The 72,089-nt window shown below is 41.2% G+C and overlaps 1 protein-coding gene across 2 annotated transcripts; it reads right to left on the bottom strand.

Moving 5' to 3' along the window:
* Nucleotides 1-26,587: 26,587 nt before the first annotated feature.
* Nucleotides 26,588-54,293, bottom strand: LOC137436212 (chorion-specific transcription factor GCMb-like). Of its 2 annotated transcripts, none has more exons than XM_068129942.2 (6): nt 54,256-54,293; nt 53,987-54,087; nt 53,627-53,876; nt 28,844-28,956; nt 28,252-28,383; nt 26,588-27,971 (listed from the first exon to the last, which is right to left on the bottom strand). In XM_068129942.2, the coding sequence occupies exons 2-6, from the start codon at nt 54,068-54,070 to the stop codon at nt 27,123-27,125; spliced, it is 1,428 nt and encodes a 475-aa protein (XP_067986043.1). In that variant the 5' UTR covers nt 54,071-54,087; nt 54,256-54,293; the 3' UTR covers nt 26,588-27,122. The 2 variants fall into 2 exon arrangements, with proteins under 2 accessions (XP_067986043.1, XP_067986044.1); XM_068129943.2 differs by lacking the exon at nt 54,256-54,293 and adding an exon at nt 54,194-54,241.
* Between the last annotated feature and the right edge of the window lie 17,796 nt (nt 54,294-72,089).

Below are 72,089 nucleotides of genomic sequence, written 5' to 3'. Positions count from 1 at the left end.
CGAATCCTGGTCTGATCGCTGAATTAACGCCAGGGGGGTTGACTCAGCCTGTCATCCTTCTGAGGTCGGCTAATTGAGTACCAGTTCACTGGTAAATCCCTGTTTGTCGTAAAAGGCGACAAACAGGGTTGGCGGCAGGAAGGGCATTCGGCCGTAAAACATTGCTTCAAAAAGGGGACCAACAACAACAACAAACAACAACAACCACGGTGCCCGAAAAAGCCCAACCCCCGCTTTGCGGGGAAAAATGGCCTCTAAAGGTGTTTTTTGTTTTTGTTTTCCGAGCAGTTTCCAACCCTCTCCCAGCAGATTCCAACCCTCTCCCAGCAGATTCCAACCCTCTCCCAGCAGATTCCAACCCTCTCCCAGCAGATTCCAACCCTCTCCCAGCAGTTTCCAACCCTCTCCCAGCAGTTTCCAACCCTCTCCCAGCAGATTTCAACCCTCTCCCAGCAGATTCCAACCCTCTCCCAGCAGATTCCAACTCTCTCCCATCAGTTTCCAACCCTCTCCCAGCAGTTTCCAATCCTCTCCCAGCAGATTCCAACCCTCTCCCAACAGTTTCCAACCCTCTCCCAGCAGATTTCAACCCTCTCCCAACAGTTTCCAACCCTCTCCCAGCAGATTCCAACCCTCTCCCAACAGTTTCCAACCCTCTCCCAGCAGATTTCAACCCTCTCCCAACAGTTTCCAACCCTCTCCCAGCAGATTCCAACCCTCTCCCAACAGTTGCCAACCCTCTCCCAGCAGATTCCAACCCTCTCCCAGCAGATTCCAACCCTCTCCCATCAGTTTCCAACCCTCTCCCAGCAGTTTCCAACCCTCTCCCAACAGTTTCCAACCCTCTCCCAGCAGATTCCAACCCTCTCCCAACAGTTTCCAACCCTCTCCCAGCAGATTCCAACCCTCTCCCAGCAGATTCCAACCCTCTCCCATCAGTTTCCAACCCTCTCCCAGCAGTTTCCAACCCTCTCCCAGCAGATTCCAACCCTCTCCCAACAGTTTCCAACCCTCTCCCAGCAGATTTCAACCCTCTCCCAACAGTTTCCAACCCTCTCCCAGCAGATTCCAACCCTCTCCCAACAGTTTCCAACCCTCTCCCAGCAGATTCCAACCCTCTCCCAGCAGATTCCAACCCTCTCCCAGCAGTTTCCAACCCTCTCCCAACAGTTTCCAACCCTCTCCCAGCAGATTCCAACCCCCTCCCAACAGTTTCCAACCCTCTCCCAGCAGATTCCAACCCTCTCCCAGTAGATTCCAACCCTCTCCCATCAGTTTCCAACCCTCTCCCAGCAGTTTCCAACCCTCTCCCAGCAGATTCCAACCCTCTCCCAACAGTTTCCAACCCTCTCCCAGCAGATTCCAACCCTCTCCCAGCAGATTCCAACCCTCTCCCATCAGTTTCCAACCCTCTCCCAGCAGTTTCCAACCCTCTCCCAGCAGTTTCCAACCCTCTCCCATCAGTTTTCCAACCCTCTCCCAGCAGTTTTCCAACCCTCTCCCAGCAGTTTCCAACCCTCTCCCAACAGTTTCCAACCCTCTCCCAGCAGATTCCAACCCTCTCCCATCAGTTTCCAACCCTCTCCCAGCAGTTTCCAACCCTCTCCCAGCAGATTCCAACCCTCTCCCATCAGTTTCCAACCCTCTCCCAACAGTTTCCAACCCTCTCCCAGCAGATTCCAACCCTCTCCCAGCAGATTCCAACCCTCTCCCATCAGTTTCCAACCCTCTCCCAGCAGTTTCCAACCCTCTCCCAGCAGTTTCCAACCCTCTCCCATCAGTTTTCCAACCCTCTCCCAGCAGTTTTCCAACCCTCTCCCAGCAGTTTCCAACCCTCTCCCAACAGTTTCCAACCCTCTCCCAGCAGATTCCAACCCTCTCCCATCAGTTTCCAACCCTCTCCCAGCAGTTTCCAACCCTCTCCCAGCAGATTCCAACCCTCTCCCATCAGTTTCCAACCCTCTCCCAGCAGTTTCCAACCCCCTCCCAGCAGTTTCCAACCCTCTCCCATCAGTTTTCCAACCCTCTCCCAGCAGTTTTCCAACCCTCTCCCATCAGTTTCCAACCCTCTCCCAGCAGTTTCCAACCCTCTCCCAGCAGTTTCCAACCCTCTCCCATCAGATTTCCAACCCTCTCCCAGCAGTTTCCAACCCTCTCCCATCAGTTTCCAACCCTCTCCCAGCAGTTTCCAACCCTCTCCCAGCAGTTTCCAACCCTCTCCCAGCAGTTTCCAACCATCTCCCATCAGTTTTCCAACCCTCTCCCAGCAGTTTTCCAACCCTCTCCCAGCAGTTTCCAACCCTCTCCCAACAGTTTCCAACCCTCTCCCAGCAGATTCCAACCCTCTCCCATCAGTTTCCAACCCTCTCCCAGCAGTTTCCAACCCTCTCCCAGCAGATTCCAACCCTCTCCCATCAGTTTCCAACCCTCTCCCAGCAGTTTCCAACCCCCTCCCAGCAGTTTCCAACCCTCTCCCATCAGTTTTCCAACCCTCTCCCAGCAGTTTTCCAACCCTCTCCCATCAGTTTCCAACCCTCTCCCAGCAGTTTCCAACCCTCTCCCAGCAGTTTCCAACCCTCTCCCATCAGATTTCCAACCCTCTCCCAGCAGTTTCCAACCCTCTCCCAGTCGTTTAACTGCTCCATGAGCCTCGACATTTGAATTGCCTTGTGCCAACCTATGAAGGAAGGGTTTGGAATTTTCCGCCAATCATTCAATGGAAGGCCTGCCTGTGCGTGCCACATCATGCACATCCATTTTTCCTTCCAGGAAGGATGATAACCATTGCTGAGCAATCCTCAAGTGCAGATCAGTGTTATGGAGAATTGCAAAGTTGTATTGGTGGATTCCATGAGTATTGTCCTCTCCATCACCCTGAAATTAACAAGAGTTCAGATGTCTTTGCTGAAACTTTGTGCCACTGACCCATCCTAGTTACTTGGTGCGATGATTTATATTCCTGAACCAAAACAGAGTGAGAACGTTGACATTTACCAGACAAATTGGGAACTAATGAGACTGTACTCCTGCAGTTTTGTGATCACATTGATCTCCTACTTAAAAAGTTACAAACAATTGAAGTGATTGAACTTTGGGGATGAACCTGATACTGTACCGGGATCATTGTGTCCTAAATAGCTTATTTGGCCCATCAGCCGTTTTCGACTGATTCACTGAGTGAGTAAATGGAGTTCGTGTTTCAAAAGCAGGCGATTAATTACATAACCTGCATCATCAACCGATACGGGAACGATGTGATGATCCTTCAAGGTGAAACGTGACGTTAAGACATGCGGGCCCCAACCGGTCGGAACGTACCTGGGAAATGGTTTTGGAATGCACATTGTACAAATCTTTATACTTTTTATAAATATATTATATAAAGCGCTGGTGGGATAGCTTCGAGGTGTTCTCATAGACGAGACGGATTTCTGAGAAATGTGAATGTCAGGTGCATTTTGGGGTAAAAGTTGGGAACCTCACTTTTTAACATAATTAGGGTATGCTGAATTCGATTAACCCGGTTCCCAAGCAGAATGTTGAGTTTTTGACCTTCTAATTAGCATAAACAAAATGGCCGCCAAATTGCCATTTTTGGACAATTTATTTGAACAAGCATTTATATATCATCAAGTATATACATGCAGCTCTTTTACTTTAACTTGACAACTTTTACCCCAAAATGCACCGATAACCTTATACATGGCCTTTTTCATAAATCCGTCGAGTCTATATTATGGTTGGTGACATATTGAAAGAGACATTCAAACCGATATTGAAATTGGACACTATAAAATGGGAAATGGTTTTAATAAGACAATGTTTCATACAACCATTTATTCTAAAATTAAGTAAACATGGCCATGAAGCACAAATATTCAGGAATGTCACACATGTTGTTTTGCCAAACTACATCAAATTCATACAAGGGGTCTGATCATCACTCTGTTGCTGACAAGCACACATTGATGTGCACCTCAACTCTGAATAGCGACATTTGCAGCGTCGAGTCTTCCATTGCTTCTGGCATGCACAACAAATCATCTCGAGGCAACTTTCTGGGATTGGACTCGGTGACATCAGAATAGGCTCTTGTCCTGAATCACCACGAATGCTGAATCAACAGAGGTTGTTCTGTGCTCATTATATATTCTGCAGACGAACGCTTCTGCAGATTTGATTGTCTCCTCTGTGAGTTCACCAATGCCCAAGTTCTTCAGCAGTTTATTCAAAACTAAAAATTTGGCTTGGGAACCGGGTTAATCGAATTCAGCATACCCTAATTATGTTAAAAAGTGAGCTTCCCAACTTTCACCCAAAAATGCACCTAGAATCTTATGCATGGCCTTTTTCCATAAATTCGTCTAGCTAGTCTATCACTCGAACTTGAACTTTGTAGTCTGGTTTGAACCTCGACGTAGATAAGAACTCCCACCCTGGTGTTTCACATGCAGAGCGATACATCAATGTGTGTACACTCCCTCGGAAGAAGGCCAAGTTGGAGGATTCTTCTGCCAGCACTGGTCATTGGTTGATGTCAAAGATCTCCTGGTGTCTTTTGGGAAGAGTAGGTGAAATATCACCTGCACACCAAACAAATTACAAATTCCAGCACAAATCATCTTCAGTTGAACGTCAGCTCTATGCTAGCAGGTTGGTGAAAGACTTCATAAAAAAGTGCCCCGACTCAAAAGTAGGAATCATTGCAGCTGTTAAGGTAGGAGTAGTGGTAGTCAAAAGTATTGTTGCGGATATGGGATTTGCATCCATCCATATCCGCTTGTAAATATTCCCCTATTTCCTCAATACTTCCCAACTATCCCCAATCCCCCATTCCCTAGTCCCATTTTCTGTAAACAACACTCTGTAGACCCGACCTACCCCTATTTCCCCCATTAAATGTCGCACCCAGGTTCACCGCATCTCATGTAAGACAACTATAGGACATCTTGCTAGTTATTCTTAGTCTATGTCAGTTAAGGACTCGTTTCCATTAATTCTGACTCTTCGTTGCACCAGAATGTGATTGTATGGCACCGTTAGGAAGTTTAGGACCTCCCAATACCTCCCCGCAGCTCTTCCTCACGGTTCAGCAACAACAGCAACAACAACAACAGCAGCGGCGAGCGCGGGGAGTGTGCGTCCTCACTCCGGCTTGGTTGGTAGGGGGTGTTGGGAGGGCACCAGGCCTTTCCAACGAGCCGCCATCGAACGGGGTTACCACGTAGGGGCTCGCTGTCAGCTCCTCGTCAAGGGCGGAGCCCGGTAACCCCCGCACCCAATAGAAGCGGCGGACCGGTCCCATCTGGGGCGGAGCCAACCAGCCGAGGGCGTGTGACTCCCCGCTGAGCATGCGCAGGAAGAGGGAGGTGACGTCAGATGCGCGCTGAGCTTGGAGAAAGAAAGACGCCACCTCCGAGCGCTGTGACACCTCCCCGCATCTCTGGACTGGACCGTGCTTTATCCTGTCCCTGAGCCAAGGTGCACCTTGTGCTATCGACTGCCTGTCCCTTCCTGCCATCAATCCCTGTGTAAGTCAGTCTTGTTCCGTTTGTCTGTGGTCTGTCGGGGATAAGATAAGACTGTAACTAAGTGCTCGACGGGGTTACCACGTAGGGGCTCGCTGTCAGCTCCTCGTCAAGGGCGGAGCCCGGTAACCCCCGCACCCAATAGAAGCGGCGGACCGGTCCCATCTGGGGCGGAGCCAACCAGCCGAGGGCGTGTGACTCCCCGCTGAGCATGCGCAGGAAGAGGGAGGTGACGTCAGATGCGCGCTGAGCTTGGAGAAAGAAAGACGCCACCTCCGAGCGCTGTGACACCTCCCCGCATCTCTGGACTGGACCGTGCTTTATCCTGTCCCTGAGCCAAGGTGCACCTTGTGCTATCGACTGCCTGTCCCTTCCTGCCATCAATCCCTGTGTAAGTCAGTCTTGTTCCGTTTGTCTGTGGTCTGTCGGGGATAAGATAAGACTGTAACTAAGTGCCCATCTCTTCTGTGTCTTTTACCTCACTCTACCTTGTAATCTACCCCTTTTCTCCACCACTAATTATATCCTCCTCCGGAGGTCTTGAGAACTGTACCCCTTGCGTCGTTTCATCTATCCCAGTCGTTGTGTCCTTTCCATCATTGATTTAGCGTAGCGCGATTTGGCCAACGTTCGAGTGGAATCGGGTGAGTTGGGGAAGAATCGGGGGAACTGTTAGGTCGCGGCAATACCACCGCTCGGTAAATAACATCTAATCCGCGATCCGTAACAGTATATTGTATGAATTGCAAACAAGTCTCATACACACGAACTAAGATAAGATGAAGAATGGTTAGATGATCATAAAAGCATGATCAACCAACCAGATATCAACAAGAAGAGTGGGAAGGGGGAGGAAATTACTCCAATAATTATAGGAGCGAATACAAAGTCATGGCCTGTGGAGGAGCGAGAACATAGAACGGATCAGGACATAACAGAACAAAAGGTGAACAGTAGAAAGAGAAGGAAAAACACACCAACAGCGAGGTTAAGGAAGGAAGACTTGGAGAAACTAGAACAGCACCCTGTGGAGCACATATCTCTGCTGGGCTGAACAGTTTATGTTTTGTATCCCCTGAAAGGCCGGATCTGGATTCGGGCCTTAACCAAAATCTAATCAACTAGTTCTTGTCACCTACCTAATTCGTCCACCAAGTTTCGTTCAAATCCGTTTACAACTTTTTGAGATATAGTGCTATTATGTATGTATCGGTTTTATGCTATATGTATCGCTATATTATGCTATATGCTATATGTATCGTTTAGATTTATGCTATATGCTATATGTGCTATATGCTATATGCTATATGCTATATGCTATATGCTATATATTATGCTATAGATTATGCTATATGTATCGGTTTTAGCTCCATCACTCACTCATGAAGAATCACAAAAAAATTCTCTGATCCGGATCTGGATTTGAATCTTCACCAAAATCGGATAGATTAGTCCTCATCACACACATCCAACCTGTTCATCAAGTTTCTCCGAATCACTCCATGGCTTGAGATATTGTGCTCTATATCGTCTTTGGCTCAATCACTCAATGGTAAAGAATCACTTCGGATTAAAAAAAATTCTCGTATCCGGATCCGTATTCAGATCTTCACCAAAATTGATTAGATTCATCCTTATCACAAACCCAACCTATCCCCCACGTTTCGTCCCAATTCGCCCACAGCTTTTTGGAATATCGTGCTATAAGTCAGACTCTGACATTCGCAGTTCCAACATATGTGGGTTCCGCGTATTCGCTGTTCACAAAATGCGACCCGCTTCTACATTCGCGGCTGTGTCCTGCGTATTCGCGGTTTTTTGCGGGCGCAAAAAACATTTCCAACTCACCCACGGACATACTTGGATATTTGGTTGATGTTATCCCTTTTCACCTATGGGTAGGGATCTCAGGTTAATAAATATTGTTAGTATTTTCTGTAGGAAAAAGCCTGGTTCACCGAGACAATCGCAAACTCTGCAAACGAGAAGAAGGGGGAAGAATATTATCGATGGGATATGACGTGGGGAGTGAGGTTGCTTGGTTTCTTTCATAATTATTTTCTCATTTATTTTTGATCGGGAACTGTGAGTGATTATTTAATTGTATATCTATTTTTTGGTTTTAAGTCTCACGATTCCTTTAGTCTGCACACGATTAATGTGTAACTCTCCAACTTGCTGGGATGTACCAGCTTGCTGGGATGAATGATCACGGTGTGTACCCCGATTTAGAGTAGGTACACCGTATCCCTGTGCATCCTAAGAGGCAACTAAGGGTTGGCGTCAGGAAGGGCATCCGGCCATAAAAACATTACCTCAAAAAGGGAACCATGAGGTCATGGGGCCCGCAAGACTAACCCCTGCTCTCGCGGGGAAAAATAGCCTTAAAACGATGATTCATTCATATTTCATTCTCTCCATTCTCTATTTCATTCTCTCTATTACAATACGGTGTAAATTTTGTGCTCATCAGCGAGGCTGGTTCATGGAAAGTAAGTAAAAATATGGACTTTTATTTTGAATCTAAAATAAAATGAAACTCTAACACAAGGCTGTGATGTCAGCATGTTTAAAATTATGCAATTTTAACTCAACATCTAACTTCGTAAGACAAGGATACCATTATCAGACTTAAAGCTGAAACTCCGAGCAGTTGAAGCGGCAAATTTCTCCCGGATTAAAATGTGCTTTGGCGACCACACAACATCGAAGCCTAAACGGTTTGTTTTTCATAAAGTAACATTTTGGTCTCTTAATGCTGAAGAATCACTTAAAAAGTCACATCCAGATCCAGATCTTCACCAAAATCTAATCATTTCATCCTTGTCACACACCCAACATCTCCACCCAATTTCGTCCAAATCTGTTCACAACTTTTTGTGATATCCTGTTCACAAACAGACAAACGGACTGACAGGGGTGAAAACATAACCTCCATCCACCTTCAGTGACGAAGGTAATCAGGGATGTGGAGAAGAATGATGGGTAGGGGAGGACACAGGGTGTAGAGAAAATGGATACAGCCACAAACCCTCAGGAAGGAAAAAATGGAAATTAGAAAAGAGCTGGGCTTGAGAATGGGGGTTGGGTGTTAATGAAAGTAGAAAGGATCATGGTTTTGGATGGATCTGACAGGACAGTATTGAAAAGCTGTCTTGAAGACCTGGAGGAATAAAAACCACCTTTAGAGGCCATTTTTCCCCGCAAAGCGGGGGTTGGCCTTTTTCGGGAACCGTGGTTGTTGTTGGTTTTTTGGTCCCCTTTTTGAAGCAATGTTTTACGGCCAGATGCCCTTCCTGCCGCCAACCCTTTTTGCCGCCTTTAACGACAAACAGGGAATTACCAGTGAACTGGTACTCAATTTGCCGACCTCGGAAGGATGACAGGCTGAGTCAACCCCCCTGGCGTTAATTCAGCGATCGACCGGGATTCGAACCCAGGATCCTAGGATCCTAAGCCGGCACCCTAGCCGCTAGCCCAACACCTGGAGGAATGAAGAAGATTAAACAGAATGTGGGAGTTGGTTTCACAGATGGAAAAAAAAAAGAGGAACGAATGAGCAGAGGTGAGCAGTGATTCTGGATTTTAGGAGTTTCACCAGAAGTAGATTGTGGGCAGATCTTGAGTGCGCTGCAGAAACCTGGGGAAAGAACGGAGGGTGGAGGGACAGAACACTGAGAGGGCAGAGGGTGCAAGACCAGATATAAGGCAGTAGAAGACATTGACCACCGACCTGTCTGTAATGTGAAATTGATAGGCCTATAGACTCAGCTTTGTTGCAGGAGACCCCAAACATCTTAAAGGTCCTGGCCTCCACGACATTAAATTGGTCAAGATGTAAAGCAGGGGTGCCAACCCAGAAGGGAGAGCAGTACTCCATCAAGCTGCGGATGAAGGTCTTGTAGGTAGATAAGAATTCAGGTGTGCCAAGGATGGACTATGCACTACGGAGGAGGCCTAGCCAGTGATGGGTTTTAGAGGCCACCTTGGAAATGTGGTTTGCACAAGAAGAATCATGGTTGATAGTGAGGCCCAAGAGTTTGAGTGACTGAAGGAATAGAATTGACAAGAAAGTAGATGAGAGGGCCTGCCCTCTAGAGACCCCCGAGAGACAGAGCGAGAGAACGAGACCCCTTAGGATTGAAAGAAATAGTCCAAGTGTTTGACAAGCGGATTGCAAAATTTCAGGAGTCAATGCACACATCTCAAATACAGAATAGATTAGAAACATTTAACAACAAGATCATGGAGATTATCCTCAAGATCATGGTGCAATAAGGCAGATCAATTTTGGGACCTCTTCAATGCACTAATCGCCTTCAAATCTCGTTAGCTGGGGAACTTTATTCACCCATGTCTTTCACGAACCAGATGGATAAGCATGACGTTCGACTGAAGTTGACAGGAATTTGCAATTTGTTCAGGGTGCCGGTGATAACTTGCCTAATATTCACCAAGGATACCATGGATTATTAACCTCCACCAACTAATGCTATCCGGTGGGACACCCAGTCTAACAACCATTCATCCCATGTCGAAAATCCCATAGAGACCAAGAGACCAGTAGGACATTCCTACGAGTCTCTATTGGAAATCATGGTTTATATTGGTTTCTACAGGAACCAGTAGAGTTTCCAGTAGAAACCAAAATAAATTCCATTGAAACCAATGGAAACCATTAGATGCAACTGGTGTGAAACCCAGAGAAACCAATAGGAACCTTTAAGTTCAACTGGTTCTGAAGAAACCATTCGAGTTAACTGGTCTGAAACCCATAGACCAACCAATACACTTCAATTCTATTTTGTTATAAACAAATGCCATAGACCACAGTTCCATATATAATTGAGTTATAGCCATGATCTTTATAACAGGGTTTCCCTGTTGAGTCTTTGTTGTATATGTGAATACCAGTTGCAGTGCTGATGTTGTACAAGTTATTTACAAAACCGCAGGACATTTATGGCAGCTAGTCCATTAACTGGTTCCATATCTGGATCTGGCCTTCTACTGGTCCAATTGACTCATTGGTATTCTCCATCAACATACAGTGTCTATAGAAAGTCTACACCCCCTTTCAAATTTTTCACCTTTTCTTGCCTTAGAGCCTGGAATTAAAATGCATTAAATCAGACTTTTCACCTTTATTGACACATCATAACCCACAACTTCCAAGTGAAAAACAAATTCAACAAATTTCAGAAAATTAATGAAAAATACAAAACTAGAATATCTTGGTTTATAAGTGTCCACCCCCTGAGTTAATACTTGGTGGAAGCACCTCTGACAGCAACTACAGCTGTGAGTCTATTGGGATGGGTCTCTACCAACTTTGGACACCTTGATTGGGCAATATTTGCCCATTCCTCTGTACAAAACTTTTCAAGCTCAATCAAGTTGCGTGGGCAGTGTTAATGGACAATAATCTTCAAGTCCTGCCACAGATTTTCAATTATTGGATTTAGGTCAGGGCTCTGACTGGGACACTCAAGGACAGTTATCTGTTTGTTCCTTATAGGCCATGGGGCATACCATTAAAATCCACTTTTTCGTGCAACAGGAATGGGGATTACTTGATTTATTCATGAAAATCAGCAAAATATTCGTTCCATTCGATATAATAATGTCCCCAATAAATATACCTGCACATTAAAATACAAATAAAGAAAGAATTTCGATAAAAAAAATCAGGTTTAAAATTCGCGGACAAGGTTGTTCACGTGATAAATTCAGCGAATGAGCGCTCCAGATACGTCAGGTGCCGTAATTGGCCAATCACGCAGCTCATACTAAGCTCCGTTCGGTAGCTGACAAACCAAGATGGCGACGCCCATTGCTTCGGCAGTGACAGGAAAACCTGTTCAATTTTCGTCCAAATTTTGCGTGATGCATGTTGTCCATAAAACTAAAAGCAATTTCATTCAATTCAATGATAAAAACTGGGCCCGCTTTGTTGAATTTGCGAGTAAATGGTTGCTCTATGACTGTAAAGAACGCGATTTACTGGCCGACTGTGCGGTAAAGCTGGGGCTTGATTTTGCCGATACACAATCCTGCATTGAAGCCAAACCAGAAAATCCCAACATTGGCTACCATTATGATTGTTCACGTCGCTTTTGTGACATCAGTAAAGTGAACAGGCTGAAGGAGAAAAAGACCGAAACATCTACATCTCATGGTAAGTTAATATGATTATGTAGTAATTTTTTTAGTAAGCTTTAAGTTTAGCCAAAAGTTTCAATTGTTCTGCAAACATAGACATGATCATGATGATAGAATCTGATCGTGATGATAGAATTCACATTACATTGCCATATATCATGATCAAATAAATCATCATGCTTGATTCAAGCAAGTTAGTAACAAGTTCCGGAAGATTTGGAGTTGGCCTTAGAAGAGTAGTATCTTCAAATTCAATTGACAAATGTACAGCAGACTCAGCAAGTCATGCATGATGAAATGTACATTTTATGATTTTGTTTATCTATTTCAAGACTACAATTTATAATACAAATCGTACTTTTGCAAGCATGCTCTTTTACTTTAGTAATAGTATCATGATATGTGGGGATATTGTGGTTTATGTCATCAGGCTCATGTCACACCTCATTACAGTTTTTAGGATCCACAAAGAATTAAGAAATAATTTTGTACATGTAGACTACACATTTTTACTAAATTGTACGGTAGGTACTTCTTACTGTCCTGTAAATGATGGTAATAAAAAGTATGTTTACCTTGTCGGAGAAGTTGTTTAAAAAACCATGATTTGATATTTGTTACTAAAAAAGACAGATGTTTGCAAAATTTTAAACTCTATAATTATAAACAATAAACACATGTTGAGTTTATTTTTATTTTGTATTTTTGTTTTGTTGTTGTTTTTTTGCGCGGTGGTCATGGTCATTAATATTTTTACTAGCAAAGCGTGTACAAATGTATAACAAGGGATGCACCAATAGATTCTTGGGGGGGGGGGGGGGGGGGGGACATGGAAGTTTTTTGAAGAAAAAAAACGTCACCTACTATTGAGGCAAAAAAGAAAATGTACTCACTGATCTGAGTAGAAAAACAACAACTGAATATCAATGAAATACATTAGATATGAAAAAACACTTTGCCGTTTTGGTGGCGGAAAAAAAACCCCACTTTGTTTTTAACAGTTCCCGAGAAATCCTTGAAGACGTCGGAGCTATCGACAATTAAAAAAAATAACATGTGGACTTTGTTCTAAACAGTTTCTCAAAAAATCCTGGAAGACGGCGGAGCTATCGACAATTTTTTGTGCACAGTGTGCATGTATACTTTTAAGGTGCAAATGTTTATTTGCACAGTTACTTTGAGTGTGACCGCTATTTTGTCAATGCATGGATGATGCTGCCGGCTTTATTTGGGGCAAATACCAACGTGAGATGGCACAAGTTTTTATTGTTGCATCAAATTGCACGTTCCATCCCATGATATCCTAAAGGCCAAACAAAAATATAATTGTTGTATTATATATATATTTTAATATATTGTCAGAAAAAATTGGGTATACAAGTAACTGGAAGAAAAAAAATGAAAACAATTGTGTATATTTATGTTTAGACAATAATTCAATGGTTGGTAGGTAGGAAGAAAATAAATACATGTTTCATATTTGTTGAAAAAAAGTTAAATTCTAATCACTCAAAATTTGTTTCTTCCTTCTGTTTGATGCAGATGCCGGGACAGACATGAACGAACTTGACGATGGTCCAGTTGTAGTTAGTGAAAGCAGTGGAGAGCCCAGCAGAAAGAGAATGTTGCGTTCCTCAGATGCAAACAGCAGCCAAAGAGATTGGAGCAGGCGACATATGTTTCCTGAAGAGTGCATTTTCTGCCATATAATAGCAACCAATACAAGCGCAGTCACATCTCAGGAAAGAGGTCAATGGTAAGGCTAGTAAAATGTGAACTCATCAGTGGAGGTCAACTTCTAAAGGCTGCAAAAGCAAAAGAGGATGTACAAATGCTGCATCAAATAGAAGGGGAGGACTTGGTTGCCAGGGAGCTTCAGTACCATCATGGCTGCTACAAGAACTACACAAGATTTTTGAGTAAACCTGGCAAGCCATTGACCCCAGTTCAAAATGGCTATATTGATGCTTTTGACAAATTCAGCCAAAACACCATCAGAAAGCGTCTAATTATAGGCAAAGAAATTCTTACATTGAGTAAACTCAATAAGATATTTATCCGCGCCATTAAAGATGTCAGCGGCATCGATGCACTATATCGAACATGGCATCTGAAGACGCGACTACAGAAAAACTTTCCACAGTTAGTCTTCATCAAAGCCAAAAGTAGAAACATGAGTGACATTGTGTTTAGTGAGTGTCTATCAGCAGAAGATTTGGCCGAAGACTTGGTAGACGATACAGCAGGGAGTTTAACAGATGACAGCACAGATAATGAAGAGGAGAGTATACCAACTGTTTCAGAATCCAAAGTACCACCATGATATCCAAAGAATCCATGATATACAAAAATATCATGTTTATTGGTGTATTTTAGTGAAAAGGAGGTCTAGAAACAATATCACAATCAATTTTTTTCATTTTACTCCTCAAACTATCCAGAAATAAAAGAAAATGCAGTAACGTATAGTTGATGAATATATATTTACTTGCATTTTCATCAAGTGCGCGTTAAAAATTAATGAGCACCCCTGGTGTCTGGGGACATGGTGTTTCTTGTTCAGGAGCACATCCCCAACCCATCTATAGCAATTTTAAGTAATCCCCTGCGTTGTTGCACGAAATTGTCAAATTGAGCACATTTTAGCCCTATGCCCCATGGCCTATTAGCCACTCCAGTGTATCTGTGGCAGATGTGGATGTGGCCCAACTGGGATGTGGCCCAGATATGGTCTGTGTGCTTTGGGTCGTTGTCATGCTGAAAGATGAACTTCCGTCCCAATTTCAGCTTTCTTGCAGAGGACAGCAGGTTTATCTCTGGGATTTTTCTGTATTTTGCTCCATCCATCTTACCTTCGATCCTGACAAATCCATGCTGATGATAAACATCCCCATAACATGATGCTGCCACCACCATGCTTCACAGTAGGGATGGTGTTCTTTGGGTGATGTGCTGTGTTGGGTTTACGCCAATCAATGTTTTGCATTTAGGTCAAAAACTTCCATGTTGGTTTCGTCAGACCACAAAACGTTTTGCCACATGGCTTTAGAATCTCTGGAGTGGTTTTTTACATACCTCAAATGGGATGCAAGGTGTGCTTTTTTGAGTAATGGCTTCTGGCTTGCCACCCTACCATACATGCCAGACTTGTGGAGTGCTTAGGATATTGTTTTCACATGCACACAGTGACCAGTCTTTGCCACGAAGGCCTGTAGCTCTTTCCAAGTTGCCATTGGCCTCTTGGTGGCTTCTCTGATCAGTCTCCTCCTTACTTGGTCATCCAGTTTGGAGGGACAGCCTGATCAAGGCCGGGTCTTGGTGGTACCATACACATTCCACTTCTAAATGATTGTCTTGATTGTGCTACAAGGGATATTCATGGTGTTTGAAATATTTTTATACCCATCCCCTGATCTGTGCCTTTCCACAACTTTATCCTGGAGGTCTTATGAAAGCTCCTTGGTGCTCATGGTTTTAATGGCCTAAGCCTTTTTTGTTACAAAAAAGGTTTATTTAAAAAAAAAACCCCCCCATAAAAACATCAAACTTGAAATCAAAGCCATAATCAATACCAAATAAATCAAGAACAATTATCAAGCAAGTAAATAACAATAAATCAAAAACAATCAAACAAGTAAATATCAATAAGTAAACAAATATCCAGCCATCAATAAATTCAGTCCATCGAAAGAAAACCCCAAGTCACTTTTTTCCCCCCGTTTTGCCCCTTTGTGTCTGCCACCCCCAGATGGGGGAGGGGAGCACAAATGGAGGGGGGCAGCAGTCTTCTCGCAGGGAGTGAGAGCGGGAGTGGATAGGGGCGATGGCGGCTGAGGGGACGTGTTCCGCAGAACAAAGCCACCTCTGCATCTCCTCCACTGAACATTGAGAAGGCACGGAGCCTTTTGGCACCTCCTTCATGGCCATCGTACGTTTTTTTTTGTACACCGGGCCTTGGCTCTTCCTCAGGGGGCTTTACCCTTACCTCTGCCCCTCCAGCGCTTCCCAGTGGTCCAGCCACTTGTGTCCACATCCTCATAACCGGAGGAGTTGTAATTGGCCCTCCTCCCTCCACTCAGCAGGCAAAGGGGCCAACTCACCCCTGTCGACCACGGCTTCCTCCTCCCTTTCCTCAGGTGGCCCAATGGCCACCACCCCCGTGTCGATAACAGATCCCTCTCTCTTCTCCCATTGCTCCAGGGGAAGGGGGGCGGAGGGGGACGACAACACCGGCTGCACCACCGCTGCCCGGGGCGTGGGGACCTCCGCCTCCATTCTGCCCTCCTCTCTCTCTCCATCCTTCTCTTCCTCATTAGCTGCAGTGGAGGGGAAAATAGTCAGGTTCACTATGTTTTTTCGCTCAAAATTTTTGGAGATTAGCAAAACTATACATTTTTGGAATATTCAGAGCATGAGGAATCCAAAAATTAATGTTGGCATTTGCGAATTAATTTTGCCGAAAATGACACTCGGGAGTGCAGCACTCCTTTAAATGTCCCAACTGACCACACTACAAAATGCGACAACCAAAGCTGTTATTTACAACCAGATACAAGGTGACCCAGTTGTCCGCATCTGCGGCCTACTCGAGGCTGACCTGCATAATAAACTTTCCCACGGTCCATCCCTATAACAATCCCATTAGGGATGTGGGTGACCAAACCATCCTCCTTGACCCGGAACTTAACATGCTATTCTCGAGTCCCAGTCCTTATTCCCAAACCATTCCGGATAAACTGTGGTGGGGACTTCGCATCTACAAAACGCGACAACCAAAACTTATCATAATCCGACACACTCTCATTGTGGAGGCAGACCATCATGACCCTCTCATGATCAGAGAGGGCCTCGACCACCCAGTCAGCCAGAGACCTAGCTGACTGAGCGGCAGTCCAACTCACCCAGAACTCGGCAAGTCCTCCAGATGTCTGGAAAGACACATCAAATCCCCGGACCAAGGAGACGAGGCAAAAAATATCCTCAGCCTTGAACCTCAGCGCGTCAAAAAACACAGACAGACCAAATACCTCACTTGACGGTACGGCTCCCTCCATCGGCAGCACGAACCGGACGCAGTTATGACACCTGCTCACCATGCCGAGGTCTTGGGAAGAGGGTGGACAACACTGGGAAGAGGGTGGCTGTAGGGAGGCGCGAGGTTGCCAGGCAGGAGGAAAGCCAGGGAAAAGCAGAATGGGAGAGACCAACGAAAACGCAGGACAAAGACAAAAACTATAATAATCTATATATATAAAACACAGTTTGTGTGCGTGTGTGTGTGTGTGTAATGTTACCGATAGACTCCGAAACGGAGAGGCTCACGTGCTTGATATTTGGCATAGACATGGCCATTGAGCCTGGGACGAACATGGCCGAAACAATATTTGACGAGATCCATATTTTTTATTCATATTTACCTCAGCGCATTTCAGCGAAGTACCCGCTAATCTCAGCCAGTGCGAGCAGCTCGCTGATTCGCTCAGAGCGATCACGTGATGTTCCATCCCCGCCGCTAGACTGATTCGCTCAGAGCGATCACGTGATGTGACCATCGCCATTCACTCCACAGAGGTGGAGATGCAGTTACCGGGCGCCATTGGCATTCGATGCTGGGCGATGGTGATTTCCGTCACACGTTTGCACGTAATTCAGAGCGAAAAGCGATCGTGTTGTGTGTCGATTTTTGTCGATTTTGTGCGATATGAATTCAATGTCTTTGATAGGGACCGGTAATTCCGCCAGGGGCGCTGCGCGCACTACTTACGTCACGCTGTGCATGGCACTCTGTGACCGCCGTTGCGGTGCAATGCTTTGCGGGCAAATCGTTTTTATGCCATGGTATGTCATATTTTGGACTTAACCACTCTTCATGACTGATCATGTGACATCTACACACTCATGGCTACCACCGAGACGGATCCTGGTTTCACGTGAGTAATCTATATATATACAAAACACAGTTTGTGTGTGCATGTAATGTTACCGATAGACTCCTAAACGGAGAGGCTCACGTACTTGATATTTGGCACAGACATGGCCATTGAGCCTGGGACGAACATGGCTGACCTAAAAATTTATTTCATAATATGCTTTTACCATATTTTTATCTCAGCGCGAAATATTATGACCGGAATCTGACCGGTCGCAGAGCAGCGCGCTGATTCGCTCAGAGCGATCACGTGATGTTCCCTGCCGCCATTAACTCAGTTACGTGTTCGCACGTATTTCAGAGCGAAAAGCAATTGCCTTTTTTCACATTTAAGCGACGAACATTGCCATTCACACCACATAGGTTTTTTTCCCTTTCATCTTTAGATTCATATTTTTTGCCATAACGTAGCGCATTATGGCTCTCTCGAGCTCGAGTTAGCCAATCACCTGGGTGCATGAAGCCACGTTGGCCACGCCCACGACAGGACGCAGAGTTGCAATCGATCGCTCAGAGCGATCACGTGATGTTCCTTGCCGCGCGACTATCTATATATATCACTCAGATCCCTCACAATCGACCACCACCACCTCCTCCTGCAATACTAAATATCACTCAGATCCCTCACAATCGACCACCACTCCCCTCCTACAATACTAAATATCACCCAGATCCCTTGGAATCGACCACCACCTCCTCCTACAATACTAAATATCACTCAGAAGTCAGATCCCTCACAATCGACCACCACCACCTCCTCCTGCAATACTAAATATCACTCAGATCCCTCACAATCGACCACCACCACCTCCTACAATACTAAATATCACTCAGATCCCTCACAATCGACCACCACCCCCTCCTACAATACTAAATATCACTCAGATCCCTCACAATCGACCACCACCCCCTCCTACAATACTAAATATCACCCAGATCCCATGGAATCGACCACGACCCCCTCCTACAATACTAAATATCACCCAGATCCCTTGGAACCGACCACCACCCCCTCCTACAATACTAAATATCACCCAGATCCCTTGGAATCGAACACCACCTCCTCCTGCAATACTAAATATCACCCAGATCCCTTGGAATCGACCACCACCTCCTCCTACAATACTATATATCACTCAGATCCCTTGGAATCGACCACCACCTCCTCCTGCAATACTAAATATCACCCAGATCCCTTGGAATCGACCACCACCCCCTCCTACAATACTAAATATCACCCAGATCCCTTGGAATCGACCACCACCTCCTCCTACAATACTATATATCACTCAGATCCCTTGGAATCGACCACCACCCCCTCCTACAATACTATATATCACTCAGATCCCTTGGAATCGACCACCACCCCCTCCTACAATACTATATATCACTCAGATCCCTTGGAATCGACCACCACCTCCTCCTACAATACTAAATATCACCCAGATCCCTTGGAATCGACCACCACCCCCTCCTACAATACTATATATCACTCAGATCCCTTGGAGTCGACCACCACCTCCTCCTGCAATCTATATATATAAAACACAGTTTGTGTGTGTGTGTGTGTGTGTGTGTGTGTGTGTGTGTGTGTGTGTGTGTAATGTTACCGATAGACTCCTAAACGGAGAGGCTTACGTGCTTGATATTTGGCATAGACATGGCCATTGAGCCTGGGACGAACATGGCCGAACTCAAAATATTTGACGATCCATATTTTTTATTCATATTTACCTCAGCGCATTTCAGCGCACGGAATCAACGGAATCAGAGCAGGTGGGCGCTGATTCGCTCAGAGCGATCACGTGATGACGCTATGAACGCTATGACGCTATGAAAAAAAAATTCGCTATGACGCTATGAAACGCTATGAAACGTTATGAAGCTATGAACGGTATGAACGATATGACGCTATGAAAAAAAAAATCGCTATGAACGCGATGAACGCGATGACGCTATGAAGCTATGAAGCTATGACCGCTATGAACGATATGACGCTATGAAAAAAAAAATCGCTATGAAACGCTATGAACGCGATGACGCTATGAACGATATGATGCTATGACGCTATGAAGCCATGACCGCTATGAACGATATGACGCTATGAAAAAAAAAATCGCTATGACGGTATGAACGCTATGACACTATGAACGTTATGACGCTATGAAAAAAAAAATCGCTCGCTTTACCAAGGGCCTCGCTCTCCCCCCGTTCCCCTCCCCTCCCCTTCCCCCTCCCGTCCCCCGCCCAGCAATGCCGGGTACTTCTGCTAGTATTTACCATATTTGCTCGATTGATTTTTGAAACCGATGCATGCAAATATCGTGTCTATACCACACCTAAAATATTTTTTAGAAAGAATAAGCACGTCTCCCCTTTGAAAGTGCCCCCTGAAGTGTGTCCAGGTGCAATTTCTAAGTCGTAGGTCTTAGCAACTCTCAGCAATCTTTTACCGCATGGATTTATCTCGAGTATTTACTAAACTGTGCTAAGTTGAAGTTGCGTACATATTTCAGCAGTTTTCAATGTAAATCGGTGTAATGTAACCTCCCCCCTCCCCTCCCCTACTACCCCTACCCCTCCACTCTCCCTCCCCCCCCCATCCCTCACCCTCCACCCCCTGCCCCTCCCTCACCCTCCACCCCTCTCCCCCTTCCCCTCCCCTCTCCCCCTCCCCCCTCTTCCCACCCCTCACCCTCCCCATCCCCCCCTCTTCTCCCCCTCCCCCTCCGCCTCTTCTCCCCTCCCCCCCCCTCTTCTCCCCTCCCCCCCCGTTCCCCCCCTCCCCTCCCCCCTCCCCTCCCCCACCCGCATGTTTCTCATGTTTTTCTTGTATCAAGAAAACCTTTCTTGAAACAAGAAAACCATCAGGAAAAACTGTCTATCAGCTTTAAAATGTTTCTCATGTTTTTCTTATATCAAGAAAACATTTTTTATTTCAAGAAAATTACTTTTGGCAGTGCTGATCATGCAAGGTCTTCTTGGAGGTGGAGTACAAATCAGGAAGCACTCAAATCATCGCAAAGGAACCATTGAAAAACTTAGAAGTACTGTATGTGTAAACGAGATGTGCAAAATGTAAGTGAGAAGCAACAAAGCTGTATGAAGATGTAAAAAAAACAACTTAAAAGATGTAAAAACAGATGCTCTCTGAAGATAGGAGGGAGAAATGAGATTAGATTTTGACAGCCTCGATAATATACTAAACACTTTGATATCCGAGACGTATGAATGCTGATGTAGATATTTTAGCACATTATTCAATGTCACAAGGAGAGAACATTGAACTTGTAAACTTCCATTTGAGTATCATGAAAACACGTTTTTGTGGTACAGATGAATGAATGATCGTTTTAAGGCCATCATATTGGTTTCGTGGTACAGATATCCTTCAATAAAATGTATGATACGAACATGTGAATATGGATTGGTCCATGTTTCATTAGGCCATTTGCCAGGTTATAACCCTCATGATCCGTCGTCTTGATGAACCTATGACATCCCTGTGTTATAAGTGAATGAGTTGTTACAATGTCATGTCAAGCAAAACATGAAAGTATAGTTGACTTTTGTAGGCCTACCAATTACACACGTGTGTGTGTGTGTGTGTGTGTGTGTGTGTGTGTGTGTGTGTGTGTGTGTGTGTGTGTGTGTGTGTATGAAGAATGTGATGAACGCGCTCAGGACCATTATGAAGCCGAGGGTCTGTAAGGATGGCATGTGATCGTTTAGTCTGTGTCCTGGACTGTGATTGGCATATGAGATGCTGCGATTGGGATTTGTACTAACACTCATCTGATCGAATGCAATGAATGACCTTTTGTAATACTTAAGGCTTATTCTCATTATTCTCCCATTTTCCCTTTTGACTTTTGTAGTTGACTTTTGTCGGCCTACCAATTACACACGTGTGTGTGCGTGTGTACCATCAATTTCAAGCATTCTCTCAACGCATTCCGGGCCCTATCATCGACTAGTTTCATCTTTCAAAAATCAAGATAAAGGATCAAGTTTCATGTATAAAACAAGGACGCTGCTGTCCCTTTCTGTTGCGATGTAATCTCACCTTGGCACTCACCGCGTCCGCACCTCGGAATTCCACGACAACTACCACCTCTCCCTCCCCCCTCCCCCTATCCCCCAAATGAGTTCCCAGCACGTCCGTGACGCCTCTTGCAATGGCAGCGCCTCTTGCAATGGCAGCGTTTCAAGTGACGAATCGTTTTTCCAACAACCGAGTGGAAGTGCGCACTGAAACTGGTGCTTTTCGCGCCATGGCCCGATGGCTGCTGCACCCAACGCACTGATTCCTTTGCATTACACAGGCTGCATAATCAGCATCCCAGTGGGATGCAATTTGTCTGTGGAGGTTCTTAGGGGGAGAGAGAGTGTGTGTGTCCCAATTTTTGATAACCAACGGGGTAAGACCATCATCTCGCTTGCCCAAGATCCGTGTCGAAAAGATTTCAAGTAAATGAAAACTTAAAGTAAACTCTGTAGCAATCTCACTCTCGTGGTTTCAAACAAATTATCGGTTTTTACTTTACTTGTAATCATACAGGTGAATACATTCTTGATAACAGGCATCAATAATCAAATCCCGTCTGTTGCATCATTTGATGAAAACATTAAAAACAAACTATTAAACATTGTTGCCTTTGCATGATGAAACCAAAAATTTCCAGGCAATTTCCTCTTCTTACGGGGGGCATTTGATTACATTCTGAATGAGAAACAATCTTCATAAAAAGTATGGAAATGGTAGAATTAACGAACCGTCATCCCCACATCCTCTCCCTGAATATTGCATACACCTCCTTTCACTACCCCTGATTACTTATCTTCCCTCCCGCCATCCTATTTTTCCATTTTCCTCCTTGCCCAAAAATTTCCTACCTTCCATTTTCTCACAGATCTTTCCACATTTCTATTTTGACAATCCAACACTCACCCCACCCCCCCACCCTAACCCCCCAATACAACCTCTTTCTGATATGGGGTTGTAGGATTGCGTCGCATGATCGCAATATAGGATGTTCATATTGGTAAGCTTAGGACTCCAATTCAAGGTATTCCAGTCAAATGGTTGAGGATATTCTGCTGATTAATTCTAGAGGATCAGAAGATTTAGTTCAAGAAGTTTAGGTCAGTTAGTTCAGAAGGTTCTTGCTAGTTATTTCAGGAATTTAAAAGTCGGTTAATTCAGGAAGTTCAATGTTGGATAGTTCAGAAATGTATTGCTGTTTATTTCATGGAGTTCACAGTTGGTTGGTTCAGCACTTGTTGATGTTTTTTTTTTTTCCAACAACTTCAAAATCAGTTATTTCAGAAAGTTCAAACCAGTTTGTTCAGAAGGTTCTTACTGGTTATTCCAGGGAGTTCAAAGTCAGTTAGTTCAGGAATTTCTTGCTGTTTTCCCAAGGAGATCAAAGTCAGTTATTTCAAGGAGTTCAAAGTCAGTTAGTTCAGGAATTTCTTGCTGGTTATTTCAGGGAGTTCAAAATCAGTTAGTTCAGGAATTTCTTGCTGGTTATTTCAGGGAGTTCAAAGTCAGTTAGTTCAGGAATTTATTGCTGGTTATTTCAGAGAGTTTAAAGTCAGTTCGTTCAGGAATTTCTTGCTGGTTATTTCAGAGAGTTTAAAGTCAGTTAGTTCAGGAATTTCTTGCTGTTTTCCCAAGAAGATCAAAGTCAGTTATTTCAAGGAGTTCAAAGTCAGTTAGTTCAGGAATTTCTTGCTGGTTATTTCAGGGAGTTCAAAATCAGTTAGTTCAGGAATTTCTTGCTGGTTATTTCAGAGAGTTTAAAGTCAGTTCGTTCAGGAATTTCTTGCTGGTTATTTCAGAGAGTTTAAAGTCAGTTAGTTCAGGAATTTCTTGCTGTTTTCCCAAGAAGATCAAAGTCAGTTATTTCAAGGAGTTCAAAGTCAGTTAGTTCAGGAATTTCTTGCTGGTTATTTCAGGGAGTTCAAAATCAGTTAGTTCAGGAATTTCTTGCTGGTTATTTCAGGAAGTTTAAAGTCAGTTAGTTCAGGAATTTCTTGCTGGTTATTTCAGGGAGGTCAAAGTCAGTTAGTTCAGGAATTTCTTGCTGGTTATTTCAGGGAGTTCAAAGTCAGTTAGTTCAGGAATTTCTTGCTGGTTATTTCAGGGAGTTCAAAGTCAGTTAGTTCAGGAATTTCTTGCTGGTTATTTCAGGGAGTTCAAAGTCAGTTAGTTCAGGAATTTCTTGCTGGTTATTTCAGAGAGTTTAAAGTCAGTTCATTCAGGAATTTCTTGCTGGTTATTTCAGGGAGTTTAAAGTCAGTTAGTTCAGGAATTTCTTGGTGGTTATTTCAGGGAGGTCAAAGTCAGTTAGTTCAGGAATTTCTTGCTGGTTATTTCAGGGAGTTCAAAGTCAGTTAGTTCAGGAATTTCTTGCTGGTTATTTCAGGGAGTTCAAAGTCAGTTAGTTCAGGAATTTCTTGCTGGTTATTTCAGGGAGTTCAAAGTCAGTTAGTTCAGGAATTTCTTGCTGGTTATTTCAGGGAGTTCAAAGTCAGTTAGTTCAGGAATTTCTTGCTGGTTATTTCAGGGAGTTTAAAGTCAGTTAGTTCAGGAATTTCTTGCTGGTTATTCCAGGGAGTTCAAAGTCAGTCAGTTCAGGAATTTCTTGCTGATTATTTCAGGGAGTTTAAAGTCAGTTAGTTCAGGAATTTCTTGCTGGTTATTCCAGGGAGTTCAAAGTCAGTTAGTTCAGGAATTTCTTGCTGGTTATTTCAGGGAGTTCAAAGTCAGTTAGTTCAGGAATTTCTTGCTGGTTATTTCAGGGAGTTTAAAGTCAGTTCGTTCAGGAATTTCTTGCTGGTTATTTCAGGGAGTTTAAAGTCAGTTAGTTCAGGAATTTCTTGCTGGTTATTTCAGGGAGGTCAAAGTCAGTTAGTTCAGGAATTTCTTGCTGGTTATTTCAGGGAGTTCAAAGTCAGTTAGTTCAGGAATTTCTTGCTGGTTATTTCAGGGAGTTCAAAGTCAGTTAGTTCAGGAATTTCTTGCTGGTTATTTCAGGGAGTTCAAAGTCAGTTAGTTCAGGAATTTCTTGCTGGTTATTTCAGGGAGTTCAAAGTCAGTTAGTTCAGGAATTTCTTGCTGGTTATTTCAGGGAGTTTAAAGCCAGTTAGTTCAGGAATTTCTTGCTGGTTATTCCAGGGAGTTCAAAGTCAGTCAGTTCAGGAATTTCTTGCTGATTATTTCAGGGAGTTTAAAGTCAGTTAGTTCAGGAATTTCTTGCTTGTTATTTCAGGGAGTTCAAAGTCAGTTAGTTCAGGAATTTCTTGCTGGTTATTCCAGGGAGTTCAAAGTCAGTTAGTTCAGGAATTTCTTGCTGTTTTCCCAAGAAGATCAAAGTCAGTTATTTCAAGGAGTTCAAAGTCAGTTAGTTCAGGAATTTCTTGCTGGTTATTTCAGGGAGTTTAAAGTCAGTTAGTTCAGGAATTTCTTGCTGGTTATTCCAGGGAGTTCAAAGTCAGTTAGTTCAGGAATTTCTTGCTGGTTATTTCAGGGAGTTCAAAGTCAGTTAGTTCAGAAGGTTCTTGCTCCTGGTTATTTCAGGGAGTTTAAAGTCAGTTAATTCAGAAGGTTCTTGCTCCTGGTTATTTCAGGGAGTTCAAAGTCAGTTAATTCAGAAGGTTCTTGCTGCTGGTTATTTCAGGTAGTTCACAGTCAGTTAGTTCAGGAATTTCTTGCTATTTCTTTTCCAAGAAGTTCAAAGTCAGTTAGTTCAGAAGGTTATTGCTGCTGGTTATTTCAGGGAGTTTAAAGTCAGTTAGTTCAGAAGGTTCTTGCTGCTGGTTATTTCAGGTAGTTCACAGTCAGTTAGTTCAGGAATTTCTTGCTATTTCTTTTCCAAGAAGTTCAAAGTCAGTTAGTTCAGAAGGTTCTTGCTGCTGGTTATTTCAGGGAGTTTAAAGACAGTTAGTTCAGAAATTTCTTGCTGGTTATTTCATGGAGTTCAAATTCGGTTAGTTCAGGAAGTTCTTATCAGTTGATTCTAGAATTCAAGAATCTCGGCTTTTTATTCAAGGAAATTCATGCCAGGTACTTCAGAGAGATCAAACCAGTTAGTCAGGAAGTTGGTGAATTATTGTGCAGGTGAATTATTTCAACAACCCAGGCCTGTTAGTTCAGATAATTCAGGCTTGGCTAGTTCAAGTAAGTCAAAATGAATTGTGGAGGAAGTTTAGGTTGATTATTTCAGGAATATTGTGTTAGTTAGAGTTCAAGGAGTTGAAACAGAATTCAGAATGTTCAAGCAAGTAGTTAATTATGTCAACACCTTAAGCAGAAATTCCTTTACAATTCAGCCAGTTGGATTCAGACGAGGCTGAACTTTGATCGTTTTCGGAATTAAGTCCTCACAGTTTGTGATTCTGCGCTGACAAGACTGATGGTTAAAATTATGGCTTGTACACTTCCCCTTATGGGTTACTATCAGTCAGTGATAATTTTAAGGAGACATTCCTCCTATGCTGCATGAAATAACATCAATGTTTGTTTTTAATAAAGGTGTGGGTTTAGAATTAAAAAATATATAATTAAGGAACACTTCTTCTTTTTTATGCAGCACAAGGTTGTGGGTTGGCATCATTGGTTGAGGGCATGGCTGTGCCACTGATGCAGTGCCCTCTGTAGGCTCAGGCAGGATGGCCAGTGTGCCAGCGATAGATCGCCTACTCTTTGCAAAGGACACCGTGGGATCTTTAACGTCCACCAACTAATGCTGGCAGATGGGACACCTAGTTTAACATCCATCTGAGGGACGGCACACAGACTGATGAACCACCCTGCCTGTGAAACACGAGGTTGGTTCTGAGGTTCTGAGGGGCTCAAACAAAAGGTAAAGGCAAGAAGGCTTCCATTCTTCTGATGGGACAATGAGTGTCCAAAACTGGAGAATATCTTCAACACGAGTATAAACAAGAGTCCAGGTCAAAGTTAAAGGACCCTTGCATTTAATTATCGTTGAGCAATAGGTTTGCCCTTCACCTTCTCCCCCACCTGTTAGTGAATGGAGTGGAACACTTGCTGCCTTTCCTCTACAAGAATGTACATCGGTGAAAATGTAATGTATTTGCACATGACATTCTAAAGTTATGACAACATAGAAATAAACACAGTGATAATATATCTACACATTTATCTCGCATTATTAGCTGACAAAGGAACTACTAAATATTTTGCTTTGGTGGACAGGAACAAGGTTATCGTGTTTACAAAGACACAGAAGGTGTAGTTTCATCAAAGATGAAAAGCAAGTTGTGCGAGCTTGTGAAGTTAATCGGTAAGACAGTTTTGGAAAATACATTTGTCACTGCTACATACACGTCTGTTCTTGACTAAAATAAAAATAATAATAATAATAATATTTACAAGAACAATAGGCTTCCAGTGGGAAAGCCATTGGAAGCCGAATAATAATATTAATTGAAAACTAAACCTGCAATGAATTTGTTGTTGCTCAGCTGAAGGTTTACAAAGCACGTTGTTCATAAGGGTACAGGTTTGGATACGCTGGAACTCCATATGCCGTGTCCCGTCTGACCACACCGTGGTGACCTTGTGCAGGGAAAGCTCCTGAGTAAGGTAGCAGCGGATCCTGGAATACCAGCTCGGAGTACAATTGAGCAGTTGGAGGCGAAAAGTATTCAGGCTGACAGCGACGAACCCCCATCACTGCAGAGCTTGGGTTGCTGTGTCCCCCATTAGCACAAGTCGCTTCATCTCTCTTCCCAATATTAGGTCGATGTGCGTGGTATGACACTTTGGTGGTCGTTGTGATCACAGTCTCCAAAGCTTGGGCATTACGTGCACTGCTTGCGCTACCGTCCAAGAAGTGCGCGCGGCCGTACGAGTTGTCCATTTGGCTTGCAGACAATTGTTGAATATTTTCATCGTAATGGGCGTGACCTGAAAAACCATGTTGGTAACCTGTATAACCAGAGGCATCCACCGTGGGGTCGTGGTTGGTGGGGCAATGGGTGAATGAACCCTTCCACTCCTTGCCCTTGTTCAGCTCAAACGGAGGTGCAGAGAAGCTGCCATAAGGCCCCACAGTGACCCCTTTTTCCTGAGAGATGTCTGTGTCCCTTATTGCAGTTGGGAAAGTTGGTGCGGAGAACAAGGGTACGGGGTACAGGTCGCTATGGGTTAATGATGGAGGTCCAGGAAGTGGTCCACCAAGAACTCCATCCCACTCCTCTTTGATGCGCTCCGAGTACATTTTGTTATAAACGGGACAAGATCCTGCTCCGTAATCCATGGAAAATGGCATAGGGTTGAAGATCATCCCACTTCCATGCCTGCTCTCCTGTACATTCATCTGCAAAGATACATTATCATATTAATAACAGCAATCACACTAACTTTTACTGAACTTTATGCATTTTATGATTTTCAAAAACAATGACAGAAATGAAGTGTTATGGGAGGGGAAGGACAGACAGAAAATGTGAGAATATATTCAGTTTCAGAATTGCATAGAGTTGCAGAGAGAAATAGAGATGAGGTTTGAGATATCGAGGTGTGGGAGGATTCAGAGTTGGTTTGTACAACGGAATGAAGGTGAGGTGGGCATGAAAGGATATGGAGGCACCACCCACCACAGAGTTGTCCAAGCGTCGCTTTTTCCCCTCCAAGCCTGCAGATCCTGTACTCTGACGTTTGATTGAGTTGCGACGAATTTCCGCCTCGGCCTTGCTCTCTGGGCGAGGGTGGTCATGTGTCCCCTTTGCCTGCCAAGGTTTACATTGGGGGAATATTTTTTTTCTTCAAAATGTATCCTTGTATTGACAAAAAAATTTTTATCGACTTTGTGTCCTCTAACCTTCATTTAAGAAAATGTAATTTGAAAAAAGGAAGAGAAGCATGGATGACATGAGAAGGTTAGGGATTGTGGCAGGAGTGGGGAGAGAAGGAAAATAATATTGGGAGTGGCATGTATATATCATTTAGTGAAGGGCACACAAGGTCAAAGATTTTGCCTCAACCCCTAAGATGAAAAGTTTAAATTCAAAAATGCACTTTTTACAGTTGAAATCATTGCAGAGACACAAGTAGTGGGACATAAATGAGGTGCTGGACACTTCATACACACAAGCTGCAGGACATAATATGAGGTGCAAGACACATGAAAGGTGTGGGAGGGACATACACAGTGTGGGACATGATGTGAAGCACATAAAGAATGCATGCCTGGAAGAAGATCGCTCGGCCATCTTGACGCCAGAAATTGGTGACTGGATACCCGCTGTGACCACGGCACGGGAGGATCTGGAGAGTGGAGCCGCAATTTGGGCAAGATTTCTCTTGGGGGGGGGGGGGGGGGAGGAGGGTAATGAGGATTATGACACACACACACTCAGATTGGAGTTAGCAGTCACGTGCTCTAAGACATTTGTATTTGTCATGAGTCTTAATAAGAGGAATGTGATCAACTGATCATCAATTTAGAAATGTGTTTCAAGCACTATGTTTATACACAAAATATAATTCATTTTACAAGATAAAACAAGAAAGAGCAATCAGAGATTGCAAACCCTCACCAGGACGTATTTTCAGTGGTTTTTAAGGCTTTTGTGTTGAAACAAATATGGCGGCCGAACCACGTGGCCGATGACATCATAATTATTTTTTTTCTAAAATAATTTATTCCTAGATTATGCTCTGAAATTTCATCTTGATCGGATGAAGTTTTGTACTTGTCAAATTATGACGTCATAATGGAGGCACCTATTAAATCATCATTAACATATTTTATTCCCCATGAAGAGTTATTTACAATGAGCCATGTCTCAATTTTTTCTATTCAGTGCTTTCGGAGATATGGAGGTGCAAAGTTTTTCGTTTTTTCCAAGATGGCGGCCGAACCACGTGACTGATGACTTCATCATTAACATATTTTATTCGCCATGGAGAGTTCTTTACAATGAGCCATGTCTCAATTTTTTCTGTTCAGCACTTTTGGAGATATAGTGGTGCAAAGTTTTTCGGTTTTCCCAAGATGGCGGCCGAACCACGTGACTGATGACGTCATCATTAACATATTTTATTCCTCATGGAGAGTTCTTTACAATGAGCCATGTCTCAATTTTTTCTGTTCAGGACTTTGAGATATGGAGGTGCAAAAATTTTCGGTTTTTCCAAGATGGCGGCCGAACCACGTGACTGATGACGTCATCATTAGCATATTTTATTCCGCATGGAGAGTTCTTTACAATGAGCCATGTCTCAATTTTTTCTGTTCAGGACTTTCGGAGATATGGAGGTGCAAAAATTTTCGTTTTTTCCAAGATGGCGGCCGAACCACGTGACCGATGACGTCATCATTAACACATTTTATTCCCCATGGAGAGTTCTTTACAATGAGCCATGTCTCAATTTTTTCTGTTCAGCACTTTGAGATATCGAGGTGCAAAATTTTTCGGTTTTTCCAAGATGGCGGCCGAACCACGTGACCGATGACGTCATCATTTGGGCACAGTATATTAGAGGGCAAGACAAATACGTGTGCAAAGTTTGGTGATTCTACGTGCAACGGTGTAGACGTAGTGCTGCAAACAGACAAACAGACAAACAGACAAACAGACAAATGAAAAATCGGTCAGAGACCGAGGACTTGCCGGAATTTACTTTTTTATCGGCCATTTAGGACAAATATGGCGGCTGAACCACCTGACCGATGACATCATCATTAACATATTTTATTCCCCACGGAGAGTTCTTTACAATGAGCCATGTCTCAATTTTTTCTGTTCAGCACTTTTGGAGATAGAGGTGCAACGTTTTTCGGATTTTCCAAGATGGCGGCCGAACCACGTGACCGATGACGACATCATTAACATATTTTATTCCCCCTGGAGAGTTCTTTCCAATGAGCCATGTCTCAATTTTTTCTGTTCAGCACTTTTGGAGATAGAGGTGCAACGTTTTTCGGATTTTCCAAGATGGCGGCCGAACCACGTGACCGATGACGTCATCATTAACTTATTTTATTCCCCCTGGAGAGTTCTTTCCAATGAGCCATGTCTCAATTTTTTCTATTCAGCACTTTCGGAGATATGGAGGTGAATTTTTTTCCCGTTTTTCCAAGATGGCGGCCGCACCACGTGACCGATGACGTCATCATTAACATATTTTATTCCACATGGAGAGTTCTTGACAATGAGCCATGTCTCAATTTTTTCTATTCAGCACTTTCGGAGATATGGAGGTGCTAGGTTTTTCGGTTTTTCCAAGATGGCGGCCGACCACGCGACTGATGACGTCATCATTAACATATTTTATTCCCCATGGAGAGTTCTTTACAATGAGCCATGTCTCAATTTTTTCTGTTCAGCACTTTTGGAGATATAGTGGTGCAAAGTTTTGCCGTTTTTCCAAGATGGCGGCCGACCACGTGACATATGACGTCATCATTAACATATTTTATTCCCCATGGAGAGTTCTTTACAATGAGCCATGTCTCAATTTTTTCTGTTCAGCACTTTTGGAGATATAGTGGCACAACGTTTTGCCGTTTTTCCAAGATGGCGACCGAACCACGTGACTGATGACGTCATCATTTACATATTTTATTCCACATGGAGAGTTCTTGACAATGAGCCATGTCTCAATTTTTTCTATTCAGCACTTTCGGAGATATGGAGGTGCTAGGTTTTTCGGTTTTTCCAAGATGGCGGCCGACCACGCGACTGATGACGTCATCATTAACATATTTTATTCCCCATGGAGAGTTCTTTACAATGAGCCATGTCTCAATTTTTTCTGTTCAGCACTTTTGGAGATATAGTGGTGCAAAGTTTTGCCGTTTTTCCAAGATGGCGGCCGACCACGTGACATATGACGTCATCATTAACATATTTTATTCCCCATGGAGAGTTCTTTACAATGAGCCATGTCTCAATTTTTTCTGTTCAGCACTTTTGGAGATATAGTGGCACAACGTTTTGCCGTTTTTCCAAGATGGCGACCGAACCACGTGACTGATGACGTCATCATTTACATATTTTATTCCCCATGGAGAGTTCTTTACAATGAGCCATGTCTCAATTTTTTCTGTTCAGTACTTTCGGAGATATAGAGGTGCAAGGTTTTTCAGTTTTTCCAAGATGGCGGCCGAACCACGTCACCGATGACGTCATCAATTGGGCACAGTCTATTCCAGGGCAAGACCAATATGTGTGCAAAGTTTGGCAATTCGCCGTGCAACGGTGTAGACGCAGTGCTGCAAACAGACAGACAGACAGACAGACAGACAGACAGACAAACAGACAGACAAACGAACAGATCAACATACTTGCCGGAAAAATTTTTCCGGCAAGTAATGAAAAATCGGTCAGAGACCGAGGACTTGCCGGAATTTACTTTTTTATCGGCCATTTAGGACAAATATGGCGGCTGAACCACCTGACCGATGACATCATCATTAACATATTTTATTCCCCACGGAGAGTTCTTTACAATGAGCCATGTCTCAATTTTTTCTGTTCAGCACTTTTGGAGATAGAGGTGCAACGTTTTTCGGATTTTCCAAGATGGCGGCCGAACCACGTGACCGATGACGACATCATTAACATATTTTATTCCCCCTGGAGAGTTCTTTCCAATGAGCCATGTCTCAATTTTTTCTGTTCAGCACTTTTGGAGATAGAGGTGCAACGTTTTTCGGATTTTCCAAGATGGCGGCCGAACCACGTGACCGATGACGTCATCATTAACTTATTTTATTCCCCCTGGAGAGTTCTTTCCAATGAGCCATGTCTCAATTTTTTCTATTCAGCACTTTCGGAGATATGGAGGTGAATTTTTTTCCCGTTTTTCCAAGATGGCGGCCGCACCACGTGACCGATGACGTCATCATTAACATATTTTATTCCACATGGAGAGTTCTTGACAATGAGCCATGTCTCAATTTTTTCTATTCAGCACTTTCGGAGATATGGAGGTGCTAGGTTTTTCGGTTTTTCCAAGATGGCGGCCGACCACGCGACTGATGACGTCATCATTAACATATTTTATTCCCCATGGAGAGTTCTTTACAATGAGCCATGTCTCAATTTTTTCTGTTCAGCACTTTTGGAGATATAGTGGTGCAAAGTTTTGCCGTTTTTCCAAGATGGCGGCCGACCACGTGACATATGACGTCATCATTAACATATTTTATTCCCCATGGAGAGTTCTTTACAATGAGCCATGTCTCAATTTTTTCTGTTCAGCACTTTTGGAGATATAGTGGCGCAACGTTTTGCCGTTTTTCCAAGATGGCGACCGAACCACGTGACTGATGACGTCATCATTTACATATTTTATTCCCCATGGAGAGTTCTTTACAATGAGCCATGTCTCAATTTTTTCTGTTCAGTACTTTCGGAGATATAGAGGTGCAAGGTTTTTCAGTTTTTCCAAGATGGCGGCCGAACCACGTCACCGATGACGTCATCAATTGGGCACAGTCTATTCCAGGGCAAGACCAATATGTGTGCAAAGTTTGGCGATTCGCCGTGCAACGGTGTAGACGCAGTGCTGCAAACAGACAGACAGACAGACAGACAGACAGACAGACAAACAGACAGACAAACGAACAGATCAACATACTTGCCGGAAAAATTTTTCCGGCAAGTAACGAACAGATCAACATACTTGCCGGAATCTTTTCCGGCAAGTAATGAAAAATCGGTCAGAGACCGAGGACCTGCCAGAATATACTTTTTTTATTGGCCATTTTGGACAAATATGGCGGCCGAACCACGTGACCGATGACGTCATCATTTTGTTTTCTAAACTAATTTAATTACTAGATTATGCTCAAGAAATTTCATCTTGATCGGATGAAGTTTTCTACTTGTCGAATTATGACGTCATAATGGAGGCACCTATGACATCATCATATGGAGAGTTCTTTACAATGAGCCATGTCTCAATTTTTTCTGTTCAGCACTTTCGGAGATATAGAGGCGCAAAGTTTTTCCAAGATGGCGGCCGAACCACGCGACCGATGACGTCATCATTTGGGCACAGTATATTAGAGAGCAAGACAAATACGTGTGCAAAGTTTGGCGATTCTACGTGCAACGGTGTAGACGTAGTGCTGCAAAAAGACAAACGAATAGATCAACATACTTGCCGGAATCTTTTCCGGCAAGTAACAAACCAACCGATCAACATACTTGCCGGAATCTTTTCCGGTAAGTAACAAACCAACCGATCAACATACTTGCCGGAATCTTTTCCGGCAAGTAACAAACCAACCAACCAACATACTTGCCGGAATCTTTTCCGGCAAGTAACAAATGAAAAATCACTCATAGAGCGACACTTGACAAAACAGAACAAAGTAGAATGGCACTCAGTAGAGCATCCTTTTGACCTCAAAAATAATTTGTGGTAGAATTCAGTGACCTGATATGCAAATCGTCTTCAAAGTTTAAGTTAACCAGATGAAAATTGACAATTTTAGAAATTTGGCCTATGTTGACCTTTTGGCCTATGTTGACCTCAAAAATAGTTGGTGGTTGAATTCAGTTAGCAGATATGTAAATCCTTTTCAAATTTCAAGTCAATCGGATGAAAATTGAGGATTTTAGAAATTTGAAAATACTGGTTGACCTTTGGCCTATGTTGACCTTTTGGCCGAAGCTGATCTCAAAAGTAGTTGGTGGTTGAATTCAGTTAGCCGATTATATAAATCCTATTCAAATTTCAAGTCAATCGGATTAAAATTGAGGATTTTAGAAATTCGAAAAAAGTGGTGGACCTTTGGCCTATGTTGACCTTTTGACCTTTGACCTCAAAAAAATATAGGATTTTGTCGGACCACGAACTCTACCATTTGGTGAAGTTTCGTGAAGATCGGTTTAAAATTGTGACCTGTAGGCAAGTATAAGTGAGCGGACGGACAAACACACAAACACACACACACACAAACACACACACACACACACACACACACATACACACACAAATACACAAACACACAGGACTGATCAACATACTTGCAATTTTTTTTTTTTTTTGCCAAGTAAAAGTTTTTGCCAAAAAGTTTTTGCCAAACTCAAATGCAATACCCTCTCTTCAGGCGAGGGTAACTAGTTTACGTGAAGGCTAGGGTTGGTCCACGTCGATGGGCAGGTAGGAAGGACAATAGATTGAATAGACAGAACATTGATCGATGCGTGTGCTAAGCACCATGGGAAGCAAGGAAAAAAAAACTAACGTTTTGGTTGTTAACATAACGTTTGGTTATCCAAAATGTCAGTTTATCCTGTCAGATATTGCTAACTCCCATGGCAGTTAGCAATATCAATGTTCTGTTGACTCCATATAATGAATTACAACTGCATTTAACCACTATTCTCACAGTAAATTAATTAATCATTACTAACCGTTTCCTCTTGCAGGACAATCAGGGCTGTGATCTTCGCTTCGTCAGGTTATCATTTCATGACAACAGGAGTTAAATAAGTTATTGGCGATAACGAAAAGTTTGTAATCATTGATCATGATTGTTCCAGATCCTTGGATGAAAACAATTAGTTTGTTTTGTGTTTAAAGTATATAATGACTTATAACAAGTGAATCCTCTTGGATTGCGCTGAGGTTCGGGCATGGAATTTCGAGCCTCGATCATGGTTCGAGCCTCGATCTTGTATACAAAAATAATAATAATAATAAGAACCTTGGGCCGAATCTCGCGCTTCACCAGTGCGCGTGCGCGAATTTACGTCACGTCGGCAGCGAGAAGGGGTTCCCCAACACGAACCAATCAGGAACTGCCACGTCACACTTATATGATCTCAGAATTCCTGTGACAGGAATTCGCGTTACACTGGCTGGAAGTCATTCGCTAGAGGCGCTTCCTCAGCGCTAATAAAGCATAATTTATGGAAGGCATAAAACTGTATATTATGATCACTTGAAGAAGAAAAAGCAGAAAAGTTGTACATTCATTCATTCATTCATTATACCTATCTGATGAAACACTTTCACTTGAGCTCGTTTTTCCTTGCCTATTTAACTTCCCGTATGTGGGAAGTTTGACTCATGTGTACGTTCAGTGTTCAGTGAGTCTTTGTCTAAAGTGAATATAAAATATTAAATTGATTTTTAATTATATTGTAATAATAAAATGTACATGATTTTTTAATTTTAATGAAATATTAAAATGTACATGATTTTTTTATTTTAATGAAATATTAAAATGTACATGATTTTTAATTATATTGTAAAATTAAAATGTACATGATTTTTAATTATATTGTAATATTAAAATGTACATGATTTTTTATTATATTGTAATATTAAAATGTACATGATTTTTAATTATATTGTAATATTAAAATGTACATGATATTTTTATTATATTGTAATATTAAAATGTACATGATTTTTAATTATATTGTAAAATTAAAATGTGCATGATTTTTAATTATATTGTAAAATTAAAATGTACATGATTTTTTAATTATATTGTAATATTAAAATGTACATGATTTTTTATTATATTGTAATATTAAAATGTACATGATTTTTTATTATATTGTAATATTAAAATGTACATGATTTTTAATTATATTGTAATATTAAAATGTACATGATTTTTTATTATATTGTAATATTAAAATGTACATGATTTTTAATTATATTGTAATATTAAAATGTACATTATTTTTAATTATATTGTAATATTAAAATGTACACGATTTTCAATTATATTGTAAAATTAAAATGTCCATGATTTTTTATTATATTGTAATATTAAAATATACATGATTTTTTTATTATATTGTAATATTAAAATGGACATGATTTTTAATTATATTATAATATTAAAATGTACATGATTTTTTATTATATTGTAATATTAAAATGGACATGATTTTTTATTATATTGTAATATTAAAATGTACATGATTTTTTATTATGTTGTAATATTAAAATGTACATGATTTTTTATTATATTGTAATATTAAAATGTACATGATTTTTCATTATATTGTCGTATTAAAAAGTACATGATTTTTTATTATATTGTAACATTAAAATGTACATGATTTTTAATTATATTGTAATATTAAAATGTACATGATTTTTAATTATATTGTAATATTAAAATGTACATGATTTTTTATTTTAATGGAATATTAAAATGTTGATGATTTTTAATTATATTGAAATATAAAAATGTACATGATTTTTTATTTAAATGAAATATTAAAATGTACATGATTTTTAATTATATTGTAATATTAAAATGTACATGATTTTTAATTTTAATGGAATATTAAAATGTTGATGATTTTTTATTATATTGAAATATTAAAATGTACATGATTTTTTAAATTTAAATGAAATATTAAATGTACATGATTTTAATTATATTGTAATATTAAAATGTACATGATTTTTTATTTTAATGAAATATTAAAATGTACATGATTTTTTATTTTAATGGAATATTAAAATGTTGATGATTTTTAATTATATTGAAATATTAAAATGTACATGATTTTTTATTTTAATGAAATATTTAAATGAAGATGAATTTTAATGATATTGTAATATTAAAATGTAGATGATTTTTATTTTCATGAAATATTAAAATGTCGATGATTTTTAATTATATTGTAATATTAAAATGTACATGATTTTTTATTATATTGTAATATTAAAATGTACATGATTTTTCATTATATTGTCGTATTAAAATGTACAAGATTTTTTATTATATTGTAACATTAAAATGTACATGATTTTTAATTATATTGTAATATTAAAATGTACATGATTTTTAATTATATTGTAATATTAAAATGTACATGATTTTTTATTTTAATGGAATATTAAAATGTTGATGATTTTTAATTATATTGAAATATTAAAATGTACATGATTTTTTATTTAAATGAAATATTAAAATGTACATGATTTTTAATTATATTGTAATATTAAAATGTACATGATTTTTAATTTTAATGGAATATTAAAATGTTGATGATTTTTAATTATATTGAAATATTAAAATGTACATGATTTTTAAAATTTAAATGAAATATTAAATGTACATGATTTTAATTATATTGTAATATTAAAATGTACATGATTTTTTATTTTAATGAAATATTAAAATGTACATGATTTTTTATTTTAATGGAATATTAAAATGATGATTTTTAATTATATTGAAATATTAAAATGTACATGATTTTTTATTTTAATGAAATATTTAGATGAAGATGAATTTTAATTATATTGTAATATTAAAATGTAGATGATTTTTATTTTCATGAAATATTAAAATGTCGATGATTTTTAATTATATTGTAATATTAAAATGTACATGATTTTTTATTATATTGTAATATTAAAATGTACATGATTTTTTTTTTTATATTGTAATATTAAAATGTACATGATTTTTAATTATATTGTAATATTAAAATGTACATGATTTTTTTTATTATAGTGTAATATTAAAATGTACATGATTTTTAATTATATTGTAATATTAAAATGTACATGATTTTTTTTATTATAGTGTAATATTAAAATGTACATGATTTTTCATTATATTGTCGTATTAAAATGTACATGATTTTTTATTATATTGTAATATTAAAATGTACATGATTTTTAATTATATTGTAATCTTAAAATGCACATGATTTTTATTATATTGTAATATTAAAATGTACATGATTTTTTAATTTTAATGAAATATTAAAATGTACATGATTTTTTAATTTTAATGAAATATTAAAATGTACATGATTTTTAATTTTAATGGAATATTAAAATGTTGATGATTTTTAATTATATTGAAATATTAAAATGTACATGATTTTTTTTATTTAAATGAAATATTAAATGTACAGGATTTTAATTATATTGTAATATTAAAATGTACATGATTTATTTTAATGAAATATTAAAATGTTGATGATTTTTTATTATATTGAGATATTAAAATGTACATGATTTTTTATTTAAATGAAATATTAAAATGTACATGATTTTTAATTATATTGTAATATTAAAATGTACATGATTTTTAATTTTAATGGAATATTAAAATGTCGATGATTTTGAATTATATTGAAATATTAAAATGTACATGATTTTTTTTATTTAAATGAAATATTAAATGTACATGATTTTAATTATATTGTAATATTAAAATGTACATGATTTTTTATTTTAATGAAATATTAAAATGTACATGATTTTTAATTATATTGAAATATTAAAATGTACATGATTTTTTATTTAAATGAAATATTAGATGTACATGATTTTTACTTATATTGTAAAATTAAAATATACATGATTTTTTATTTTAATGAAATATTTAAATGTAGATGAATTTTAATTATATTGTAATATTAAAATGTAGATGATTTTTATTTTAATTAAATATTAAAATGTCGATGATTTTTAATTATATTGTAATATTTAAATGGACATGATTTTTTATTTTAATGAAGTATTAAAATGTACGTGATTTTTTTTTTAAATGAAATGTTTCAGCACTTCGTATATTTAAGAATTATGAATCCATATGTATTGTAAAATATTGAAAACATACAGTATAATATTAACATATAAAACATACTGAATCCGTTGGAAGAGAACATTGTTGTTGTGCAATGTCAATAATAAATAATATTTTTCTTTAATTCTCCCATTTCATTCTCATGCATGGGCATTCTCTTGTCTGCTCATGTGTGCGTTCAGTGTTTGACTGTTCCTGTTTGTGTTCAGTGTTTGACTGTTCGTGTTTGTGTTCAGTGTGTGACTGTTCATGTTTGTATTCAGTTCAGTGTTTGACTCATGTGTACATTCAGTGTTTAATTGTTCGCATCTGTTTAAGTTTAATTAATCAAAGCTGTTTAATTTAGTGTTTAGCTGTTTGTGTGTGCTTTGAATTGGAGTGTTCATGTGTGCCTTCAGTGTTTAACTGTTCGTGTGTGCATTTAGTGTTGAACTGTTCGTGTGTGCATTTAGTGTTGAACTGGTCGTGTGTGCATTTAGTGTTTAACTGTTTGTGTGTGCATTTAGTGTTTAACTGTTTGTGTGTGCATTTAGTGTTTAACTGTTCATATGTGTGTTTAGTGTTTAACTGTTCATATGTGTGTTTAGTGTTGAATTGTTCATGTGTGCATTTAGTATTTAACTGTTCATGTGTGCATTTAATGTTTTAACTGTTCGTGTGTGCATTTAGTGTTAAACTGTTTGTGTGTGCATTTAGTGTTTAACTGTTCGTATGTGCATTTAGTGTTTAATTGTTCATGTGTGCATTTAGTGTTGAACTGTCCGTGTGCACATTTGGTGTTTAACTGTTCGTGTGTGCATTTAGTGTTTAACTGTTCGTGTGTGCATTTAGTGTTTAACTGTTCATGTGTGCATTTAGTGTTGAACTGTTTGTGTGTGCATTTAGTGTTTAACTGTTCGTATGTGTATTTAGTGTTTAACTGTTCATGTGTGCATTTAGTGTTGAACTGTTTGTGTGTGCATTTAGTGTTTAACTGTTTGTGTGTGCATTTAGTGTTTAACTGTTCGTATGTGTATTTACTATTTACTGTTTAACTGTTCATGTGTGCATTTAGTGTTTAACTGTTCGTGTGTGCATTTAGTGTTTAACTGTTCGTATGTGTATTTACTATTTAGTGTTTAACTGTTCGTGTGTGCATTTAGTGTTTAACTGTTCGTGTGTGCGTTTAGTGTTTAACTGTTCGTATGTGTGTTTAGTGTTTAACTGTTCGTATGTTCGTTTAGTGTTTAACTGTTTGTGTGTGCATTTAGTGTTTAACTGTTCGTATGTGTGTTTAGTGTTTAACTGTTTCTGTGTGCATTCAGTGTTTAACTGTTCGTATGTTCGTTTAGTGTTTAACTGTTTGTGTGTGCATTTAGTGTTTAACTGTTCGTATGTGTCTTTAGTGTTTTACTGTTTGTGTGTGCATTTAGTGTTTAACTGTTCGTATGTGTGTTTAGTGTTTCACTGTTTGTGTGTGCATTTAGTGTTTAACTGTTCGTATGTGTGTTTAGTGTTTTACTGTTTGTGTGTGCATTTAGTGTTTAACTGTTCGTATGTGTGTTTAGTGTTTAACTGTTTGTGTGTGCATTTAGTGTTTAATTGTTCGTATGTGTGTTTAGTGTTTAACTCTTTGTGTGTGCATTTAGTGTTTAACTGTTCGTATGTTCGTTTAGTGTTTAACTGTTTGTGTGTGCATTTAGTGTTTAACTGTTTGTGTGTGCATTTAGTGTTTAACTGTTTGTGTGTGCATTGTATTCGAGTGTTCATGTTGTGCGTTTAGTGTTTAACTGTTTGTGTGTGCATTTAGTGTTTAACTGTTCGTATATGTCTTTAGTGTTTAACTGTTTGTGTGTGCATTTAGTGTTTAACTGTTCGTATGTTCGTTTCGTGTTTAACTGTTTGTGTGTGCATTTAGTGTTTAACTGTTCGTATGTTCGTTTAGTGTTTAACTGTTCGTATGTGCATTTAGTGTTTAACTGTTTGTGTGTGCATTGTATTCGAGTGTTCATGTTGTGCGTTTAGTGTTTAACTGTTTGCGTGTGCGTTCAGTGTTTATCTGTTTCCATATCAGTCGAAACCACATCACCCTCAATTGCTTCTTCTTTCACTCGCCTAAGCTGCTTTTCAGAGCCGAAGATCCGTTCACATGAAACATGTGAATAACCAAAGTGCATGAATTTGTTTATTGTGTAGAAGCTCCTGCTCTGAGAAAAACCACACTGTCAGATAACAAGCGGTGTAAGCTGGTGAGAAAAGATACACAAGAAGAGCACATTACTTTATCCCTGCACTTCAGGCACAAATTCGAATTTGACCAGGGTGCCGGCGATAATTCGCCTACTCTTTGTGAAAGACACATTCAGGTCCACCACGACCAATGCTGGCATATGTGTCCTTCAGCTTAACGTCCTTCTGACAGATGGCGCTCAAATTGATGCCTCAAAAAAAGGCCTGCGGAATACCAGTGCCAGTTCATAGCTGGGTCAACGTTCAAACCCAGGCTAGACTGCTCAGAGGTGTGTGCAAACATTTCAACTGTCCATACATAAAAGAGTAATAATAATTTTGTATTATTGTTACTCATTTTATTTTTACTGCCATTTATAATATATAAACGAGAACGACACTCGGTGGAGCGCACACCTCCGCCAGGCTGCCCAGTTTATGCTTTGTATCCACTGATAGGCCGGATCTGGATTCGGACCTGAACCAAAATCGAATCGGCTTATTCTTGTCACCTAAACAACTCATTCACCAAGCTTTGTCATACCTCGTCCATAACTTTTTGAACTGTTATATATATATCGCTTTTCACCCGATCACTCAATGGCGAAGAATCACTTACAAAACGAGAACGGCACTCAGTAGAGAGCATACATACCTCCACCTGGTTGGCCATATCACTCAATGGTGAAAAATCACTTTAAAATTCTACTAGCCGGATCCGGATCCTCACCAAAATCGAATCGGTTCTTCCTTGTCACACACCCAACTGTCCAACAAGTTTCGTCCAAATCCATCCATAACTTTTTGAGATATCTTGCCATGTATCGTTTTTGGCCCAATCTCCCAATGGTGAAGAATAACTTTTAAAATTAAATAATTATCATATCCGAATCCATATTCAGATCTTCACCAAAATCGAATCATCCTTGTCAGACACTTAATCTGTCCACCAAGTTTCGTCCGAATCCATCCATAACTTTTTGAGATATCAGGCTATGTATCGTTTTTGGCCCGATCTCCCAAAGGTGAAGAATCACCTAAAAAATTCTAGTAGTCGGATCCGAATCCGGATCTTCACCAAAATCTAATAATTTCGTCCTTGTCACATACGATACATCTCTGCCCAATTTCATCCGAATCCGTCCACAACTTTTTGAGATATTTTGTTCACAAACGGACAGACAGACAAACAGGGGTGAAAACATAACCTCCATCCACCTTTGGTGGCGGAGGTAACAAGATGTTGACATCAAAAAACGAGGTGAACGAAATAAACACGTTTCATCGCTGTGAAACGCGGTATTAGATGGTATTACATGGCACAGGGCAGCATTAAATGCGGTAACTGGAACCTATGTACTGTACTTTGCAATTACTGCGTGTAATAAACATGATATGCTGCATTACTTGCATATATACAACGAGCTTGTTTGTGCACACGCTATCAGTCTGACACAGTAGAATAGAATAACAATGATCGTTCAATTTAAATGTGAAAATGCTTTTAAAGAGTTTCGTTAATTTTTTCGTTATTTCGTTGTTTACTTGAACTTTTGTTAATCAAATACTGCAAAATATACTTTTATTCGTAAAAGGTAGCACAAGGTAACAAGGTACCTTTTACTAATATGAATCCTGAGCTGCAAATCTTCTGACAAAAATTAAATTCCTCGTATGTACAATATGTATGTATATATGCATACATATTGTACATACCAAGAAATTAAAAACACCTCACCACCACAAAATTAAAAACACCTCACCACCACAAAATTAAAAACACCTCACAGGTGTTTTATTCGACTCGTTTATTTTATTTATTTTATTATTTATTTATATATTACAAATTGTTCGTGTGTGCATTTAGTGTTTAACTGTTCATGTGTGCATTTAGTGTTTAACTGTTCGTGTGTGCATTTAGTATTTAACTGTTCATGTGTGCATTTAGTGTTTAACTGTTCATGTGTGCATTTAGTGTTTAACTGTTCATGTGTGCATTTAGTGTTTAACTGTTCGTGTGTGCATTTATTGTTGAACTGTTCGTGTGTGCATTTAGTGTTTAACTGTTCATGTGTGCATTTAGTGTTTAACTGTTCGTGTGTGCATTTATTGTTGAACTGTTTGTGTGTGCATTTAGTGTTTAACTGTTCGTGTGTGCATTTAGTATTTAACTGTTCATGTGTGCATTTAGTGTTTAACTGTTCATGTGTGCATTTAGTGTTTAACTGTTCGTGTGTGCATTTAGTATTTAACTGTTCATGTGTGCATTTAGTGTTTAACTGTTCATGTGTGCATTTAGTGTTTAACTGTTCGTGTGTGCATTTAGTGTTGAACTGTTCGTGTGTGCATTTATTGTTGAACTGTTCGTGTGTGCCTTTAGTATTTAACTGTTCGTGTGTGCATTTATTATTTAACTGTTCGTGTGTACATTTAGTATTTAACTGTTCGTGTGTGCATTTAGTATTTAACTGTTCGTGTGTGCATTTAGTATTTAACTGTTCATGTGTGCATTTAGTGTTTAACTGTTCGTGTGTGCATTTAGTATTTAACTGTTCATGTGTGCATTTAGTGTTTAACTGTTTGTGTGTGCATTTTGTATTTAACTGTTCATGTGTGCATTTAGTGTTTAACTGTTCGTGTGTGCATTTTGTATTTAACTGTTCATGTGTGCATTTAGTGTTTAACTGTTTGTGTGTGCATTTAGTGTTTAACTGTTCGTGTGTGCATTTAGTGTTGAACTGTTCATATGTGTATTTAGTGTTTAACTGTTCATGTGTGCATTTAGTGTTTAACTGTTCGTGTGTGCATTTAGTATTCAACTGTTCATGTGTGCATTTAGTATTTAACTGTTCGTGTGTGCATTTAGTATTTAACTGTTCGTGTGTGCATTTAGTATTTAACTGTTCGTGTGTGCATTTAGTATTTAACTGTTCATGTGTGCATTTAGTGTTTAACTGTTCGTGTGTGCATTTAGTATTTAACTGTTTGTGTGTGCATTTTGTATTTAACTGTTCATGTGTGCATTTAGTGTTTAACTGTTCGTGTGTGCATTTTGTATTTAACTGTTCATGTGTGCATTTAGTGTTTAACTGTTCGTGTGTGCATTTTGTATTTAACTGTTCATGTGTGCATTTAGTGTTTAACTGTTTGTGTGTGCATTTAGTGTTTAACTGTTCGTGTGTGCATTTAGTGTTGAACTGTTCATATGTGTATTTAGTGTTTAACTGTTCGTGTGTGCATTTTGTATTTAACTGTTCATGTGTGCATTTAGTGTTTAACTGTTTGTGTGTGCATTTAGTGTTGAACTGTTCATATGTGTGTTTAGTGTTTAACTGTTCGTATGTGCATTTAGTGTTTAACTGTTATTATTTATTTATATTCCACTCGTTTATTTGTTTATTTTATTCCACTTTTATTCCACTGTTTTATTCTATATATATACTGAAACGCAAAAGAAACTTACCACCTTTGAAACCTTTAAATATCAACAATAACACTGCGTGTAGTAAATGTGTGAACTTATTTGTGGACAACAGTGTCCTCACTGTCAGACAAAACGGTCACGGATGGTCACTTGAACCTTCAATGGTCACTTCATAGCACAGCTGTTGAACAGCCGTTTTGACTGTCAGTGATTAGCCAAGGGGTACGGGATGATTTTAATGAGCTGCATGTGATGTCTTGATATTTGCTTTAAAAAGGCCAGTGCAAAATGGGCATTTCAATCAACATGCCACGATTGTCAAGGGATCAACGGCAGCATGCCCTGGGCATGCTGCAAGGCGGACTGAGCTACCGTGAGGTTTGTTCTACAGTACAGAACAGCACAGGGTGCAATGTCAGTCCCCTTTCAATAGCATGTGTGGCCACCATTGTTTTGGATACAGGCAGTGCATCGTCGGCGTATACTGCCTACCAGTCTTTGGATGGATTGCTGCTGGATTCTGTCCCACTCAGTCCTCAATGTCTGAAGCAGCTCTGCCCATGTCCTGGCCCTGCCAACTACGCGTCTCCCAAGCTCATCCCACAGGTGCTCTATGGGATTCAGGTCAGGGGAGAGCGCAGGCCACTGCATGGTGTTGATGTTCTCGCCTTGGAGAAATGCAGTGGAAAAGCGAGCAGCATGGGGACGAGCGTTGTCATGCTGAAAGGTTCTCAGTTCTGGGTGGTCTAGCAGGAATGGCAGCAGATGAGGTCGCAGGATGTTATCCACATACCGCTGGGCGTTAAGATTCCCATCCACAACCACCAGTGGCGTCCTGTACCGGCCTGATATGGCGGCCCACACCATCACACTTGGGCCACCCCACCTGTTGGCTTGACGCACGCAACAATCGGCATATCGCTCGCCAGTTCTTCTCCAGACACGCTCACCCCCATCAGGACTGTCCACACAGAACCTTGACTCATCGCTGAAAGCGACCTCGTTCCACTGCGCCAAGGTCCACCGCTGATGCTGCTGGCACAATCTCTGTCGGTTGCGGGGATGGGCAGCCGTCATCACGGGTCCTCTGTATGGTCTTCTGGCAGTCAGACCATAGTCATGCAGTCGTCTTCGTGCAGTATCATTGGAGATCCGTGGGTTTGCATGCCCCGGAGTTTCTGCCGCAGTGCGGGATGCTGGACGGAATTGATCCCGCAGGTGACTTCGGACCATCTGCCTGTCCTGCCTTGCAGTGGTGACTCTTGGCCTCCCTGATCGAGGTCTGTCATCTGCAGAGTTGTGGAGGGTGTCTCTGTCCACCAGGGCCGATATCGTCTGGTGTGAACAGCCAAGGCGACGTGCCACCTCACGGTAGCTCAGTCCGCCTTGCAGCATGCGCAGGGCACGCTGCCGTTGATCCCTTGACAATCGTGGCATGTTGATTGAAATGCCCATTTTGCACTGGCCTTTTTAAAGCCAATATCAAGACATCACGTGCAGCTCATTAAAACCATCCCATACCCCTTGGCTAATCACTGACAGTCAAAACGGCTGTTCAACAGCTGTGCTATGAAGTGACCATTGAAGGTTCAAGTGACCATCCGTGACCGTTTTGTCTGACAGTGAGGACACCATTGTCCACAAATAAGTTCACACATTTACTACACGCAGTGTTATTGTTGATATTTAAAGGTTTCAAAGGTGGTAAGTTTCTTTTGTGTTTCAGTATATATTCCACTCGACGGTTCCACAGAACGTTCCAATACAAAACAACAACAACAACAACAACATGCATTTTAAGGCCATTTTCCCTGCTAGAGCGGGGGTTAGCCTTGCGGTCCCCATGACAATCTTCTCCATTTTGCCCTATTTTCTGCATCTCTCCTTGTTAACCCCCTTGCCCGCATTTCTTCTTCCACCATCTTTAGCCAAGTCTTTCTCGGTCTTCCCCGTCCTCTACTTCCTTCTACATTCATTTCCATCACTCTTCTCAACCAGTCACTTTCATCCTAAAACGTTCCAATACACAGAAGTGAAAAAATATAAAAAAACAGGTGCATGTCCATTCCGACGAAAGATTAAATATCCTCGTAAAAGATTTGTCTTTATTAAATTCAGTTAAAATTATTTCAAAGTGCTGTTGAGATAAAGTACAGTTTCGATAAGGTCATCGATTGAGGTTTATGTCAGGCCACAGATTGCTGATTACCGCTCAACTTGCAGTAATATTCAATATTTTGTGTCGATAATTTCCTTGAGTTGCAGAACACCGATAACTATCAATGAAGGTCCACTGTAATCGATACGTATAAATAAATGCTCACCACAGTGAAAGACGATCCTGGAATATGCGCAAACGAAAGGGGAACATGTTTTTCAAAAGCCCATAATAAGATGAGGCAAGACGAGAAAAACAAAGTGGTGCAAAAGATGAAGAAGATTGCGCTGGTTCGTACAAGTCACATTGTAACTGTGTCCCATTCACACATGTCACACGTGATAAATGCAGTAAATACATGCAGAATACTCAAGCTACGTGCAGAACACGTGTAAAATTCACAAAAGATTGTACATGTAAAGTGCATCGGCAATGGTACACACGTGTAAAATTCACAAAAGATTGTACATGTAAAGTGCAGAGGCAGTGGTACACACATGTGAAAATCACAAAAGTTAAATTTACAAAGGTGGTGTGTGAAAATGCACAAATATAACTGGAGTTTGTAAAAAGTGCAAAAAAAATAAAATTAGTGTGCAGTGATGCACACATGCCATCATAGACATAATGACATAACGGACACAAAACTGATATATTTTAACTTCCAGTAAGTTTGCAGTCACTACGAAGGGATTAGTGTTATGATTATATTTACTATAATATTAACGTTAGGTTATCATTATTTCGAAAAGGATATTACTATCAAAACACGGAGGCTAATTCCCTGCTTCCTCGGTCCTCTGCCATAAAGCCCAGATCGGTGGAGTGTTGCAGTGATGGTTGTCCTTCTGGAAGTTTCTCCCATCTCCACACAGGATCTCTGGAGCTCAGCCAGAGTGACCATCAGGTTCTAGGTCACCTCTATTACCAAGGCCCTTCTCCCCAGATTGCTCAGTTTGGCCGGGCGGCCAGCTCTAGGCCTTAACACTTCGACCAGTGTTAAGCTGTGCTTGAAGCTGTTGTCCTCTGAGCTGCCTATCACGCAAGCTGTTGACTCTCAGAAACTTGTCTTCTGATGCTGTTGTGGCTTTGGGTCTGCCAGACCTCTTCCTGTCAGAGTTTCCTCCAGTTTCCAAGTGCCTTTTGATGGCGTAGGAAACTGTACTCACTGACACCTTGGCTTTCTTTGCAATTTATCTTAAGGAAAGACCTACACTTTTAAGGGTTATAATGGTCTGTCTGTCTTCCTTTGTTAATTGCCTTTTTCTCGCCATTATGATAGCAATATACTACTTCCTGCAGTGCAATATTGTCTAAATAATGCTTCAGAGGGTGTAATAACAGTCTGTTCCAATACTGCTTTTATACAGACAAGCGGTTTGTAATCAAGTAATCAGCAGAGGTTCGGACACCTGTAGGAATTGTTTGCATCAACTTTCAATGCTTAATTTACTTACATTGCTGCAGAACAGCTAGCTGTAAGTTGTTAACCCATTACTTGTTTCCTGAAGAAGGCCTTTTTTACAATATAACTGTGCAATTTACATTATTTTCCCGTTTTTGCAAACCTAAACTTTTTTGTTAACCTCGAGCAGTTTACTGCTTACCTTTGTACCTAACTTACGGCTAACCCCCGCTCTAGCAGGGAAAATGGCCTTAAAATGCATGTTGTTGTTGTTGTTTTGTACCATTTCAGGTTATTCACTGGACTTGAATTGCTTAAATTTCAATAAAAACTGGAAAAACTGAGGTGTTCTAAAACTTTTGACCGGTAGTGTGTATATATATATATATATATATATATATATATATATATATATATATATATATATATATATATATATGAATGTGTGTACATACAGTGCCTTCAGAAAGTATTCACACCCCTTGACTTTTTTCACATTTTGTTGTGTTACAGCCTAAATTTAAAATGGATTAAAGTGAGATTTTTCATCACTCATCTACACATAATGCCCCATAATGTCAAAGTGGATTTTGTATAGAATTTTTTACAAATAATTTTAAAATGAAATACAGAAATATCTCATTACCCTGCGCTCGCGAAGCGAAGAGCAGGGTTAGGCATTCTGTTGCGTACGTGCGTACCTGCATTTTTGAAATTCATTTTCTCAGCAACCGTTGGTCCGATTGATACAAATGTTTACCATATGAGTGCCTCCGCCTGCATAATTTTTTTTATTCATAATTATGATGTCATAGGTCATGTGGTATGGATGCCATCTTAGAAAAACTTCGCACCTCTATATCTCTGAAACCGCTCCATGGAAATAATTGAAACATGGCTCATTGTCAAGTACTCCCAATGGGGAATAAGTGTTGTTAACGACGACCTCATTGGTGGCTTAATTATGACGACAGGGACAACGCTTAGTCTGATCAGTTTGAAATTTATTGATAGTGATCTAAGCAACAATTGAAGACCATAGAATTATAACCAGGCTAAGTCACATTTTATTTTATTTTTCCCCGTTTTTCACGTTTTCCACGTTTTTCAAAATATTTTTCACGTTTTTCTCGAAATGACTAAAATGTGACTTAGCCTGTTTATAATTCTATGGTCTTCAATTATATTAGAGAATATTAATTTATGATGTAATCGCTCACAATGTCTGGCAGCCATATTATATCAAAGAAAAAAAACCCCTCCAAACACAGAAGAGTTGGCTTGCACCAAGTTGACTGCGCAGGGTAAGTATTCTATGAATACCATCTAGTTTACATAAGTATTCAAACCCCCTGAGTCAATCCTTTATAGAAGTGCCTTTGGCAGCAATTACAGCTTGGAGTCTTCTTGGGTATGTCTGTATCAGCTTTGCACATTTGGATTTGGGGAGTTTCTCCCATTCTTCCTTGCAGATTTGCTCAAGCTCTGTCAAGTTGGATGGGGAGCGTCGGTGAACAGCAATCTTCAAGTCTTTCCACAGATTCTCAATGGGATTCAGGTATGGGTTTTGGCTGGGCCACTCAAGGACTTTTGCGTTCTTGTTCTGAAGCCATTCGAGTGTTGTTTTGGCTGTGTGCTTGGGGTCATGGTCCTCTTGGAACGTACGTTTTTGCTGTGATCAAAGGTCTTTTGCACTCTGAAGCAGGTTCTCCTCAAGGATTTGCCTGTATTTGGCTCCATTCATTGTTCCCTCTATCCTTCCAAGTCCTGCAGTCCCTGCAGTTGAAAAGCATCCCCATAGCATGATGCTGCCAACACCATGCTTCATTGTAGGGATGGTGTTAGATGAGTGATGAGCTGTGCTCAGTTTCTGCCAGACGTAGCACTTTGCATTCTGGCCAAAAAGTTCAATTTTTGCCTCAACAGATGACAGAATCTTTTCCTTCATGCTCTCAGAGTCTTTCATGTGCCTTTTGCAAACCCAGGAATGCTGTCATGTGCCTTTTTCTCAGGAGTGGCTTCTGTCTGGCCACTCTCCCATAAAGCCTAGATTTGTGAAGTGCTGCAGAGATTGTTGTCCTGCCGGCAGGTTCTCCCATCTAAGCCAATAAACTCTGTAGTTCTGTGAGAGTGGTCATTTGGGTCTTGGTCACCTCCCTGGCCAAGGTCCTTCTTGCCCAGTTGCTTAGTTTTGTCGGACGGCCAGCTCTAGGAAGAGTCTGGGTAGTTCCGTATTCTTTCCATTTCCTAATGATGGAGTTCACTGTGCTTTTGGAATTTTCAACATTCTAGAAATTGTTTTATACCCTTCCCCATATCTATGCCTCTTCACAATTATATCTCAAAGTTCTATGAACAGTTCCTTGGACTTTGTGGTAGAGTCTCTGCTCTGAGATGCACTGTCAACTGTGGGGTTTATATAGAACGGTGTTTTTCTTTCTAAGTCATGTCCAATCATTTGAAATGGCCACAGGTGGACTCCATTCAAGTTGTAGAGACATTTCAAGGATCATCAAAGGAAATTGGATGCACCTGAACTCAATTTGGAGTGTCATAGCAAAGGGGTTGACAACCCACGGAAACGGCCCAATAAGCTGTTTATACACATTACCACGCTGTTTGTTCAAGGAGGAAAAACCCCTTGGAGAGACGGGATAGTATTAGTATTAATATTTTTTTGTAATAACATTAATATTATGCTATTATATTTGGTGTTGTTACCCTGTGCTCCCGAAGCGAAAAGCGGGGTTAAGCATTCAGTTACGTACGAATGTGTGCCGTGTGCCGTACGTGTCTGCATTTTAAAAATTCGTTTTCTCAGCAACCGTTGGTCCGATTGACATGAAATTTTCACCATAGGAGGGCCTCGTCCTGTAGAATATTTTAATGATTACGACGTCATAGGTCACGTGGTACAGGCGCCATCTTGGAAAAACTTCGCACCTCTATATCTCTGAAACCACTCCATAAAAAAAATTGAGACCTGGCTCATTGTCAAGTACTCCCCATGGGGAATAAGATATGTTCATGATGATTTCATCGGTGCCTTCGTTATGACGTCATAATTCGACAAGTACAACACTTATCCGATCATTATTAAATTTTTTTCAGCAACTGTTGGTCTGATGGACACGAAATTTTCACCATAGGAGCGCCTCCTCCTTTCAAATATTTTAATGATAATCATGACGTCATAGGTCATGTGGTACAGGCGCCATCTTGGAAAAACCAAAAAATGTTGCACCTCTATATCTCCAAAACCGCTGCATGGAAAAAATTGAAACATGGCTCATTGTAAAGAACTCCATATGGGGAATAGGTGTTGTTAACGATGACGTCATTGGTGCCATAATTATGACGTCATAATTCGACAGGGACAACGCTTAGTCTGATCAGTTTTAAATTTATTGAGTGATCTATGCAACAATTCTATTGGAGAATATAAATTGATGTCATCGCTCACGTGGTCTGACCGCCATATTGGATCAAAGAAAAACAATGTTAAAAAAACAGGAGAGTTGGCTCGCAATAAGTTGACTGCGCAGGGTAAGTATTCCATGAATACCATCTAGTTGTTACGTTTGTTATTAGAAGTGGCCTTGGAAAAATGCCACAATATAGCTATCTTAACACGGATATGCACCTCAACACGCAACCCCCTTTGCGGGGAAAACTCCCTTGAGGTGGGGGAGAAGTTAATCGCTACAACCTTCATCGTATGACCCTTCGTCTCCATGTGAAGTCTGGTTGAGATTGAATAAGTAACAACGGAATGTATCTCGGTCAAAAATCGTCAGAGATAGACAGACAGACATACACCAAATTGCATATTTTAGGATGATGATATTGAAGATATTTATCCATATTCTTTCATTTATTATTGTTTTTGTTCCATTTTTTGTTTTTGGTTCGCAGCACTTTTCAGGTTTGTTCAATTTGAAACTCGTTTTCTCTGCAACCGCTTAACCGATTGACACAAAACTTTTAACATAGGAGCACTTAACCATGGATAAATTTTTAATGATAACTATGACATGACTGATTCATTGCAGATCACCAACAGAAAGTTTTGGATTGATCTGATAAAAGCGTTCATGACACATCCAATTGTGACATCATAGTTAGGGCACCAATTAAATCATTGCTAGCAAATGTTCCCCATACACAGTTCTTGACCTGTGCCAGATTTATATATTCTTACAGGATAGCCGACCTTGACCTGTTTAGCCCAGGTTCCAATGTTGACCTGTCACGCTGATGTTTCACACGCATGGTGATACATCAATGTATGCGGTGTCCATCAGATAGACATGAAACCGGGCATCCCATCTGCTAGGATTAGTTTGTCGACATTGAAAATATGCCATGGCGTCTTCGCAATGAGTAGGCGAGTTACCTATTTCTGCCTCATTCTGTCGAACATCAGGCCAGGCCAGCCATTTCATGAAAGAGTTGGGCCAAAAATGGTGCCGGCCAACCCGACAAAAAGGTGGCAATAAATGGGACAGTTAAAGTATCTGTGGATATTATACATACGTTGTATGCCACAACGTTGTATGTATGTATTATACATACGTTGTATGTATGTATCCTTCATGATGTCTCTGATTCCTTGGTATCTCTCCCAGGTTACTCCCTCCTCCGGTATGATAGACCTGAGCCTCGTCCTGGAGGTGGGGTTGCTATGTACATATTTGCATGCTAGAAAGCACAAACTACTTTTCGGGTGTCTGAGAAATATGTAAGGTATTCAAACGAACGAGATTTATCCAACAATACGACAATATAGTGAACGACACTAGTCCAATAAGTAAGGAATATGTAAGGAATATAGCGATTACATATAGGAATATGTCAGGAATATGTAAGGAACATGTAAGGAATATAGCGATATGTAAGGAATACAGTCAAATATGTAAGGAATATAGAGAATGACAATGGTCGAACACAGAAATAATATACATGAAAAATAATTTCTTGCAAAACCTACATATTGTCCTTATAATTTAAAAAAACAAAACAATTAGTTTGTCATGGACTATCTTGTAGCGTATGTCGTTCGACAACTTTGAAGTGTGTGCCTCGTGTCAGGTAAATGCACCCATGAAGCGTCCAGGTACATGAAACATTTGAACATGCAATATTCGAAATGCAAAGCGTATTTGCAGGAAATGGTTCACAATTTTTTTTGTAAGTGGTCGTGAGGGTCGTGGTGTGGAGGGTAAGGTTCTCACTCTGCTGCTTTTGCCTCGCTTTCTCGCAGATTGCAGGGCGCAGGTACAAGTGCCGTCCATCCGGGAGCATGCAGCCCTTGCTGCACACCGCGACCCCAAGGCACGATTTCTTGAGGATGAAGCAGTTGTGGTTGTTGGTGTTGCGCATGGCCCACCCGCTCTGGTGTTTCAGCGCGTTCTTGTCGTTCATGTTGTAGACCGTGCGCGCATAGCCGTTCGGCCACTCTTTGAATGCCTCAAACGGGACGTTCTGCGCAACAACAGGATTTATGGTCACCACCCGCGGACAGTACCTGCGACCACGTGTGTGTCACAAACTACAAATGGATAGGGATACGTTAAAGATCCACCCGAACTGACCTGTGGAAGCTTGATGTCGTTAATGTCCCACTGTACTTGGGAGGACGTAGAGGTGACGGTCTCGGAAACCTTGTGCTGTGCCATTCCGTGACAACCTGTCCCTGTGCAGGCATCATGGGCATATACAATTTAGATGGACATTAAAAAAAACATGATATTTGAGATGGGGAAAAAGCATGTACACACACATGCAATTATAATATTTACATCAAGATCGTGATGGAATAATGATGCCGTCAATAGAGTACATGGAGGAATAACATACTCACACGAGTGTTTCCTCGTAGCCCTGGGCTAGTTATCAGAAGAGAGCACTCTACAGGTGAGGCCAAGGGCACATCCCGGACAGACGTGTAATGGTCCTCCCACGACACGCCCCCAGCACTCATGATCCCTCCCCCACCTGAACACGGGGTGACAGCACAGGAGCTTTCAGTGGACGTGAACCATGCACCTTGGTGTGGAAGACTGCACACCTCTACGGAAATGGCAAAATATGGCACAGGTAGCTCGCTGGAGTACAAGAAAATGCCGCGTTCATTATTATTAATACTTAGACTAGACGGATTTCTGAGAAATGTGAATGTCAGGTGCATTTTTGGGTAAAAGTTGGGAACCTCACTTTTTAACATAATTGGGGTATGCTGAATTAGATTAACCCGGTTCCCAAGCCGAATTTTGACCTTCTAATTAGCATAAACAAAATGGCCACCAAATTACTATTTTTATACAATTTCTTAGCCCTGGTGTTGGGCTAGCGGCTAGGGTGCCGGCTTAGGATACCTAGGATACCTAGGATCCTGGGATCCTGGGTTAGAATCCCGGTCGATCGCTGAATTAACGCCAGGGGGGTTGACTCAGCCTGATCATCCTTCCGAGGTCGGCAAATTGAGTACCAGTTCACTGGTAATTCCCTGTTTGTCGTTGAAGGCGGCAAAAAGGGTTGGCGTCAGGAAGGGCATCCGGCCGTAAAACATTGCTTCAAAAAGGGGACCAACAAAAACAACAACAACCACGGTTCCCGAAAAAGGCCAACCCCCGCTTTGCGGGGAAAAATGGCCTCTAAAGGTGGTTTTATACAATTTCTTTGAACAAGCATTTACATATCATGTATATACATGCAGCTCTTTTACTTTAACTTTACAACTTTTACCCCAAAATGCACCTAGAAGCTTATACATGGCATTTTTAATAAATCTGTCTAGTCTATATTATGGTTGGCGACATATTGAAAGAGACATTCAAACTGATATTGAAATTGGACACTATTTTTTTTTTTTTGTATACAGAATCGAGGCTCGTGAAAGAGCTAACATTTATCACACAAACAAATCAAACAGACAAACAAACAAAGTATATAAAAAGGGGAGCGGTAGACAAGATTGGGAGAGAAGGGGAAGCACATAAACACAACATTTGAGAGCAGGGACATCGGGAATGTGTGGGAGGGGGCGTGGGAAGGGGGGGGGGGGGGGGGTGGGAGAAGTGTACACACAAGGACACCAAGGACTTCCAGGAGAGAAGTTGGTATGTCAAAAAAGTGGATTTGGGCTGAAATTAGCAAGGGGTAGAAAAGATCAAGGTTTTGGATGGGGGAAGATAAGAGATGGTGGTGAACAGCCGTTTTAAAGACCTGGAGGGAGGAGTGGGATTGAAGAGAGTGAGGGAGTTTGTTCCAGAGGCGGGAGAAAAGAGGAATGAAGGAGTGAAGGTGAGCAGAGTGTCTTGATTTTCGCAGTTTAACCATAAGAGGGTTGCAGGCAGATCTTGTGCGACCTGTAGGAATATTTGGGGGACAGAGCCCAGAGAGAGCTGGAGGAGCAAGGCCGGAGAGGAGTCGGTAGAAGACAGAAAGACCACCAACCTGCCTGCTGTGAGTAAGTGAAAGGCCCTCGGAGTTAGCTTCATCACGGCAGATTCCAATGATTCTGAACGCTTTGGTTTCAACAGCGTGAAGACGAGCTAGGTGTGAGGCAGGAGCACCAGCCCAGAGGGGAGAGCAGTATTCCATTGAGCTGCGGATGAAAGCTTTGTATGTGGTGAGGAGCTCAGGTGTGCCAAGGAAGGACTTCACACGACGGAGGATGCCCAGTCGGCGACTGCCCCAGTCGGCGACTGGAGGCCAGATTTGGAATGTGGTTTTCCCATTTCAAATGTGATTTGAAATGTGGTATAAAATGGGAAATGGTTTTAAGAAGACAATGTTTCATACAACCATTTATTCTAAAATTAAGTATACATGGCCATGAAGCACAAACATTCAGTAATGTCACACATGTTGTTTTGCCAAGCTACATCAAATTCATACAAGGGATCTGATCATCACTCTGTTGCTGACAAGCACACATTGATGTGCACCTCAACTCTGAATAGCGACATTTGCAGCGTCAAGTCTTGCATTGCTTCTGGCATGCACAACAAATCATCTCGAGGCAACTTTCTGGGATTGGACTCGGTGACATCAGAATAGGCTCTCGTCCTGAATCGCCACGTTTCCATCCCATTTCCACAGGTGCAGGAAGGTCAGGTATGGCACAATGAGCATTTATCCATGCCATGGCTTGATAGTGTACTCGCATCAAATGGAAATGAAGAGCATCACTTGTCGGTGACATTGCTTCTGGTTTACCAGTCTTGGAGAACAACATACAGTATGTCGTGCTGAATCAACAGAGGAACCCTCAAAATTCTCAAAACTCAAAATTCGGCTTGGGAACCGGGTTAATCGAATTCAGCATACCCTAATTATGTTAAAAAGTGAGGTTCCCAACTTTTACCCAAAAATGCACCTCGAAGCTTATGCATGGCCTTTTTCCATAAATCCGTCTCGTCTAAGCAATGTTGGACGACTCATAGTGGAACATGAGTCGGTGTTCGCTTTGGGTGTAAAGACGCAGACACAACCTGACTTGCTAGAGACCATTTTGAGCCTTGGTCATGTCTTTTTCTTTCATCAAGAATGGCATTGCGGGTGGTATTGCTTTCTGGGAAGTATTCTAGTGGTTACGCCCAGGTGCCCACCAAAGGAGGTAGTGCTCGAATGCTGGTACGGTACACTACAGGCAGTTTGTCATGAAAATGACATCATATTGACATCAGAGTACACATCTTGCTTCCAGTACACGATGGCATTAAGAGTCCTTTCACTGGACAAAAACGAATGGGACTGTTTTCATCATTTTATGACCCACTCATCCTACAAGTTGAGTTATAAATCCCAGGAAACTGTTTTAGATGCTTACACTGATGATGTCTAGTCTCCTCGGGCAATGATGGCATTGCCTTTCTATGGCTGATACACACGGGTAAGTGTGTGGTATAGACGGGGGGGTCGCCACTCCTCTCAGTCTCTCTGCTGGCCTTTGGGGAATTCACCCTCTTCTGCCCGTGCTGTTGGAGTCAACTGGGCTTCCATCCACCAGATGTGCAGAGCCATCTTCCATTTAAACCGCATGGATGCGGACCGTTACCCTGGTAAGAGGGGCTGACAGGTACTACACCTGCCCACAGGTGACCTGGGGTTATGCAAGGCAGAGGCTTCCATCTCAAGGCAGGGGCATCCATCAGAAGACACCCGGATACCCAAAGAAGACACCCGCTTACACTAGAGTTGTTGATACCATGTATTTATACTGTTTTCTTTTTTTCAGATAAGACAAATAATACTTTAAACCAAGATGGCAGATACCAGTCCATTTACAGTGCAAGAGAGGGTGGTAGCAGTGATGTGGTACCAGGAGAGGAGAAACACAAACAAGATGATGAAACAGGTGCAAGAAGACTTTGAGGAGTGTTTTGGAAAGCCAGCATCGTCAAAATCAAATCAAATCTTTGGGAAAAAAGGAATTTCAGACTGGAGGTGTACTCGACAGCAAGCGCAGCGGATGACCAAAAATTCGTCATTTGGGAATTCAAAACGTGGAAACATCCGATCTCAGATCTCCAAAAATAATCATTACGGAAACGTTCTGCAGAGTTGGGTGTTTCTTATTCATCGATACATCCCACAATGAAAGATCTTCACATAAAACCATATAAACCAACTGTCTTTTGTGAATTGTCAGATACAGATCATGAAAACAGGTCGACAGCTTGTGACAGATCGCTGGAACACTGATACAATTCCTAAAAGATCAAAAGTTATATTTAGTGATAGGTGTGCTGTTTACCTCAGTTCATCTCCACGCAATGTTTACTTTTTGAGTGATACTAATACACATTATGTTGAGAAGTGCAAGACCATCCACCACATGTTATGGTTTAGGCGGGGTTATCTGTCCACCACCTCATTGGTCATTACCTTTTTGATGTGTTGGTCAACCAGCAGTCATATCTGCATATGTTGGAGGATTAGCTCACACCTGAACTTGAACGACATGGACTAGCCCATGAGATTTATTTCCAGAAGGATGGGGCACCTGTGCATCATGCATCTGTGGTACGAAATTACCTCAATCAAATTTTTCCCAACCGTTGAATTGGCAGGTCTTCACCGACATTTCTGTGGCCACCTGACCTGCCCACCTGTTACAATGCTCTGTGGAGGTACATTAAAGGTAAGGTTGGAGAACATCGCATGACATCTGTTGATGAACTGAAATATCACATTCAGGAAGCTTCTAGCACCATAACACATGGTATTTTGGCACCATAATGCATTCAGGAAGTTTATATAAAGGGGCGCCCTACATACGAGTATATACAGTCACGTGAAAAAGTAAGTACACCCCATGCAAAGTTTTGACTTTTTCAACATATTTCAACATACAGCTATTTGATCTTCATTTCAACAATATTGACAGATAAAGGTGATATAATATAACAAATATCATGAAACATTTACATTTTGTAGTCCATTGTATAATTTAAATAAACATAAATGCAAATTTCGCATGTGGAAAAAGTAAGTACACCCTTGGCTCTAATAGGTGGTATTGCCCCCTTTGGCAGAAACAACCTCAAGTAGGCGTTTCTTATAACTGTCTACCAGTCTCTGACATCAACTGGGAGAAATTGTTTCCCACTCCTCCATGCAGAATTCTTTCAGCTGTGCGATGTTTGAGGGGTTTCTTGCATGCACAGCTCGTTTCAAATCCCCCCACAACATCTCGATGGGATTTAGATCCGGGCTTTGACTTGGCCATTCCAGAAACCTCCATTTCTTTCTTTTCAGCCATTCCTTGGTGGATTTACTGGTGTGTTAGGGTCATTGTCATGTTGCAAGGTCCACCTTCGGTTGAGCTTCAACTTTCCGACAGATGGCCTCACATTATCCTCAAGCACCCTCTGGTACAATGAAGAATACATAGTGGATTCTATGATGGTGAGCTGCCCAGGCCCTGATGCAGCAAAGCTGCCCCAAACCATAATATTTCCACCACCATGCTTTACAGTTGGTATGAGGTTCTTGTGGTCAAATGCTGTCTTTGGTTTTCGCCAAACATGTCTTGTGGTACTGTGGCCAAATAGCTCTACCTTTGACTCATCTGTCCAGAGCACATTGTTCCAGAAGTGCTGGTCTTTGCCTCGGTGTTCATTGGCAAATTTTAGTCTTGCCCTGATGTTCTTTCTGGACAGCAAAGGTTACCTCCTGGCACACCTCCCATGTAGATCAAATTTGTGCAGCCTCTTTCTAATGGTAGACTCGTGCACTTTGACATCAACAGTGGCAAGAGCTACCTGTAGGTCCCGTGATGACATTATGGGGTTCTTAGAGACTTATTTCAGCATCTTGCGGTCTGCTCTCGGGCTGAACTTGCTGGGGCGGCCTGGCCTGAACAAGTTGGCAGTTGTTTATAATCCTCTCCACTTGTAGATGATGTTCTGGACAGTCGAATGATTGATTTCAAATTGTTTGGAGATCTTTTTAAATCCCTTCCCAGACTCGTAGGCATCTATAACCTTCTTTCTGAAGGCCTCAGAGAGCTCTTTTGATCTAGGCATGGTGACGCCGCACACTTCAACAACAAAGAGCAAACCAAACTAAATGTCTGAGGTTTAAACTTCAAACTGTTCTCTGCTGTTCTACTTGTGTGCTTCCCTCTCTCTCCCCTTCGTCTCCCGCTCCCTTTATTGTATGTTTTGTGTGTTCGTTTTTTTTTTTTTGTGATTGATGTTAGCTCTTACATGAGCCTCAATCTTGTATACAAAAAAAAAGATTCGACATCACTGAGATAATGAGTCCCGCAATGAACAAGGTTCCATGCATCACCATGTCGCTGGAGCAACACAAACCCAAGTCCGTTGAGACGAGACACGCGAGTTTGTATAATCTTAGGCAACAAAGGGTCAAAGTGCGCATGAGCAGGTGGTGATGTAAGAGCGCGTTTGGTCGGAAGAAATGTGTTGTCATAATCGTCGGTCAAATCGAAGACTGGTCCCCTCCTCAGCAAGCTACGGAGAGGATTCAAGGAAGCTGAAATCTCAGTGGAAAAACTATCCAACTGATGAACCAAACGAAAGAACAACCATAAGTCGGTGACGTTGGTAGGTGCAGGAAAGTTTGCAATAGCGCTCAATTTTGTCCGGATCAAATGTGCCGCCGTCGTGACTGACGATGTAGCCACAAAATCTGACACTGTCCTGAGTGAAGTGAAATTTCTGTGGGTTCAATGTGAAGTACATACCACACCTGTTGAATGTGCTCAGTGAATGTAGATCTTACAACTTAGCATATCATCGACCACCATGGCCGTATGTTGGACTCCATAAAGAGTGATGTCACCTCTCTCTAACAATATTAGTCTCCACTCACTTTTGGTCCATCGAAGCTCGTAAGTATTTGAACTGACACCAGGATGTCATGAACAAGGTGAGGTATTGGCTGGCCTCGTCCAGAGGACTTTGCCAATATCCCTTAGACACATCACACACAGCATAGAAGCACATGTTCTTAACATGTGAGCCGACTGTGTTATGCCGTACAGGCTGTGTTTTCATGTGCCCCAATTCATCGAATGGTCTACCACAGTTTCCCCATGCCAAGTCGTTCAACAGATAGAATGCTAAAAGGTGTTTGAACCTCATGACATATGGATACAGTTTCACGAACAGATTTTTCTCCGCGGTGGATGAAAACGTGAAGAGTGCCCACGTACTTCATCAAAGCACCGTCAGCGTTGACCACTCGTAGACCATTGCCATCATCCCAGTTATATGGATGCATGCCAGGTTTCTGCAGGTGTGGACCGTTGATAGTTGCCTCAGCCCCAGTGTCTGGGAGCGCCTCCAGAGTACCAATAGAATCATCCTCAATGTCTTCAACATCTACCGAATCAGCAGCGAATGTTGCTTCCACTGCAATGTGTGGAACACATCAGTGACCCAGACAATCCTCCAACCAGCTCGAGGTTGCTTGTCATTGTGCTGTCTACTCTTCCATGCAGGCTTGTCAACTTTCAATTTTTCGACATACACAAGCGAAGTGACCCATGGCGCTGCAATTCTGGCACTTCCTATCATGAGCCGGGCAGCACTTCGAGTTACTGTGGGCATTGCCCCAACAATTTCCACATTTGGTGGTCTCGGAGTGGGACTGACTGTGATGACAAAATGGTCAACGAGAGTTCTTAGTGATGATGGCTCAGGACTGATGTCCAGACATCATGTCATCAGCCTTTCTGTTGGCTTCCTCGCTGTGGCATACGTCCAGAGTACGTTGTAGTGTGATCTCTCTCAGTCATAAGCTTACGGCGCACCTCTGAATCAGATATGTCAGTGATGATCCGAATCACAAACTGTTGTTCGACTGTCATGGATGAGATCACAATTGGCAGCAGTCTCCAATGCACAATAAAAGGAGTCGAAGGTGTCTTCATTCCCTTGGTGCTGCTCTTGAAAACAAACCAGATCATGGATGATGTGGCACTGTCCTTGTCGATGTGTTTCGATACTGGCGAGTACATTCTCGACGGAAGGTGTGTCTGATGTGAAATTGTTCCTTAATATTAATGGCATTCTTGAGATTGTTCCGGCTGCTGCACACACCTTCTCACCCGAAACCGTGCTAAGGTTTTATGTGGCCTCGGAGAATTATGTTCCTTCGCCTTCTTCACAATCTCCTCGTATGTTACTTCTCCAAGTTTGGAAGGTGACACCAATGGTCATATTACTTGGTATACCTCTGCTCAGACAACAAACAGCAATATTGCCCTCTTTTTGTTTTCTTTGGTGATATATTAGCCCTGCCTACCAAGGCTCCTTGAAGATGTGTGCTCGTCAAGAGATGGTTTTAGTGTTTAATGATAGAAGACTATCCGCTAATGCGAGAGACCATGTTGGTGATTAAGGCCTACGTGATACACCACGTGGCATCGGACGTGTCGCAGCTCATCAACCCCCCAGAAGAAATTCTCATCTGGCTCGGTGACGAGGTGTATTATAAATACCGCGAGGCCTCTGGGGTAGTGTTGGGGCGGCTGTAACGTGAGCTCAGTGGCAAGAAAGGTGACCCGCATAGCTGAAGAGGTGATCATCAATGGTGAGATTAACTGGGGACACCTCGTCACTGGCATAGTCTTATTGGTCGTGGTTGCTCAGAAAATGGATGTGCGGTTCGGCGTGGTGGACGAACGAGCAGAGGTGTTGTCCCTCAAGATGAGCCGGTTTGTGGTGGAGAACCACCAGGACTGGATTGAGATTGAGGTGGCTGAATGATTTTTTGTGAAGTTTCAAACTAAGATCTATGCGTTCATTGATGATTTGATGGCTTTGTGAGTTTGCAGTCTTGGTTTGAATCCTGGCCTCATTGTCGGGTTTCTTCGATACGTTTAACTTCCAGAATCATGATTGAGGTACTTTGACCTCCATAGAGAAGAATATGGTGGAGAAGTTTGAGCCGTGATGTCACCTCTTTTGGATCAATGATGGAATCCTGACCTCCATTGGCCACCTCCTGCATCGAAGTTCCATGGAAGGGAGCATGTTTATTTATTTTTTCATTTATTTATTTAAAGAGGTCTTACCATATAGTTACGACTAGAACTAGAGTACACACAATTCAAACTTCCCGAATTGAACGGCGATGCGCACGCACCTTTCCGAGCAAGTGATTGCGGTAACCTTGCGGTAATCATGCAGTACTGTAATCTTAATCCTGATGAAGCAGCACTTATACAGAAGGAAGGAAGTGTGTATGTATGGTTGACCTCACAGTATAACGATTGTCTCTCAAATCAATGTAGGACTCCCACACTTTCTCTCCAGCTGGAACTCGTCCAATTTTCCATAAACCGCCATCTCAAGAATGCAGTTTTCCTCGTCGCCAATTATATAATGTCCATGGAATCCAGTATCACTCCTTGAAGTCCATCAACTAAAGTTTATTGTAAGCGAAAGCCAAAGTCATTCAATAGGCCATGAACAGGTCTGACTTTTGTTTTTAGTTCAGTTTCGTTTCATTAAAGGGTGCAACTTATCTTCGCTTGAATACATTTCAGAAACATATTTTCTCATCAATATAAAAAGTTCGAATCGTGAATTTTGTCCAACACAAAGTAGTTTCTGTTAATTATAATCAGCACTATTTTCTTATAGCGTAGCCGCTCGTGATGCAGTGAGTTGGTAACGTGGCGTAGTAGTATTTAAACCCAGCCAATTATCAGCCAGTATTGTCACAACAGGGGGACCAAAAAACAACAACAACCACGGTTCCCGAAAAAGGCCAACCCCCACTTTGCGGGGAAAAATGGCCTCTAAAGGTGTTTTTTTTTTGTTTTTTTTGTCACAACAGGCACTATATATATCCAGCAATGCTACAATAAGATTATACAGACGACTCGTCTTCCATGAAAGGGTTGAATTGCTACATGTCTACAGAAATGGCGTCAAAAAAAATCGCCCCACTGTGTGTCATGCACATATCATGTTAAGAAACAAGGTATTCGTACATTCACATGGATTTGGTGAGATAAGTACCGTGAATAGCACCACCTTTAGAGGCCATTTTTCCCCCGCAGAGCAGGGGTTGGCCTTTTTCGGGCACCGTGGTCCCCTTTTTGAAGCAATGTTTTATGACCAGATGCCCTTCCTGCCACCAATCCTGTTAGTCGTCTCTTGTGACACACAGGGAATTACCAGTGAGCTGGTACTCAATTTGCCAAACTCGGAAGGATGACAGGCTGAGTCAACCCCCCTGGTGTTAATTCAGCGATCGACCGGGATTCGAACCCAGGATCCTGGGATCCCAAGCCGGCACCCTAACCACTAGGCCACCACCAGGCTGTGTGTGTGTGTGTGTGTGTGTGTGTGTGTGTGTGTGTGTGTGTGTGTGTGTGTGTGTGTGTGTGTGTGTGTGTGTGTGTGTGTGTGTGTGTGTGTGTGTGTGTGTGTGTGTGTGTATGATTGCCATTGACATTGCCATAAGAATGCCATTGATATGTTTGTATGTATGTTAAGGATTGCGATTCATGGGAGGTGGTTGTGAAGTTTTGTCCTCAGAATTTTGTTCCAAGGGCTCTTTTCAGGATCGTCACTGAGCCCGGTACAGACTCCAACTGTAGTTCATTTGTGTTAATGCTCCCAGTGATTATTTTTAAAATCTCTGTAACGTTCTTCTTTATCATTCCTGTTGCCCCAATTATCACTGGTACAATTTTGGCACTCTTCAGTAGGATTAGTGTGGTATTCCATAGATCCATGGCTTTCTCATTCAGCCTGATTATTTGGAGATTTATCTTGTACATTTGCATGCACTTTATCATCCATGAATGTGAGACACTCCCAAAAGCTTTTTATAGTCTATCCATGCTGTGGACAATTTGGATCTTCTTGTATTGCAATTTTCGTGTATGGCCTAAGTTTAGTAATAGGTGGTTTATTGTTCCGTAACATCCTCTCTTGCATCCCCTCTGTTCTGCCTCTAGGCCTCTTTGTTATGTTAGGTGGTGGTACATTGTGTCTGTGATGATTCCTGTTAAAATTTTGTATGTTGTTGGTATACAGGTTATTGACCGGTATTTGTGGGGTATTTGTGTCTCTTCAGATTTTGGAATGAGGAAGGTGTTGCCTTCTGTGAACCATTCATCCATTTCCTGATCCCCTTGGATAAGTTCATTGAATGTGTGGGTGTAGTGAACGTGGAGAGCATGTGAGTGCGTCTATGTGTGTGTGTGTGTGTGTGTGTGTGTGTGTGTGTGTGTGTGTGTGTGTGTGTGTGTGTGTGTGTGTGTGTGTGTGTGTGTGTGTGTGTGTGTGAGGTATGCTTTCTGTGTCTTTTAATTACATACATCTATTATTTAATTACCCTCACCAGAGGAGAGGGTATTGCATTGGAGTCCGTTTGTTACTTGCCGGAACAGATTCCGGCAAGTATGTTGGTTGGTTGGTTTGTCTGTCTGTCTGTCTGTTTGTGCGCAGTACTACGTCTACATCGTTGTACATAGCATCACCATACTTTACACACATATTTGCCTTGCCCTGGAATAGACTGTGCCCAATTTTTAACTCTCTAGGTCCAAGGTCAAGGTCACCCAAAACGTGAAAATCGTTAGATTTTAATCTTGCAGCCGCCATGTTGGTGCTCGCCGTCACTGCGATGCAAAGCGAAACGCCTCAGAGCTGTCACATTCACAATCGCTATGTCGTATGTACTCCCGATACGTGTTTCCTTCATTGTAAAAACTACCAAGTCAACAGTTAAAAGGATTTTGAGCCGAAAGGTGTTACGGCCTTGGCAAGATCGATGGAGACAGCAATCTGTTAGCTTATATACCGCCCAAATAGCTATGCTGGCTATGCTGCTAGTTATATACCGCCGACAAGAGTATACATGTATAGATTTCAAGAGTATACATGTATAGTAGGGTGCATCAAACGCCCAACTATTTTAATAAAGATGTTGGATTGATCTGTCCCAAATTTTATTTTGTTCCAATCATAAAATAAAGTTGCTATGCAAAATTTGGTAAGGTTTAGACATCATCTTCTGGGTCCACCTCACCATTTCATATTTTGAGTCGGTGGTATCAGAGTTGGAAATTTGACACGCAGCTGTTTTGAGGCCCATAAATAAAAATGAAAGGATTGACTGATTGCTACATATAATAACTCTTTGTAAAGGTATTATTGTGCTCTGTAGCAATATATCATCATCATAGGGATAGGGATACAATTCATTTATATACAAATAGTCAAAATAATGATTTTTTTCAAAATATGGATATAAAGCTAAATGAAGAGTATTTTTAAAATATAATATATAAATTAAAGAATATCCTGAATGTTGTAGTCATCTTGTCTTTACAGAGATCTTTTAACTAGACAAGATGATTAAAACAATTATTAGGCTATACTCTAATAAAATTGGATAATTGATTTATTTGTTGTACATAATTATGAAATGACATTATTGTTACTAATACTACCTTTTTCTTTCAGATAAAACAATGGATGGCACAGTAAAGAAAGCATCTGTTGCAACAAGAGAGTCCACCAAGGTGTTTGGTCTTGGAAGTGCCATAACTGAACAAGATTCCCAGATCAATGGCACCAGACTTCCAACTTGTTTACAAGTACTACGTTGTTTCATCTGGCACACGGAAGATGGCAAACTTGAACGACGCTCTCGGTGGGAATCAGCAAAGCTTGTACTGCAGAAAGTGACACCATTTTATGGCAAGGCTAATATTCCTATCATCTCTGAACGCAAGGCTATTGAGAAAATTATCACACTTGCAGATGATAATTCCAAGCTTAGATCAATCCCTATCAACCGAAGAACAACTCCAGCAAGCATCACAAAGGTGAATCAAATGGAGATGAAATTTATGGAGACATTTCCCTTGTGGCCCAATGATGCTAGTTCTCACATCAAGAATCCTGAAGACTTTGCATTCCTGGAATCTATGAAGACAGATCGCTGTGCAACATTTGGCTGCCAAGATAAACTGTTGGCAGATAAGATGCAGCGTAAAGTGAACCGCGAGGAAAAAGAATCAGAGAGGCGAGCAAGTATGGAGCTGGAGTTCAACATAAATACTACAACCACTGTGTATAATATTAGTGACAGTGATGAAGAAGTAACTCTTGGACCTTCAACAAGCACACCAACAACCTCAAGAAGTCATCATCGTTTAGTTAGACCTGGCACATCAGTTTTCATTCCACATGACATCCTGAAGAGGCCCAGTCTTGTTTCACTGGCAACAAGGATGAAGATGACACCAACCCAACAGGCTGCTTTCACAGAAGCTCTTATTGAAGAAACAGGAGGGGATGTAGCGAAGGTGTCAACATCATATGCTACAGCAGATAAATCAAGACGCAAAATTGGACAGCATATTGCTACTACCTGTAAGGACAAATGGATACCTCCGAAGCTTGCTACGTTGCACTGGGACTCAAAGCTGCTTCCATGCTTAACCAACCAAAATACTTTTGAAGAACGCCTGGCTGTGCTTTTGGGTTCTCAAACTGATATGAAGCTGCTGGGTGTTCCATCCTACAAGCCTGGAACAGACCGTAAATCTGGAGATATAATTGCTCAGCTGACTAATAACCTACTTGAATCATGGAACTGCCAAGAGAATGTTGTCAACTTGACATTTGACACAACTGCATCTAACACCGGCCACATCAGTGCAGCTTGTGTAACAATTCAACAACGGCTTAACAAAGCTCTTCTGTGGTCAGGCTGCAGACACCACATTGGTGAAGTCATTCTTACGCACATTTTTACTGATCTTAAAGTTGAAGCATCTAAGTCACCAGATATCTTCCTCTTCTCAAGGTTTCGCAAGAACTTTGAAATGTTTCCACACACATTCAATGAACCACTTTCACGATTTGATCCATCTCAACTAAATGAAGCAGCAACAAGTTTGACAAGTGACTGGCAAAATAATGTTCTCAGACTCTGTCACACCGAGCAATCTCTAAGACGTGATGATTATTTGGAATTTGTTGATCTGTGTACTGTATTCCTTGATGGTGAAGTAGCTGAACATCAAATAACCTTCAAGCGTCCTGGTGCACTGCATAAAGCCAGATGGATGGCAAAGCTCCTCTACTCAATCAAATTATGTCTCTTCGAAAAACAAATCGCTGATCTTCCAGCAGGTACAATTACCACAGAAAAACAAGTGCCAAAGATCAGAGAATTTGTCACGTTTGTCACTCTAGTATACAGCTCCTGGTGGATGACATGTACCTCTGTCACCGATGCCCCATGGAATGACCTGCAGCTCATCTCCAAACTGAAACAGTATGAAGCTGTCAATGCTGGAATCTCAAGAAGTGCCCTGAAAGCCTTCAAACGACATCTCTGGTACCTCACAGAAGAGATGGTTCCACTTGCCCTCTTCAGCTCAGTTGTTCCTCATGACCATCGCTGTGCTCTGGCAGACAGACTTCTGGAGGTTCAGCCAGATTTTCCAGTAACCAACCCACAAGGACGGTTTGGTACTGGGTTTGGAAAGCCCAGATTTCCTGATGACTTGACTGAGAAGACCACTCTGGCTGATTTTGTTGGACCAGATTCATGGTACCTATTTCATCATCTGAAGCTTGACTGGGCATTTCTAGTTACCGATGTTCAAGAATGGACTAACTCTGCAGCCTACCAGACATCATGGACTAATGTTGAAGCCTTGAATGTGGTGAATGACTCTGCAGAAAGGGGAGTTAAGCTTAGCTCTGACTTCCTTTCAGCAGCCAGAAGTGAAGACCACTACCAAAATGTGCTACAAGTTGTTGAGCACAACCGCAAGGAGAAACCGAATCTTCGAAAGCGAGCAGCTCAAGACTAAACTGTCAGAAATATCCATGAAAACTACAGTATCTTTGTTTTGTTTCTATTTTCATGTTCGTCCATAGTCAGATGTACTCGTATTAAGATGATAAATGCTAAGATTGTGTATATATGATTCTACTGTAATAAAAATTATATCATTCTGGTATCTATAATACATATGATTATACCAATAAAATCATGATTTTGACTATTTGTGTATAAGTGAATTATATCCCTATCCCTATGATGATTATATATTGCTACAGAGCACAATAATACCTTTACAAAGAGCTATTGTATGTAGCAATCGGTCAATCCTTTCATTTTTATTTATGGGCCTCAAAACAGCTGCGTGTCAAATTTCTGACTCTGATACTACCGACTCAAAATCTAATTTGCTGAGGTGGACCCAGAAGATGATATCAAAACCTTACCAAATTTTGCATAGGAACTTTATTTTATGACTGGAACAAAATAAAATTGGGGACAGATTGTTTTCTTGACCTAGGGGCGTTTGATGCACCCTAATGTATAGATATAGATTTCCCGCCATTTTGATCCAAAATGGCCGATAAAAAAGTACATTCCGGCAAGTCCTCGGTCTCTGACCGATTTTTCATTTGTTTGTCTGTTTCTTTGTCCGCACAGAATAAATATGATTTTCTCTGCCACCATTGGTCTGATGGACAGGCATTTTTCACCATAAGTGCAACTCCACCTGTATAATTTTTTAATGATAATTATGACGTCATAGGTCATTATTATTATTGGATGCATTTTCTCAGCAACCGACATCACAGTATCGTTTGGCCCTGTCGAGTCAGATACCTCTGGGTTGTTTATCTTTACCATGCTGGGTTTACTGCGCTTTATTTCCTGCACTGCAGCATCGTGTTTCGGTAGCCAATGCCATAATCGCATCCTTGTCCAGCAGTCTCCTCAACGGCTCACAAACCTCAGAGAGGTGTGGCATGAATTTGGCAAGGTAGGTCACAACGCCGATGAAACGCCGATGAAACGTGGGTGTGACATTTCCAAAATGGCTCTCACCTTTTTGGGATCAGCCGTCAGGCCATTTTAAGACAGTACATGTCCATGGAAACGGACCTTTGTTACCTTAACTGCAGCTTCTTCGGGCCAAGTCTTAGTTTGACATGCCTGCAGCGGTCCATCAGCACCAGTAACTTTGCATCGTGGTCACTATCTGCCTCGTCATCTGTATCCCCGCAGCCAACAATGAGGATGTCATCTGCAATGGGCTCTACTCCATCTAGCCCAGCCAATAGCTCATGCTGCTTGTGTCGGTACACCTCTGGTGCTACGGAGACTCCAAAAGGCAGTTTGAGCCACCGTTTCCTGCCCCAGGGAGTCCAAAATGTTGTCATGTAACTGCTCTTCTCATCTAGCTTGCATTGTAAAAAGGCATCACGTGCATCTACGAGTGTGAATACCCGTGCCTTTGGTAATTTGTATAAGACATCTTCAAGTGTTGGCATGAGGTAGTGAGATCTTCGCAGTGCTTGGTTCAAAAACTTTGGATCTATGCAAATTCTCAGCTTCTCAGGCTTTTTTTACTATGACCATGTTACTTATCCAGTCTGTCGGATCGGTCACAGTGGTAATGTGCCCATCTGCCTCATGTCTGTCCAGCTGTGCCTTCACGGCGGACTTCATGGCCACGGGTACATTGCGTGGGGAGCACTGGACTGGACGAATTTTGGCGTCCGGTTCAAAATGTATGTCTCCTGGAACTGACTCTATTGGCCCATTGAAAACATCGTTGTACATGCTTATGAGCTGTTGTTTGGTCAAAGGCCCAGTCAGGTGGTGCTCCGTTTTGTGCAGTTCAGCAGGGACAGTGATGTGCATCAGCCCCAAGCGCTCACATGTGGAGCCTGACAACAGGGGTTTCTGACAACCACCACAATTTCAGTTTCTGACTGACCTCCACAATTTCAAACTCAAGCTTGTGTGTTCGTCCACGTATTACACACTTTCTTTTGAAAAGTCCCAGTGACTTCAACAACTCGCCAGAATACAACTTCAGTCTCGTGTTACTTGGTAAGAGTCGCGCTTTCGGTGCGAGATTCATCTTGTCTTTACGGCTCATTACGTTGCACGTTGCCCCAGAGTCAAGCTGGCATTGCTGTAACTTGGTATGCAGTTGTAGTGTGATGAACCATTTTTTCCCTCTCGACCTCACAGCACCGATGCACTCACTTGTGTAAATTGTTGGCAGCCATGTTGATCAAGGCCTATGCCCGTGACGTTTCAGCACAGCACGTTGTGGCGGGAGATCACAGTTATTCACTCACTTTTGTACACGCGGTGGTGCTTGAAGGAGTCCGTTATGGGGTAACTTGCATCAAGCCACTTCTGTCACCATGTTTCAGACGCTCGTATAAAAGGACATGGAGCCGTTAGTACTAAGTAGTTCGAGCAAGCCATGTTCCGCGTCCGGCACTCCCGGCCCGGAGGTCACTCCGGAAGTACATTAACACAGTACATATTGTTATGCCACAGTCATACACTAGGCGGTGGGCGGTGTAATCAACACAAGCTAACACCTGTAAGCTTGCTTGAGCACTTGGAATCGACCAAGCCGCTTGGTAGGCGGTAAGGAAGCTGCTTGCTAAAGGAACACAACCGAGGTTTCGTGTTCCAAAAACATTTGAATATCTAAGTAAAAATAGTTCATTTAGGATAAGACAGAATGCACAGCTGGCAGTGATGAATTGGGCGGTGTATAAATATCGAATCTCACTCTCTTTTTCCCTCATTAGTTTTTCGGTTCGTAATTATCGGGATTTGTTGCAGAAATGTTAAACGGCCTGATTTGATCTCTTGTCTTGCCTAACCGGGGGTGGGGGCAATAAAATATTAAATATAGACTTTAAATTGAAAAATCTAAATCGATTAAGTAGCCAATATCAGTTCAATCTGCTTCGTTGTACAAATAGGTTTATGTGTTTGTGTCGTAAAGAAGGATATTTGGGTTATTTCTTTTGCCAAGCTTTTCGGATTCAAATATAATTTATAAATCGGTTTGCGAGTATATTCACTGACTGATTTCTGAGGAATGGCTGTGGTTATTGACAGCTATAAATGATTGTGCTTCCCGAGGAATTACAGAATGATTGACTGGTTTGAAAGACGAACGTTGTTAGTCCTTGAGGAACGACTCGAGGGGGTTCTCGAGGAATCATTGACGGGATTTAAAAGACTGACGATTAGGTAGTCCTTCAGGAATGATTCACTGTGCACCCCGAAGAATGATTGACTGGTTTAGAAGAATGCTTGACTGGTTTAGAAGAATGATTGACTGGTTTAGAAGAATGATTGACTGGTTTAGAAGAATGATTGACTGTTTTAGAA

The sequence above is a fragment of the Myxine glutinosa genome, chromosome 11 (assembly GCF_964187855.1).
Source record: "Myxine glutinosa chromosome 11, kmMyxGlut1.1, whole genome shotgun sequence".
In the NCBI taxonomy this organism is placed as follows: Eukaryota; Metazoa; Chordata; class Myxini; order Myxiniformes; family Myxinidae; genus Myxine; species Myxine glutinosa.
Note: the sequence above shows the minus strand (reverse complement) of the source record. Positions and strands in the feature narration are given on the sequence as shown.

What these genes read in the sequence shown, in the direction of transcription:
- LOC137436212 (XM_068129942.2), bottom strand. Translation starts at nt 54,070, where the DNA reads ATGGCACAGCACAAGGTTTCCGAGACCGTCACCTCTACGTCCTCCCAA. An exon ending in ACGACATCAAGCTTCCACAG is followed by an intron (nt 53,877 to 53,986) that starts GTCAGTTCGGGT and finishes GTTGTTGCGCAG; the next exon opens with AACGTCCCGTTTGAGGCATT. An exon ending in GCCGAGCGATCTTCTTCCAG is followed by an intron (nt 28,384 to 28,843) that starts GCATGCATTCTT and finishes AAACCTTGGCAG; the next exon opens with GCAAAGGGGACACATGACCA.